General features: G+C 32.7%; 6 protein-coding genes and 1 pseudogene across 11 annotated transcripts; 4 read left to right on the top strand and 3 right to left on the bottom strand.

Moving 5' to 3' along the window:
* The first annotated feature begins 7,121 nt into the window (after positions 1–7,121).
* Positions 7,122–11,558, top strand: LOC102629319 (sulfate transporter 2.1-like). Its single transcript, XM_006464196.4, has 11 exons — positions 7,122–7,632; positions 7,724–7,772; positions 7,856–8,063; positions 8,155–8,395; positions 8,492–8,722; positions 8,867–8,993; positions 9,206–9,492; positions 10,124–10,317; positions 10,625–10,734; positions 10,865–10,941; positions 11,160–11,558. The coding sequence occupies exons 1-11, from the start codon at positions 7,309–7,311 to the stop codon at positions 11,283–11,285; spliced, it is 1,974 nt and encodes a 657-aa protein (XP_006464259.1). The 5' UTR covers positions 7,122–7,308; the 3' UTR covers positions 11,286–11,558.
* A 13,299-nt stretch (positions 11,559–24,857) lies between these two features.
* On the bottom strand, positions 24,858–27,034 carry LOC102629602 (protein NEN4). Of its 2 annotated transcripts, none has more exons than XM_006464197.4 (4): positions 26,540–27,034; positions 26,257–26,367; positions 25,813–25,989; positions 24,858–25,350 (listed from the first exon to the last, which is right to left on the bottom strand). In XM_006464197.4, exons 1-4 carry the CDS (start codon positions 26,990–26,992, stop codon positions 25,258–25,260), a joined length of 834 nt encoding a protein of 277 aa, XP_006464260.1. In that variant the 5' UTR covers positions 26,993–27,034; the 3' UTR covers positions 24,858–25,257. The 2 variants fall into 2 exon arrangements, with proteins under 2 accessions (XP_006464260.1, XP_015385353.1); XM_015529867.3 differs by having other exon boundaries at positions 25,850–25,989.
* An 836-nt stretch (positions 27,035–27,870) lies between these two features.
* Positions 27,871–32,850, bottom strand: LOC102629885 (bifunctional aspartate aminotransferase and glutamate/aspartate-prephenate aminotransferase). Its single transcript, XM_006464198.4, has 10 exons — positions 32,584–32,850; positions 32,153–32,363; positions 31,689–31,782; positions 31,499–31,602; positions 30,410–30,658; positions 30,212–30,325; positions 30,020–30,103; positions 28,764–28,934; positions 28,532–28,645; positions 27,871–28,321 (listed from the first exon to the last, which is right to left on the bottom strand). Exons 1-10 carry the CDS (start codon positions 32,715–32,717, stop codon positions 28,181–28,183), a joined length of 1,416 nt encoding a protein of 471 aa, XP_006464261.1. The 5' UTR covers positions 32,718–32,850; the 3' UTR covers positions 27,871–28,180.
* Positions 32,851–35,021: 2,171 nt separating this feature from the next.
* Positions 35,022–38,870, bottom strand: LOC102630369 (uncharacterized). Of its 4 annotated transcripts, XR_008050616.1 has the most exons (3): positions 37,650–38,870; positions 35,903–36,312; positions 35,022–35,145 (listed from the first exon to the last, which is right to left on the bottom strand). XR_008050616.1 is itself a non-coding variant. In XM_052431368.1 (2 exons), the coding sequence occupies exon 1, from the start codon at positions 38,761–38,763 to the stop codon at positions 37,651–37,653; it is 1,113 nt and encodes a 370-aa protein (XP_052287328.1). In that variant the 5' UTR covers positions 38,764–38,870; the 3' UTR covers positions 35,039–35,145; position 37,650. The 4 variants fall into 4 exon arrangements, 3 of the variants coding, with proteins under 3 accessions (XP_052287328.1, XP_052287327.1, XP_006464263.1); XM_052431368.1 differs by lacking the exon at positions 35,903–36,312 and having other exon boundaries at positions 35,039–35,145; XM_052431367.1 differs by lacking the exon at positions 35,022–35,145 and having other exon boundaries at positions 35,831–36,306.
* Positions 38,871–40,839: 1,969 nt separating this feature from the next.
* Positions 40,840–42,547, top strand: LOC127898900 (L-ascorbate oxidase-like; annotated as a pseudogene).
* Positions 42,548–47,156: 4,609 nt separating this feature from the next.
* On the top strand, positions 47,157–53,934 carry LOC102630974 (uncharacterized). 2 transcript variants are annotated; one of them, XM_006464202.4, is made up of 10 exons: positions 47,159–47,350; positions 47,751–47,970; positions 49,148–49,273; positions 49,351–49,521; positions 50,364–50,493; positions 51,113–51,154; positions 52,101–52,277; positions 52,374–52,416; positions 53,080–53,157; positions 53,611–53,934. In XM_006464202.4, exons 1-10 carry the CDS (start codon positions 47,286–47,288, stop codon positions 53,675–53,677), a joined length of 1,119 nt encoding a protein of 372 aa, XP_006464265.1. In that variant the 5' UTR covers positions 47,159–47,285; the 3' UTR covers positions 53,678–53,934. The 2 variants fall into 2 exon arrangements, with proteins under 2 accessions (XP_024955128.1, XP_006464265.1); XM_025099360.2 differs by lacking the exon at positions 53,080–53,157 and having other exon boundaries at positions 47,157–47,350.
* Positions 53,935–58,229: 4,295 nt separating this feature from the next.
* LOC102631275 (L-ascorbate oxidase) lies at positions 58,230–61,104 on the top strand. Its single transcript, XM_006464203.4, has 5 exons — positions 58,230–58,670; positions 58,765–58,857; positions 59,228–59,440; positions 59,652–59,843; positions 59,988–61,104. The coding sequence occupies exons 1-5, from the start codon at positions 58,356–58,358 to the stop codon at positions 60,933–60,935; spliced, it is 1,761 nt and encodes a 586-aa protein (XP_006464266.1). The 5' UTR covers positions 58,230–58,355; the 3' UTR covers positions 60,936–61,104.
* The last annotated feature ends 10,515 nt before the right edge of the window (positions 61,105–71,619 follow it).

Raw genomic sequence — 71,619 nt, 5'->3', positions numbered from 1 at the left:
CCTTCTTCAAAGAAAAAAGAATCGACAAGACGATTTTGTAAGGGTAATACACTTGGTCTATGCAAGCATATGACAGAAACTGTAAGGTAGAGAGAACTGACAATAGTGTATCTGAGTGCTTATTGGGTATAAATACTAATGATATTGGTGTCAATGTACAAGTGTACACAACAAGTAGTAAAGTGATGAGTATTCTAGATCGTCTCCACAACGATTGATGTTATCAGATTTGCTACAATAATCTTAACAGTGCAGATTTTTTGCTAAAATAAAATAAAACAATTAATGAAACTAATATACTAATTAAAATAAAAACGTAATAAATAAAATGCAACAAAGTAAATTATCACGTCAATCTCAAGGATAAAATCAATGAGAATATAAATTAGTTGAGTGAATAAACTCTCCTAATGGTCTTGACTATTTTCTAATGGTTGGCTTGGTCAGTATCTGCTACAGCACTAGGCAGAATCTTTATGCATCCTTAGTCGTCACATGTTGGATATCTTATATCTATATGTAACCTAACAGTGATCAATTGTTATGCCAACATAAGATATAGCATTACACGCATAGATTCTATTTACCATACAAGGTGAATCCCTATGTCTAGTTCATCACTAATTTTAGATTAAGCATGACCCTTTTGGGATAAGTTAAACTCAATCCAGTAAACTCCATCTAAAACCAAGTATTGCTCTGATATATTCTACTAAGATAGGTCCTTTTGCGGCTCTCTCCTAACTTGTATCATTAAATGGGTGATCAACCAAAATAATGAATAAAAATAAATACTATCAAAACAAACTGCTACAGCAGACATGCAGCAACAAATATATTCAGTCAATAAACCATCAAAATTGTTTATCACTCAACCACAAATAAATTTAGTTCATGGTTTGCAAAAGAAAAATAAAGAACAAAGTTTTAGCCATGAAACACATCCCCATGAACAAATAGAAAACATGAAAACAAGAGAAGGATAAGAAGGATTGAGCTCTCAATTGATCTCTGCAATTTTTTCTCTTGTGTAGCCTTCAATCTCTCTCTTGAATTTTGTTTCTTTGTGTTTTTCTCCTTGGGTGACGGCCCTCCCTTTTTCCTTATGATACGTGCTTCTTTTATAGTTGAAAATTAGGGTAAACGGAAGCCTAAGTCGCGCATAAGTCAGATTAGGAAACTGCAGATCACAATTCTGCAGTTATCCCGCACAAAATTTTCTTTGTGTTTTTCTCCTTGGGTGACGGCCCACCCTTTTTCCTTATGATGCGTGCTTCTTTTATAGTTGAAAATTAAGGTAAACGGAAACCTAAGTCGCGCATAAGTCAGATTAGGAAACTGCATATCACAATTCTGCAGCTATCCCACGCAAAATTTTCTCTGTGGTTGTTCCAGGATTGCAACAGCAATGGCTGCTACAGCAATAGCTACAGCAACTGCACTGTTCCAGATTTGTTTCAACTCTTTTGTAGCCATGTTCTTTCCTTATTTTTGCAAGCCTATTGCATAGCATTCCTTTCATGAATTATAAGCTTTTGGAAACCTACAATTATGCACACAATTTGAGCACAAATTACTTTAAATCGAGCAAAACTTATTAAGATGAACTAAAATGATTATTTATGCAAAATGTAACAAAAAATGCAATAGAAACACATAATTAACTCTCTAAGTAGTATTGATTTAAGTCTAAAAGTGCCATGATAACTCTCATTTTATAGAGTTATCAGTGCTTCAACAGTTGGATTTTGCCTTCAATAGTTGTTCATTCAAAGATTTTTAATGGCCATGAAAATGATGAACGATCTCAAAGTAGCAAAAATGACTCCAAATATTTCATGCAAAACAAACCTAAGGCAAAAAATTACAGACAAGCTGGCCATGTGTAAAGGGAAATTTATTTTTTTTAAAATGAAGTGCTTTCACTTGGTCCAAAAAATGAGGGTTTGATGAAATAAAGAAAGCGTATAGAAGAATGGCCCGTGAGTTGCATCATGATGTGTGTCCTTCTTCAAACAAAGAAGAATCGACAAGACAATTTGTCAAGATTCAAAAGGCTTACAGGACATGATCAGGTCCAATCTCGCTTAACATGTATGATTATCAAATGGGTTTGGTTGATTCATTAGGGTTAAGGCAAGAAATTTTCCAAATGAAGTTGTGGAGAAGCAGCTCTATGTGTTGAAGCAACGGTGTCGTATCCGAATGGAAGGAAAATATTTTTTATGTGAAGATAGAGTAAATATAGAGGTATAAATTCTTATACAAATTAATGTGGCACAATTCAATTGATTGGATTATAAATACTTCTTGTCCTATATGATTCGTTTTTACCATTTTATATTGTCATTCAACTAGTGAATTCATGCCTCATCAATTTGTATAAAATATATTTGTAAAAGAGTTTGTAGTTCTATAATCAGTCGCGAAGATAGAGAGTTAGTTGTTTTCTTAATTAATTGATGATTTTATTTCATTTATTATTGTTTATATTATCATTTAGTAGTGCCATTGAGAAAACTTGTTCTTAGACGACATTCTTTTAAAATTGAAACTTTGCTTTTGATGATTAAACGTCTATGTATATCTAAGACTTGATAGGCAATGAAATATAATAACGGAGATGGTGATATGAATTTAATTAAAAAAAAATTGTCTTGCAAAAGAGAATCGTGGTGCATTACTGATACTATGATCATACTACAATTTTATCTCCTAATAAGCAATTATTTCTCCTTCATTTTAATTTTTTACTTCCTAATTGGCATTCTAGCTAGACATGAATAATAAAATTAGCCCTTAAGAAGTACTATGCATGATTGATTAACTTATGAAAATTTATTATTGATAACTAAGATGGGAAAGTTTATGGTTTGTATATTATGTAATAATTAAAATAAAGTAAAAGAAATAAAACTCCACCTTTTTTCCACTTCAATAAATATAATATTGAAAGTCTACTATTTCAAAAAATAATATAAGAGTTGTGATAAATTTAATTAAGACAGACTTCCGCGTGAAATAAAAGAAAAATTCTCTTTGACGGCCTTCAAAAACATAAATTAACCTCATTACCCCAAATACTTGGCTCACTGAAACCCATGGTCAAGCACACAAGAGCAATTCTTTCCCTTTAATATCCTTCTAAAACACCATTTTTGTAATCATAGCTAGAGAAAATTAGATAAAAGGACTATTATGAATTTAATTAAACTTACTATCTTTACTAATCATGAACCCTAACTATCTTTAAATCCTAATATATGATATATTTACATTTAAAAAAAATCAAAATAATTTTGAATCAATGAAAAAAAAGCTACCTACTAATAAGATTTTTTTTTATTTAAAAAAGTATGTTTGTAATTTAATTAATTTATTCTAGATGATAGTGAAATTAATTAAAACTCTATTATAATTTTTCAATCCTTTTTTATAATTTTCATCAAAGAAAGAACTGTAAATATAAAAATTGAGTTTCATAAGAGTTTTAAAGGGGTGTTGGAAGCTCAACTCCAAGCAAAAACTTACGCCCAAATCCAAAACAATTTACATGCCCTTCGAGATAAACTCTAACCCAAGATATATTGCATTTATTATGTAAACGATTGTTTATAAAAATCTTTCTAAATACGCATGAACGGGTGAATAAATAAAAACAAATAAGAATTTAAAAGAGTATGTGAAAAGGTGGAAAAGATGAAAAAAGAGAGTTTGAAGGTGACAAATAAATACTTAATTAACGTTTGATCCTAAAACTTGTATGCTAGCGACTTAACTTATTCTTAAAGTAATTCAAAGTTTCTAACAATTTCTTTTATAACTTACTCTCAAAGTAATCAACATTGCCTTGTAGTCACCGTCACTCCCCATGAAAAATCACCAAAGTTAAAAATATTAAACTATTTAGATACTTAACTATTACTAGATCTAATAGAGAGCTCTACTTTATAATTCTCTTTCATATCAAACTTTCGGGCAAAGAAGAGATCAAATGTGTTTCAATTTAGGATTCAAAATCAAGAAGGGAAAGTATGTTCGTGTGAATAAGGAGAGCAATATTAATGGAGAGGAGGAAAGCAAAGGCCTGTTGTACAAAGAGATTGAGCGATGGAAGAAGCAACAACAGGAGATGTTAAATCAAGAAAGGGCATCATCACTCTCAAATCAATCCACCTTTAACAATTGATGATCATGGTTTCACTAATCCCCTCCTTTAATCTTTTCATTAGTTTGTATTGAATCGATGTTTTGATTTGTTGATCATGATGTGAGAATTGTTCGATTAAATTGGATGTGCGCAAAGGGAGTCAATATTGATAAGTAGTTCAGTTTCTTATCTTGTATTAACATTAGGCTTATTCTAAAAGAGAGAGGGAGGGAAAAAAAAAAGAATATTGAAAAATCAAGAATCAAGGAACAAACTAATATTGTCCATGGTGTGTTTGTATGTATAGATGTGTGTGTATGTTTTTGCTTGATATATATATATATATATATATATAGGGGGAAATAAAAAAATCTCTTGCCGTTCACGTATGCTTATATTAGCTTTGATGTATTTGAAGCTAATAATTAATTAATTAACAATTAATAATTATTTTATCTTCTTGTGGGTATTTTTAATTAATAATATATTTTATTTTATTTTATTTCTACAGATAAACCTAGCCCTCCACCTTATGGTGGTTTCTAACAAAAAATAAATTAATTATTATTGTATCCATGGTTGATTGGTTTTCTTCTTACTCTTATCTGCAGTTTTGGGGTGATCAAATAATTAATAATTAAGGTTTTTTTTAATTAATGAAAAAAAAAACCCTTTGGCTTGCGATTGCTGATTGCTATTATTTTAGCATTTGTTATCGTGTGGAATTTGGGTTTTGATAATCAGTAATCAACTCAAAAAATTAACATATTTGGTGATGAAATGATTTATCTTATTTGCAAGTTTAATTAAAAACACCTTTCAAATAATTGATACAAGCTTTTCTGGGATACGATTAATTCTTGTATCAAATTAGATCCTAGCCGAAAGATATTCCGGTTAATCAGTAACTTTAGCAACCTTATAAAATTATGTCATGTGTGTAAAGTTTGCCCGCCATAATGGGTAAAATTACTCAATTTTATCATTCTTTTATAGAACGCAATTATTTATTTATTGACAAATTATAAACTCAGTACTTCTGAATAGCTGAAAGTTTACTGAAAATGGCGATGTCAAGTCAAGAGGAGAGACTAAACCGCTTACTTGCAAAAATGCCCGTTAATTTAACAAGTGCTCAAGCCTCAAGACAAAAGGACTTGAGTGATAACTTATGGAAATATAGGACTTACGTGATGAATTTGACAAACAAGAAGAGCTTGTGAAGTATATATCCCTAATGTAAAAACAGGTAAGCATATGTTACACGCCCTGTTTGTGTACGCCTAACTCACTTTTAAAAATAAGTTTTAACAATCTTTGTTTTAACATAAATTTGATATATCCTTATGACATAAAATAATCCAATTGCCCTAGGAAGTAGAAATCTTTCTTCTAACTAATAATCATGTATTAATACTTGAGACTTGTAATCTAACTCTTTTAAATTAAATCGAATAATTTTCAATACCTTACATATGACATAAATTTGAAAGTTTAATAATTTACATGAATATTGTCCATTAAGACATTATATGGATTTAATTAAAGATTAATAATTATATTAATAAAGTAGAGTGAACACATCATTTACCAAAAAAAAAAAAGAATTTTGTTCAAAATTTAAAAAATTGTTGAACATATATAAAATTTTGGTACTTTACCTTGTAAGGGTAAAATAATCAATTTAAATTTAGGCTAAAGTAATCTTAGTAGTCAAATATAATAAAAGAATCTAAATCACAAAAAAAAAACTAAATTAAGATAGATTTAATCAATTAATTCTTAAAAATTCTTTTTTATTTAAAATTTTTAAAAATAATGTAAACTTTTTATAACTATTTTTGAAAAGAGTGATGATACAGCCATAAACTCTTGTACAAACTTATCTTGTACAAACTGATGTGTCATTAATTCATTGGTTGAATGAAAATATAAAATAATATAAATAAATCATGTGGGCCAAGAGATATTTAATTCAACTAATGAATTAACACTACATCAGTTTATATAAAATAAATTTATATAAGAATTTATGACTATATCATTACTCTAAAAATACAGATAAAGCACCGGTAATCTACAAATCATATTTATTTGCTAGTCATTGCTGGGCCAGTCTTTTTATGTGTCAATCTTTAACAAACATTTGGGCCAAAAGTTATGGCCTCTAGAATCTCTGAAAAGGAACCTTTTCTTTTTCATTCCTAACAAATGGGGACCGGCCATTCAAGTAGAAACTTTTGTCCTGGAATGCCAGCAAAGCAGAGCACCACTAGCAAAATTATTAGATTAGTCATCTCAGTGCTTGCTCCACTTCACCGAAAAAAAGATTGCGACATAAAACCCTATCCAAAAATAAAAAGAAAAAAACTGTGATATAAACTGAAAGTTAATAACAAATTGTTTTAAAAACTCTACTGCCGTCAATAGACCATCATAAGTCAACGGCAGTAAATCATTCATTCTTTAGATTTTGAGGAATGCCTTTGGCAGAATTCTAGACTCCAAGTAACCACCATAATTCTACAGTATACATAATGCAGAACATAACATAGTGGGGTTACTTCTATCCTTCAAATTTTTGTTGCTTTTTATATTCATAGATTTGGATTAAAAATCCATAACAAATGGTACTATTAATCTGGAATAAAAGAAGAAGCTTGGTTTCAACTTTCAATTATCTTTGACATATCATACTTGTTCATAAAGCAAGTATAAAAAGTACAATGGAACCATTTTTTTTTTTTAAGTACGATTTTTAATTCTTTACCTCTTAGATTTAAACTCGGTGTCCAGCAAGAGAAAACATATAAAAAAGTGCAATGTCATAACAGTTTAATAATGCATACCTAATTCAGTGTGCTAGAAAGTTATTGAATTTGACCTTGTAGCAGTAGCCCTTTTTAATTTAATAGTTGTGCATATCTTTGTCGATCAAATATCTTGTTCAAAAATAATCCTCAACCATCGAACTCACCTTTTCTTTCTGTATATAAGATCCTAAAATTCTTACAAGCACTTCAGCATCAATCCATCAATCCATTAACCTCTGAATGTACCCTGATGGTGCTCGAAACTTCTTGAGAAACTGAGAGAGACAGAGCTAGCTCTCCAAAGTTCTCCCAAACACTTCAAAAAAAAAAAAATCAAAATCAACCATGGCTGCAGCTCTGGCTACGGAAAGCAGCTCCAATGTCCAAGAAATGCTTGACATAGAGCAAAACAAAACCAATGAAAGAGCTCAATGGGTGCTCAATGCTCCCAAGCCGCCAGGTTTTTGGCAAGAGCTTGTAAATTCTGTGAGGGAAACTTTTTTCCCTCATAGACGCAAGTTCAAGAATGAGCATGATGGATTCAATCTTGTGTTTACATTTCTCCATGGACTATTCCCAATTCTTCATTGGTGCCGAAACTATAAGGCATCCAAATTTAGGAATGATTTAATGGCCGGTTTAACTCTTGCCAGCCTCTGCATTCCACAGGTAGTAAAATTGATCAACTTTTTGAATCACTAAAATTCTACAGCTACAAAAAGTTTTCAGGCTCATTCTATTTCATGTCAATTTACTGTAGAGTATTGGATATGCAACTTTGGCAAAGCTTGATCCCCAGTATGGCCTCTGTAAGTGGGATTTTTATGCCAAAACTTTGCAGATGTATATATGTTAAGGTAATCATGTATTGGTATGAAATTTGTATATACAGATACAAGTGTTGTGCCACCTCTCATTTATGCCGTGATGGGGACTTCAAGAGAAATAGCAATTGGACCAGTAGCTGTTGTGTCACTGCTTTTATCTTCAATGATTCAAAAGGTGCAAGATCCTCTGGCTAATCCAATTGCTTACAGAAACTTTGTTCTCACGGCAACTTTTTTTGCGGGCATTTTTCAAGCCTCTTTTGGGCTGTTCAGGTGTGTCATTTTTGCCTGCTTTTTCAGTTAGTTCCTGTCATTTCAACACGATAAATCAAATTTTGTTACTATCCTTGTTTTCATTTAACAGGTTGGGGTTCCTTATTGATATTCTGTCACATGCTGCCGTTGTTGGCTTCATGGCTGGTGCTGCCATTGTCATTGGCCTTCAACAACTCAAGGGACTAATTGGAATTCCTCACTTCACAAACAAGACTGATGCTATCTCTGTCGTGAAAGCTGTCTGGAATTCACTCCATCATACATGGAGTCCTCAGAATTTTATCCTCGGATGTTCATTCCTTTGTTTCATTTTAACTACTAGATATCTGGTAATTAAGCCTAATTATTCATTTTGTTTTCCCTTTAGTGAAGTTGAGATAACTTCAGAATTGTTCTTTTTCCAATACGCGTGCTGATTATTTCAGGGGAGGAAGAAGAGGAAACTCTTCTGGCTACCAGCCATTGCCCCACTAGTATCAGTTATTTTATCAACTCTCTTTGTATTCCTGACAAGAGCTGATAAACATGGAGTGAAGATAGTGAAGCACATTGATAGAGGTTTGAATCCAAGCTCAGTGCATCAAATACAATTCCATGGCCAACATGTTGGAGAAGTGGCTAAAATTGGATTTGTTGCTGCAATTGTTGCTCTCGCAGTGAGTATTGATCAATCCGATACTTATATGCTACTATAGTATCGGAATTAATGTCTCGTGTTGAAACATCACGTCTTATTATATGTATATCACAATCAATTTCATTCTTACTTTAAATTTGTTAACATCCGATTTCAATATTAGGAAGCAATTGCAGTAGGCCGGTCTTTTGCATCAATTAAAGGATACCGCCTTGATGGAAACAAGGAAATGGTAGCCATGGGATTCATGAACATTGTAGGATCCTTTACTTCTTGCTATGTGGCAACCGGTAAGCTTATTTCCAATTTCAATTTCTTGGTACGTTTTTAGGCTCTTGTCTCTCGGCCCATTCATCTTTTTGAACACTTTTCTTTTTTTTTGAATTGACATTTCATCTGAGGAGTCTGTTGACACTTGTCTTTAAAATTATCGTTGAACTCTAACTTATTAGCTCGAACTTTTGAATCTATTGATTTCTCTAACACTACGTGATGAATGCAGGTTCATTCTCACGCAGTGCTGTGAATTTCAGAGCTGGCTGTGAAAGTACAGTGTCAAATATTGTGATGGCCATTACAGTGCTCATATCATTGGAATTTTTCACAAGGCTCTTGTATTATACTCCAATGGCAATCCTTGCTTCAATTATTATGTCAGCTCTTCCGGGACTCATTGACTTCAATGAATTTTACAATATTTGGAAAGTCGACAAGCTTGACTTCCTTGCCTGCATTGGAGCCTTCTTCGGGGTGTTGTTTGCTTCAGTGGAGATCGGTCTTCTAGTCGCTGTAATATTTCTCTCTTGTTGCTTGACTAACAAGAAATCAAAGCCAAACCTTTGGAATTAGTTATATATATTAACAAATTTATATCACTTTAATTTGGGTATCAAGTTATTGACGCTACATGCAAGAGGAGTATTTGTGAAAAGTAATAATAATCAAGAAAATTTCTTCTTAACATAGATAGAAACATTTTAACTACTTAACATATACAATTGTCTCCAGCCTCCCTAATGTGCACCATTAATTAATAGTGTGGAATTGTTTGACTCATATATGTTATTAGGTCAACTAAGGATATCGATGGGATTCCTATACGTTGCGAAATTGAGTCCTATATGCTTTTTATTGCAATATTATACGGCATATACAACTTTATACCCCACCAAAAATTTTACAGCAGCTTGCTGTCTAATGCGGCGCAACTAATAAATGCCCTTTATTTTTGTTCTTATAAGGTGTCGTTTTTTTTTCTCAGTTCTTTTATTAATTAATGATAGCTTAAATATTTGTTGATTAATCTAGGTCCTTATTGATCAAAATCTTCTGATGCTTCTAAATTTGTTTCTGAAAGTACTCGATTTTACAATATATATGAACTGAGTGAAATTTATATGATCTAGTTTATGCGTAACAGGTCACAATATCATTTGCAAAGATCATACTGATTTCAATTCAACCTGGCACTGAAAAGCTTGGAAAACTTCCTGGAACCGATTTGTTTTGCGATGTCGGTCAATACCCTATGGCTGTTAAGACTCCTGGAATCCTCATAATCCGTGTCAAATCTGCCTTGCTTTGTTTTGCGAATGCCAATTCTGTTAGAGAAAGGTATAGAACACACACACACACACACGCAGAGGAAAGATTTAATTCTTGCTAATCTGGAATGGCTTTTCATAAAATATTTTCTAATTTTTTATTCCATATTAAAATATTACGTAAATGTAAACCAAACCTTTTCCCAATTCTGATATGAGCGGGATTCGAACTTTTGACTCCCTCTCGTGTACAAGATTAAAAAAGCTTATTTTATCATTTTATGCTCTCCAGAACCCAAATTTAGGAATTCTTGCATAATTTTAGGAAAGAGTTTTATGTGATTTTGGTTAATTTAACTTATTGTTCATTGTTTAAGGATTATGAGATGGATAACCGAAGAAGAAGAAGAAGAAGAAGAAGAAGAAAAAGAAAGCAGCCAGCGAAAGGCTCGAAAGAATACCCAACTTGTACTCCTTGACTTGTCCAGTAGGTTTAATTTTTGTATCAACATTACAGTAAGCTTAATTAACTTCAAGAGGGTTGAAACTTTTTAATTTTCCATAGAACTAATATTGTTGTTGTTGTTGTTTTTTTTTTTTTTTTTTTAATGTTATAGACATGATGAACATAGATACATCAGGACTTGCTTCTCTAGAGGAACTACGTAAAACTCTCGACTCTAATGGCATTGAGGTAAGCTGATGTCCGCGTGCATCTTAGGAAATGATGAACGACAACTGTATACAGAGAGTTGATACTTTATCAAACGAATTACCTGTCCACAGTTTATTTATTTATTTATTTTCTTGACAATTGCAAATAATAATTTTATTTTGTATATATGTTCACTTGCTAATGAATTATCAATTTAAGTTTGAAAAGTTTTTACACTCTTCTCTATTATCTCTCAGCTAGCAATTGCCAATCCCAGATGGCAAGTGATTCACAAGCTAAAGATGGCCAACTTTGTGGACAAAATTAGAGGAAGGATCTTTCTGACTGTTGGGGAAGCCATGGCTTCGTGTCTTGGTGCTTAAATGGCTACCATTTGAGCGTTGTTGTTTCTGCGTTTGTTTGCTTTTCATTTACTTGTCTCTCGTGAATTTCTCATGTCCCTTAAACTTGTGTTCGTATTATGGGACATAAAAATAAAATATGGCCTTTGGCTGATGATGTAAAATAACTTAGTAGCATACATTTTGGCTTTTGTACTGATGTTAAGTTCTGTGAGAGGCTTTTTAATTACAATATGTATTGGTCAAATTGTGGAGGGCTTATATATTATTACTTCTGTGTTCCCTTCTATTTTATTGTAATCACGGATTTGACAACCTCTTTTCAACATGGATATTGTCATTACGGTAAATTCTTCTATATTTGGTTAGGAATTAGGATACAAATCCCATTAAATAAATAAATATATATATATTCTACACTTTGTAATAATTTACGTAATTTTGAACTTTACCATTATGGACTGGATTCAATTAAATCGACGACACCCATGGATTAAAATGAAGTACTGATTCAATATTTGACAAACAAAGCAATAAAATACAATAGATTAGCGTTTAAAATAATAATAATACTTTATTGGCTCATTAAACTTGACCATTCGGATGGATGGAGTCTAAAGGAGTTTGTGTAAACATTAGAACAATAGTAATGTTTTAATAATGATCCAATGGCTAGTGATAATTTCAATTATTAATTTTGCCTATAATTAATCCACTTTAACCAAGGATGTGGTTGATTTTGTTACACAAATTAAGTGTGTCCAGATTCATTGTATCTCAAAGCGGTAGTCGTAATTGGTTGTTAGTGGAAAGAATACATGACATCACTTTCCAGTTTCCACTTCCAATCAAATCCTAAAGAAGTGCTGAGAGAGTAACCAAACAATTCATATACGGGCCATGCCAGCAATTATTATAAATCATCATATTAGTTATGGTATAATTATCTTGTAGCAATAGGTCTCCCACTTAAGAATCTTGACCACCATAGATGGATCATTGAATCATTTTATAGTTCTTAATTAATTATTCAGAAACAATCTCTGCCTCATTGCTATCCATAAGTGATATAACAATAAGAAGTATATGAGTAAAACGCATTGGTTTTAATGGATCGCTTCTTCCCTTTTTTTGTTTTTTCAGTACTAGAGTCACTCTCTGTCCGACGGAGCAACCAAATATTTTCAAAGGCAATTTCAATAGCATCGATAATAGCTTAAAATTGTTGTTTTCGGCGGGGGGGAACTCAAATGAGATGACTTGCTATTTAATAAATACAGTGTTATTGTAAAAATAGTAATTGGGAGCTACTGGGTTTATTTTTCTTTTATTCCTGTTACTGTGTACCAAAATTAAGGTGCATTGTTTATGAAGCTTTAGTGCTGCTGTGGTCAGTGGAGAGAAATCCGTGGCCACATTTTTTCACTTGAAAATCAACAAGTGTTTCTTGTATGCTGAGAGAGTTACCATCGTTGCATTGCAGTATCATTATTTAAAACCAAAAAGAAAAAAAAAATGACTTAATTTCTGTTGTAGATAGGATCGCAACATATATAATTCCTGCTTGCTTTTGCCTTTGGTTAAATTATTTTGTGGCTGTCAGTGCATCTTTGTTTCATAATTATTTCAAATGTTTCCATTTCTGGAATTAACCAATCTTCTTTCATTCTAAATTTAGTTAGAGCATTATCTGCATTATGTAAACTTTCATGTCCCGGTTTTGGTTTTCTTCACATAACGACTAACGAGGATGATCCAAAATTGTAGTGTAGCTACGCCATGACATAACAAAAATAAAAAAGTACAAAAAGATTACTTGAAAAATTAATCTAAACGTTTGTTGTTATAATTTAGTAACCAATGCAGTTATATCATATTAATTTGTATAAATTTTGTGGCCAAAAGTTAATTAAAATACACAGATTTGATATCCTGTTTATCGTTCGTTGTCTCAATCTTTTTTTTTTTCCTTTTTATATCTGAAACCAATAAGGCTTAATAATGATCAAGTTAATGCTTGCAAACAATCATGACAGTTAACTATATTAGAAATGAATTGATATCTTCTCATGATCTGAGCACTCCTTAATTTTTATCGATCTTGTGCCACCTTTGTTTTAGTATTAATGTATAATTAAGATTTAACTACTTTTTTTTAATTTGTTAATCACCAATTATATTAATAACACTTATTGAGATAAAAATCATATTAAGAGAGAATATTGATCCATTAGAAATACTTAGATTTGTGAGAGATCAAGCATCCTTCCATTGAGTGTTCATTATTCTGAAGCCTGAATTAGACCATCTCCTATTCATCGCATTATGTAATATTTATTTCCCATAAAGTTGTTGCTAAATACCAAATTAAGAGTGTCTAGGTTCATTGTTTCTTAGCTTCATTGCTTTTAGTGTTCAGTGGAGAGAAGCCATGCCAGCACCTTTCACTTACCAATCAGATTCTTTATATATGCTGAAAAAGTTATGATCATTAGTCATTACAGCGTTATAAACTATAATTATCCTTTGCAGGGTTATTTTGTGCTCTGTCAACGAACCTTTTTCTTAGGAGTACTATTTTAAGTGTTAGGGAATCAAGCATTCTCCTTTAATTAATGCTAATAAAATTCAGTTAGCACTTTACTGCTTTTTCCAATTTCTTGAGTTTTGTATTGTTACAAAAAATTTCGTGTGCTTCGTAGGTTTTGCTTTTCGCTTTCATCACAAAAGGATAAGAGTGACAATGGAAAATATAGTCTTTTGGCATGTCAAGAACAAATGTTTCATGTTTGTGTTGTTTAATCGTTATTATTTTTCTGAATTTGAATTTAGTTCTGGTCGGACTGTTCTGATCTTCTAAAGATCTATTATCAAATAACTTTATCAATTTTTGTAAAATATTAACAAAGAATAATCATATTAGCACTAAATTTTAATATTTTTTTTAGTATATTAAACCATCTAATATTCGAAAATCATATTGAGTCTTTACTAATCTAGATTCGAGCCGAGTATGACCACTAGGACGGCAAAGTTCTCATAACAAGTATTTAATGCCGCTACATTCCCAAGTCTTAGACCGAGAACCTTAGTTAAGTAAAACAATTACATGCCAACTGATCTACGCCCTTGTTGGTGAATTTATTTTTATTTTTTAAAATTTCAACTGATATTGATTTTAAAGATATTCTACCATTTATGTATTTATACCAATTAAGATTTAGTTACATGTATTTATATATCATTATAATCCAATAACTACCCATCACATCTTAGTAAAATAAAAATTATTGTATTACTAATTAATCCAAATCCTATTTTTCTTATTTTCAAATTGGCCTCAGGAGAGATACCTAAATTAAAGAACTAACAAGAGAGTTGTATGACAAATAAATGAATCTGCAAATTGTATTCTTTTTTCACGGATGCATTGGAGCTCCATTGAAGCAATTGCAAGGAATCTTCTCACTCAATGATCATCATCAACTCCTTCATATTCAATGAAATTTTTTCCAGAAATATTACTTTCTTCCTTAAGGCTTATTGGCTTTAGTAAATTCTCACATCCTCCAAGAATCGAAACAGGTCAATGAACTACTAGAAAATAATCCTTTTGAAGAGAACTGTCACCTAAAATCTAAGAACATTTATATTGTGTCACCAAGAATCAATAACAAAATATGTAAAAGCGTACCTAAATCCATAATACTGAATTACTCTCTAGAGTTGTGTGGTTAGTTTTCTAGATCAACATGTTTTCGTAGAATATCCTTTAAGTTCTCTACCACTCTCTTTGATGATGGGATAATAGAAAAAGTTAAAACTATAAATGCGACCTGGGGACCATAATCACTTATATATATAACTTCTCTGTTATCATTAGGTATTTTTATTTCAACTCATCATAAAAATAAACATTACTCTTAAGTCTCTACATATTAAAGGCCCACACATTATCATATATATTAAAGCCTAAATTACCGAAAACTTTTATAGATCACTTTTAATTAAACTTAACCTTATATGACAACCCGTAACATATAATTATTCATATATAAGCTCAATATTGGATTAAAGATGTGTTAGTAATTTATATATTATTTTTATGTTTTCTTAACTCAATTTTATGTTAAAACATATTTTATTATATTAATTTTTTTTTCAATCTTCATATTTTGTTATTGTAGGAATATTGGGAATATTCAAGTGAAAGGAAGCTTAAAAAGGAAATAAATTGGCGCTTAGGGAAATAATTGCGGATTGTGAAAGAAAAGAGGAAAGAAATAATGCTTAAAGGATAATTATTAGATTTATTACCAAATAATGTTATATATTCATTGGCTATTTGTACAAGTCACGTGAATGATTACATAAAGCATTAGCATTTGATTCACATGCATGGGCTTAGAAAGTGGGCTAGGTTTGTTTCGTTTTAAATCCTTTTGATTTAAGCATTCGGGGGCTGAGCAATAATATAAAAATGAGGAGAAGGAAAACCGAGAAATGGTAGCTGCACAAATTGAGAAGTCAAGAGAAAGAAAACCGCGAGCAAGAAAGAAAAGAAAGGAACCAGCAACCGCACCAATTAGAAGAAAAATCGAGAGCAACTGGACCAATTTGGAGGAGAAGGAAGACGCGTTAATTCTTGAGTTTTTCTTTCTCTTTTATATTATTTTTCTTGAATGTTCCCAATTAAATTCATGGATTCTCTTTATATTTCTATAAACTAATTTATTTTACTAGGGTTACGATATAACCTAACTATGAAGATTTAATTTCATAAATCTGTGTTATTTTTAGTTTATTATTTCATGGTTGAGTGTTCATTATTGTGTTTAATGCTTTTAAATATCTTGCCAATATTTGAATGATTTGAGGATACATAATGAGACTGAGAAGAGATTTATGTATTTTTACTTTGAGTAATGGATGCCATGAATTGAACGAAAGACAGAGATGTGCCAACGTGATTCATGCTGTATTTATAAGAATTTCCATAGAGTTTAATGAATCTTTGCATATTTAAATTCACATAGAGATATAGTGGGTTAATATTTGAATGTATTTTTAATATTATTCGAGAGAGAATATTGAATAGATTAGGGAAATTCATTGTCAACATGGGTAATAAATTTTAACAGTATAGATGGAGGATTAAATTGGATTGGTTATGGTGAAATTGGATGTCCTAGTGTCTTAATCTCTTGGTGATTTCGATTACTGCCTGTATATTTTTTTTAGTTTTAGTTATTTTATTTTATTTTATTTTTAATATAAATTCACTTATTCGGTTATTCAAATAAATTAGGGTTAGAATAATTTCGTTAGCTAATAGGATATACAATCTCTGTGGGACGATTCTCTACTCTTCATTATATTACTTGTGCCCACTAGTACACCTGCTAATTTACGCAACATACATATAACTAATTTAGTCCATCAATCATAGCAATATAGGATCAAAGCAGGCTTTGTTACAACTGTTGTAACTCGATCCATCAATGGTCACTATGCCAATACAACTAAATGACATGAATCATGATATGGATATGTAGCATGAAATTTTCATGCAATGTGATCTTAACATGCATATTTCTATCTGGTTCACCTTAAACTTTAGTGAGATCAAATCATATCAAAATTAAAGTGTTAATAAACAAAATTTTATTTATGCAAAAAATAACCTTATACTGAAATAACTGAAAAATGTTTATATCATAAAAGCATCTATAATTACAAACTCCTACTAAAACTGAGTATCCTTTAATGACAAGACACCCATACGAGCAACATGCTCATGAAATATTTTGGGTGGAAATTCTTTAGTAAGCGGATCCACAATCATGAAGTTTGTGCCGATGTGCTCTACAGATAATTGTCTACTCTGAACTCTTTTTTTAACAATTAGGAACTTGATGTTTGTATACTTCAACTTCATCGAGTCCTATTGTTATTGGAATACAGCACTGCTGACTTGTTATCACAAATTAACTTAATGGACTATCAATCTCATCTACTATTTGCAGCCCCGTGACAAAATTTTGTAGCCATATTTCGTGATTCGACGGCTCACAACATGTTATGAACTTTACAGACATCGTAGAAAAGATTGTAAAAGACTGTTTACCATTTATGTGTTTACTTTGCCTTAGAATCAAAATTAGAATGAGTTAAATTGTAACAAATTATTATAAAATCCTTAATTAATTTTTATCATAATTATTATTTTGTATTTTAATTATTGTTGTTATTATTATTATTCAAAATTTAATTATTAATAATAATTATCATTAATTATTATTATTAACAATTTAACAAAAAATTATTATTATTAATTATTGTTATAGATTAATTAATTATAATACTTTTATTCTTGTTATTAATAATGATAATAATAATAATAATCTATTTAAAAATTATAATAATATTTATAGTTTTTTATCCAATAATAATAAAAAATAAAAAATAATTAAATAAACAAATATAGCTTCCTAAATAGTTCATTTTCATAATTATAGTTAATTTTCATGTATATAAACAAATGAGATTTTTTTCTTTTCGGTGTGCTATATTTTGAAACTTTGAATATATTTTCTAGCTTTTTAAACAATTAGTTTATTTAAATTTTATTCAATTTTGAATTTGGTCGGTAGTCAAATTATTTATATATTAATTTTTTATTTTATGTGAATTGGACAGAATTAAAAAGTTTTAGCCCACAAACCAATCAGCAAAATGGTAGATTGGATATGGATTAGGTCAAATATGCATCTCATTCACAGACGTATGAACTAGATTCAGATTGAATTTCGTCAATCCGTAAAATGGTGGCTTGGATATGGATTGGGTCAAATTTGTATTTGATCCACAGACGTATGAATTTGATTTAGATTGAATTTTGTCAATTCGTGGACTGGATTGGATTGAAAATTTATAATTTGTAAAATTTTGGATCAGATATAGATTGATGTCCAATCCGCAAAATCCGTTCCGCAGACACTACTACTATTATTCAATAAATATATAAATTAGTCATTTTATAAAATAAGTCATTAATTTCAAGCACATATACACACACGAAATACATAAGTCTTGTAGTCATAAAATATGCATATACACACGCGCACACATATATATATATACTCAAATATATATACGAATTACACGCACACACGTGTATATATTTACACACACACAGGGAAATATATATATATATATATATAGGAAGAGAAAGAGAGAAAAAAAAGTGTGTGTGTGTGTGTGTGTGAGAGTGTGTGTGTGTGTGTATACATAAATAGGGGGGAAGAAACTGTGTGCATACACACACGCGCACACATATATATACACTCAAATATATATATGTATTATATACACACACATATATATTTACACACACATAGAAATATATATATATATATAGAGAGAGAGAGAGAGAGAGAGAGAGAATGCATAGATACACACACACACACACACACACACTCATATACATATATATAAAAACACACATAAACATATATATGTACGCTTCGTGTGTGTGTGAGAGTGAGAGAGAGAGAAAGAAAGAGAAGAGGTGTATATATACCTTGTTAGTAATCGCTTGCATTTTGTTTTGCATATATTATTTGGGAACTAGAAATGTACTATTATTCTATAAATTACCATTTTGGACGAAAAAGAATATGAAGAAGAAAGTGTAGGTGGCTTTATAAGTTGGAAAATTACTGATATTTGGTTTGAATTAACTTTTTTACTATTGAAATTGTTGTAAATTGTTCAAAAAATGGTCATGGAGAGGCTCACTTATAATAATCGATATTTAAATGATAAATATATGCAATTAATCAATAAATTTTAGTAAATTTTATTTTTTAATTGATTATGTTTTTAATTTTGAAATTTAAATTTTAGTCTTCCGAAGAGAGAACAATATCTCCCCTTTAGACTGGTAATGAGAAGGGAAGCACTTTTATATAAATATAGTTTCAAGAAGAGGTGGAGGGAGATAAATAAGAATGGGAGTGTACCCATCAAGATAGAGAAGACCTTGTTGAAGGAGGGAACTTTGGTTAAACAAATTCTAATTCTTGGATTAGACCCATGCTGTAACACCCCAAATCTAACATGTGCGGAGCACGTGAAGAAGGAGGTTACTCACGAATCATAATCTTTGCTCATAAGTTTCAAATTGAAATACCTCCAATTCTTATTCAAATAAATCCATAAATTCAAACGTCTAATACTAAATAATCTCTCCCGAGGACATAAAAAAATAATAATAAAAGTCTCAAACTCCAAATTACACGTTCATAATAGAAATAACTAAATAGAAACACGAGTCTATTCCTCCTCTTATTCAATGGCAAACGGAAACTGAAAAAATTACTAACTCCAAAGCTAAGCGCACCTCTCAAAAGAAACTTAATCTGCAAAAAGTAATGACGAGGGGTGAGCCGTCAACTCGGTAAGTAAAATCATTCCTAACACACTAGGCCTATCGATACCAAAAAATATTGCAAGCCTTCTTTTAATTAAAACATATATCATAATCCATAATTTTCATAAAACGATATATCACGATAACATAAGATAAATTCTTAATAATTCAGAATATTCAAAAGCATATTTACTTGCAAAGCAAATCATGTAATACGTATACAGAAAACACAAGGTTAGCTCATGTCACATGGTGTCACCTATAGTCCCGGTGACCCGGCCAGAAACAGAATCAGAATATCGTGTGCACACTCAAACAGAAACCCAATACTGGTCCAGACAGATATATCGTATATTACGATCAGAATCAGAATAACTATGGACTATGAGCCAAAACATTAGGAATCTCATGCAATCTTCAATAATTGAAATCAAATATGGGTACAAAACATTTGTATCAGATTTATAAAAGTTCATAACAATAATTTAGGCTTGCATAACATTTTAAAGATAAAATCATAAAAGTAGGCATGTAACAAAATAACTTACATATTCAAAAGCATTTATAAAATACTTTGTTAAAAAGAATTTAGCTTTAAAACATTTACATAAAACTAATTTTATTATCAAAATCAAGTAGTATAAAACATTTATACTTATAATAATAATATCAAAATACTTATACATATCCAGTATACTAGGAATAAAGTTACTTACCTCGACAAATGAACTTGAATTAACCCACCTCTAAGCTTCTAAGAGCCTCAATCACCTTCAACTCCTTAAACAAATACAAGATATGACAATTAATGACTTATTCTAAGAATCTGATTTTCTAATTCATACCCGTACAGGTCTGATTCTCAGAATTTTAACTCTTAATCTAAAACTCAGAATGATATAATATCCTCTGGAACTATTCTGGACATCCATGAGTACCCCATGTAAAATTTACAAGAGGATCCGATATCAAAAACATTTTAAAAATTATTTACTACTCAGCAAACTCGAAACTGTTTTCACATAATCTAAACCAAACAGAACGGGTTCCGTGATTTTTATAAAATAAAATACTAACCAGAAAATTATAAAATTAAAACTGGGAATCCTAGACACATATATTAACCTACATATAAACGTTCAGAATTTTCCGAGTTCATTTGATGGTACAAATAGTCTTGTGAATCCGATCGCAATGCTGGAATCGGAGTTTTCCAGTGCAGTGGTTTCTATTTCGAAAATACATATAAAATTCAAAACGAAGTCGAATTCAATGAAATAAAATTTAATCAAGAAGCCCTACATGTCTAGTTCCCAGAAATATAAATTTTATAAGAAAATTCGTTCAGAAAATATAGCTTTAAATTCGAGATACTCATGCTGTCCAGAATTATCCTGTGCTTAATACGTCAAGGATTGATTAACTAAACTCATAATAAATCAAAACCCTAAACAAGACCTAAATATATTCTAAACCATGCATTATGATCTACAACCATTAGAATCGTGCCAATATAAACCCTAGCTAGATAGAGTGATTAGAAATCTGTTGAGAACATGGAGAATAACTTACCCATCGCTTGATTCTCTCCTAAACAAATGTTTGAATCCTAGGATTTGGGTAAGAGCGTAAAGAGCAGCAGGGAAGAAAAATAAACGTTGTGAATTTAGGGTTATGGGAGAGAAAAAGTATGAATTTATAGGGAGTCTTAAGAAACCCTATTTAATTAGGAAAAATAACCATTTTCCCAAAATTATCTCATAAATAACCTCTTAATAAGGGTTATGGGCCACCCATAATTCTCAATGAAAGCTCAATTTCCATAACTTAATATATATGAGAATTTGTAGCGTTACACGTGCAACACATAGGCAGAAGCGATTCAAAGATATTTCAAGACTAAGGCGAATTTATAGTCATTCAAAAATAGTTATTAATTATTAATCATATTCTATATCAATACAAAATTAATTAAATTTGGAAAAGAATAATAATGATATTATTGAAAAATAAATTATTTAAAATGATGGCACGATGATGGCTAATTGTTATATCATTTATTTAGGTTAAATTTTTATTATTCTTATTAAAATTTGTTATAATTCTAACTTAATTGTTTTATTAAGTAAACGTGTTAGTGCTCGTTAAGTAGTATACATGTTAGTGCTCGTTAAGTAGTATACGTGTTAGTGCTCATTAAGTATACATTTCATTGTTCAATTTCAGTATATGTAAATTTTAATTATAGGATTTTTGGAGCCTTCTATAAATAAAATCTTTAAAGTTTTATATTATTTGTTTAGGTAGTGTCAATTTTCTATAAATTGAGATCTTCGTAAAATGCAGGGTTCAAGCGATCACCTAATTTAACTAGTGGTACAATCGACTTTGCACTTGTATTTATTAATCTATTTTTGTAGGAGCAACGAAGGCATTTCACGGATTTATTTTTGCCTTGGAACAAAAATGCCCGAGTGAGCAACGACTTTCAAAAGGGAAGTGAAATAAGTAAATTAAACAAGAAAGCATTTCATAGGTATATATCAGTAATCTCTATCAATTTACAATGTTTAGTAAATTTTATTATTTAATTAATTAATTATGTTTTTTAATTTTAAAATTTAAATTTAGTCTTACAAAAAGAAAATAATATCTCCCCCTCAGACTGGTAACAAGAAATGAAGCACTTTTAAATAAGCATAACTTGGAGAAGAGGTGGAGGGAGATAGTTGAAGACGGAAGTGTGCCCGCCAAGGCAGAGGAGAAATTGTTGGAGAATGGAACTTTGGTAAGACAAGTTCCAATCCTTGAACTGGACCCCGAGGAGCATATAAGTGCAGTGTCCATGGATATATCCATGCGAGCTCTGCTCAGCACCGTGGATTATGATGCCAAGGTAGTAGACATCCTACAACACGTGAAGGGGGTTAAAGTTTTTGACCGAGAAGACATTAAAGAAGAAATGTCAGACATTGTTAAAGTTGTATGTCCGCACATTATTATGTTAGGGTGCTCTATTGATCCAAGAGTTGAGTCATTTGCCACCACCATGACGTTTCTGAAGAAGCTTTCCACGTACAAGTTTATGAGGAACAAACTTGCATGGATTGACAATGAATTCGGCAACACTCAATATGTGAAATCATGGGAACTCGACCAAAAGAATGAGGGGAAGTAGATTATCATCCCTCAATTTACAGTCGAGAAAATTGTTGAAGGGGGAAAGAAAGAAGATCACCCATACATCCTAATATGAGTGCTGGAAGTATTCACATTCAGAGTGCAAGATTTTTCATGACCAATGGAATTTGCTGTGCTTTAGGTATGTTTTCCCATTCTATTTTTTCATTGAAATAAAATAATTAAATAATTAAAATTAATTTCAATAATTTTTGTTATTATTATTACAGAATATCGTGATCCCGTAGTAAGCTCATTGTTCAACAGCCTTTGTTGAGAGAGGATATTAATACACCTTGTGAAATATATTTTATGTCTTTTTTCTATGACAATATAGTTTGTTGTAGGAACTTCGTGCTTGAATTAGATAATAGTGAAGTTTAGAGTCAATTTACTAATAAAAAATATATCAAAAAGTGGACTTAATAACACCCACGGTATGATACATACATCCATTGTATATACCTGGAAAGCAGCAACACGTGCATCAGCTATCTATATGACAACTATAAGTACTGTAGGAGTGGACCCTTGGGTGTCTGTGTTCAATGGCGGGTTCGCTAGAAATGGTCTTTGCAACAGATGAAACTGTGTCTTGGACTGAGATGAGTATGCCTTAATTTGAGCGGTGTGAGATCAATCTTTTCTCCCAAGAATTTTACATTTTCCTGTAACGCCAGTGAATCAGTGGGTCATGTCGTATTTTAACTCATCATATAAATTGTAATATTAATAAAAAAATTTAAAATTTTATAATTAAAATTAATTGTTTATTTTTATACTTAGTAAATTTTCATTTGTACTAATGTAATTAACTCATGACTAAATAATTAAATTATAAATGAAATGTCGTCTAACTTTTACTCCAAATTAAGTAAAATATGAACAAACTGTCACTTGTATTCGGAAATTATAAACGACATGAAATCTATGGGATGAAGTTATTAGAAACGCCATGCCATACAAAATTACTCCAGAATAAAAATTGTATAAAATAAACGATGTGTCCTGCAATATTTATAAATTCTTACGACATGACGTCTACTTGATAATGTTATACACGTCAGGTCATATGTAAATGGCCAGAGATTAATTTATCTTCCCTTTTTTTTTCCCTCTCCCCGGTTAAATCACTCATACCTTGAGTGGTGAGCAACTAATCACTTTATTTTTAGGTCTATTTTATTAATATCACTTCACCGTTGACAAAATCTTTTTGTTCATTTTGTTTGATATATCTTCAATTTCATTTGTTGGCCTGCAAAAATTTTCACCTCTATTTCAAAACTATTTAAAAGAAATGAAATTTTCTTTGCTGGAGTAAAATATTATGGGGACAAAAAAAGGGATTTGGATTTGGTACTAAGTTAAGCAATATTGTGCTAACCATTGGTGTTATGTGTGCAGTTACAACAATATATGGTTAAAATTTAATTACATATTGTAATTTTTATTAAACGACTATGAATCACACTATTAGGAAAAAAAAAACTCAGTTTAACACTGATTTTTTTGTTTGAATAAAATTCAGCACTGAATTTAAATCTTAGAAAATAACAGAAAAATAAGTATTTAAAATGACTGATTGTTAATACGTAACACAACAGAACTAGAGTCGGTCTCTATCCGAAGGAAAACTCGAGTGAACAACGAAGGAAATAGCATAAACTCCACGAAAATCACCCAAACGACTGGCTATCTAATTATAAAAATAAAATAACAAAGTAAAGAACTTTGACACAACAGATGAGATACATCTTTATAAATATATTGTTATCGTATAAATAATAGAATGAGGAGCTACTATCTATTTCACACATTATTTTTATTTTCTTCCTGCTGTCTACCAAATTAAGAGTGTTTAGGTTTGCTATTTTGTGCTCAGTGGAGAGAAACCAGTGGCCACATTTTTCCACTTGTATAGATATGATCAAATGCTATTTTTATTGTGCGAGAGTTGCCACAATCACATTGCAGCATAAAAAATTAGAATAATTATGACTTAATCTCTGTTAATTATATTATTTTTCTTGTATACAAATTGGCCTCAAACGAGTTACCCCAATTAAAGAATGAACGAGACAATTGTGTGACAAATAAATGAACCTACAAATTGTAATTCCGGATTCATTAATTTGAACATCTATGAAAGTGGCTGCTTTCTCCATTGAAGCATTTGCGAGGAGTCTCCTCATTGCTAATTAAATGATCATCATCATCATCTCCTTCACATTCTATGAACAAGTTTCCGACAATGTTGATTAACTTCTTCTTCCTTAAGGATTATTGGATTTCGTGGGTTGTTTCATCTTCCGATTATCGAAACAGATCAGTGAACAGGATAATTTGCCGGCGTATCGATCACAAATATTTTCTTGCTCATCGAAGCAGTGAATGAGAATGCTTGAGTAAGGTATTAAGAGGCTGGCTTCCTTGAGATTTACACAACAGATTCTTCACACTTTCTGTCATCTGTGATTTCCAAGAAATTCATTTTCATTGTTACTTGTTAGCCTGACAACTATATTATAAATTATAATGCATTTGATGTGAAAATTATCTAGTGCCGATATTCGTCTATAATTTTTAAAATGCATAGACAAGCAATTCTTTACGCTAAAAATTTGCTCTTTCTTTTCTACGAAGACGTGTTTAAAACATCATGTAAGCCTATAACTTAGATTAAAAAGCAACTCATGTTTATATATATATGTGTGTGCGTGTGTGTGTGTGGAATTTTTAAAATTCTCATGTGCAAAATTTCAAAATCTACAACATATATATTTGAGCAATGTATGTTAATACTGTTGTAATTTAGTGTCTTAACGTTTAAAATTTATATTCTAAATTAAAGTGCGGACGTCTGCACTGGAGAATAATTATGCATATATGTTGTAAGTAACGTAGGAAGAGCAAAATTATTGAATGATGAACCTTTCCCAAGCTTGTTCTTGTGTAGGGAACCGCTGACCTTTGATATCCAAGAGAGATTGGAGGAGATTTTCTACTAGTTTCCTCTCTGCACGGCAGTTTTCCATTGCTTCTGCTTCGTGTTGTAACCGTGAGGGAGCTTTGCAAATTGCTATTAAATGTATTTGGGAGGCTTGATTCCTGCTAATTAGTAGATCATAATGTGTTACAAAAATGATTCATTATCTAAGAAACTGGCTAGGTAGAAAAAAAGAAAAATCACATGAGATCTAATAAGCTTTGTTACGTGGGTCATGTTAGTTAGTTCAACTGATAAAACCTCCAAATGATACTAATATTATAGAAACATAATAATACCCAAAATAAAATGTGAATACGTAATTAAATCGAGCTCTGCCTGCATTGTACGAAAGGAAGAGAAAGCTAAGCTGAAGGTTCAGAAAGTACCAGGAAGAGCACAGTTGCACAATGCTTCAGGACCTCCAAATTCATCCGAACATCATCCAGGCTTCTGTGCTTTTGCTGTCCTAGCCCAAAATATGAAGCTAATGTCGCCATCTAGACACATACTTATAAACAAGGCCTACATCAGAACTCAACAACGAAACTTCGGCTCTAATACCAGGTTAGTCAACTTTTGGATTTGAAATTTGGAGTACATGTTATAATTGAAAGTTAAAATTTCCAAGCAAAAGGCTTGATGTTAAAATGCTTTCAACTGGATACATACCTTCATGTTACCAGCTCTTCTGCCAAATTTTTCAGTCAAGACTCCTAAAGAATCAATCATTCCAACAGGCACAGGCGCCGGCTTACCAATTTCAGCAAATGCCTCTTTGATACGAGCACAGTCAAATCTCCGTATATTATGCCCTGCCCACACTCTGCCATTCAAGATGCTGAAGATTTTTTCAGCAACTTCCTCAAATTCAGGCGCACTCTCAACAGCTTCCCTTGTTATCCCATCACATCTACTAGACTTCAATGCAACAGCTGACAAATCTTTTGGCTTTATGAGGGTGCTGAAGCTCTCAAGCTCCACGAGTTTCCGCGGACAGACTACGATTGCTCCGAACTCCAGCACCCAGAACCGCTGCCCGGCTCTTCTGGGCACTGTTGTCTCCAAGTCAAAAAACACAATCTCTGCTGTGCCTGCTGCTTGACTTGGAATAAAACCGTCCATTTCTCCTGTTTTTGTCTTTTGCTTTCAGGTCTTTTTAGGTACTTTTTGCGCCTTTTGCCTGTTACTACCAGCATGCTATAATTTATAAATGGTGCAGCTGCATGAAGTTTTATTTTTTATTTTTTTCCCCTCAATATGGGGTTGATTATCTTGTGGTTCAAGTCAGTTGTTTAGGCATTGTCTAGTGCAAAGCAAAGAAAACCAAATCCAGGGAGGCAGGAATAATGCATGAAACCAAGGCAAGAAATTGTTTTCCTCCATTTTAGTCTCTTTGTTTGATTATTTTTGGGCAGGGTTCTTAAACCTTTCGGCTAAACCTTTTGCCGAAGTTACAGCTTTCATTGCCTGTCAGGCTATTGATATTTAATTTGATGAATTTGTAGGAATCTTGGAAGCAAGCTCTTCTTTTCCCTTTTTTGGGTTCCTGAACTGGGATTGAATTGATTCCCTGATACCTTTACATAACTTAATTTTGATATTTCCTTGGGAAGAAAGCCTGTTTTAATAGTATTCAATAACGGCTTATGGTTTTGGAAGAATATTTTGTTGCTTGAAAGATAATCTACTAGAATGCAAGAGCGATTGGAGACTTGTTATAGTGAAACTTCTATTATTACCATCCGATCTGAAAGCATTTGAGAATCCTGATAAATTTCACATAATTTCAATAGAGATACTTCGTCAAATTTTGAAAATAGATTTCGGATCCCAAATCAAACACACCCAAAACCATTTTTCTTTTAGACCTGAATTCTGCCCTGATAAAATTTTTTATCTAAATAAATACATTTGAATAATTGGTTGTTAATATAATAGAATACAACAGAAGAAAAAACCTTGTCCGTGCAAGAACAGTAATTCACAAGTGGCACAATCTATAAAACAGCAAAGCATAAATTTTATTTGCATAAATAAACATGTGAAGTCAGTTTTATTCGGTTTTCTTGGAAAACCAAGCTGAATAATTTTATTCAATTTTTGTTCATTTTCTGAAGATCTAAACCAAACCAGGAACTAATCAATTCAGAAATTGCTCACCCTACGAAAAGTTACATGAAACACCACTATCAGAGAAGAATGCACCTAGATGACCAACCTGTCCTTTTTTCACAAACAAATCAGTACAATAATACAGATCTTGAATTTGAGGAAAGATATAACTGCAACATTTGCATCAGTTCATCTGTATCAAACCAGTACACCAGGTCTGAGCGTGAGAAGACCTTTCTTAATTCTCTCCACAGCAGCCTGTAGGGTGGTGAGGGACGCTGCATAGGAGATGCGGATGCAAGTGTCATCACCGAATGCATCTCCAGGAACTAATGCAACCTATAATAATCAAAGGCAAAACTTCATGTAATGTTTAATAAACCTCAAGAAAAGTAATTAATTTTTGCATTGCCTGGATCAGCAATTCTAAGACATTTTCTTGAAATATTTGAAAATATTGGAGTAGCTACTCCCTAGTTACTACCAAACTCTTGAATTGAAATTAGCTAGGGTACATAGAGAGGAAATCATGAAGCAGCCACACAATACCTGAGCCTTGTCCAACAAGTATCGACAAAGAGACTCTGAATTCTCAATTTTCCCAAAGCCTTCAGCCTCTGATCCATAGTAAGAGCTGAAATCAATGAAGAGATAGAAAGCTCCCTGCATACAAGAAGTGAAAACAGAAAGATTAGCATAGACTATGAAGAATAAAAGACAATGAAGGCATGAGCAAGAGCAAACACACACCAATAAGTAAAAATCTAACTGTGGCCATTACCTGAGGTTCTGACATTTTGACGCCCTCCAATTCTCCGAAGCTTTTAACCAAGAAATCCCGCCGCTCTCTGAAAGCTTTCACCATTTTCGAAACTACCTCCCCGCCAGCATAGCCCAAACCTAATGCAGCAACACCAGCTTTTTGAGATATACTACTGGCACCTGAAGTGAACTGAAATAACATAAAACAGCAATAAGCTGTATTTATATTTCAAAGAACAAGGTGAAAAAATTCTATGAAAAGATAATGGCACATCGATAAATAAACTTTCAGCAAAATAAGCATAAGAGTACATATAAATACAATAGATATCATATGTTTAACAATTAATTCCTTATCGCTTATTAAAGTTCTCTACGAAACTATTCACGAGAGTGTAAGAATTGGAAATGCAGTCATATCTGCTTTGACTTTAAATAATCTAAAATTTTCAAATTCTAACATGTACCCACTCCTAATAGTACCAGCTTTTTTTCTCAAGTTCAAGTTATATTGTCTCTCTTTCTTAGAGGAAAACAAAAAGGCAGAAATTATGTCAATCTAATAACTCATGAGAGATTTAACAATCACATAACATCCCATGATGAAGACTTTAGTCCAGCCTGCATCCTCCCTACTTTCCTGTCCCTTCTCTCTGAGATTGTTGCTGTATTAAGTTATGATCTACTATCTCACTTCTAAGTTCGCTTATGTTAGTTTACATGTCATACCTTGTCTAAACTGAGACGTGTTGCCCGAAAAACTTGTAATGACGTTTAAAAAAAAAACATTGAAAAGATTAGAATTATTAATTCATATGCCACTTTCAAATCATCTACAAATGCCTCAGCATTTAGATCATTATAGTCCAACAAATTTTCATGATTATGCAAAACGATTTCATGCTCCACAAGTACTTCCCTTTTCATGAATATTGATAGAAGAAAAAAAATTGAAACTTTTGAGCTTGCGTAATTTTAGTATCAAAAGTTTTTGAAGGCTCATCGAAAAAAATCTAATATAGACAAAATTACTCAAAATCTTGAAGTCCGATAAGGACAAATATTTCCCTCTTTGAGTAAATATCATCAATCTGGTACAATTCAATTATATATTCATTAAACCATTCTTCTTGATGCTGTGTAAAGGATTTACATTCAAGGTGTGGTCCATGTGGATGATAGGAAAACGCAAAAACCAGAAAACATGTCATGCATGGCAGGTGAGTTTTAACATTTGAGGATGTGGTCCATGTGGATGATAGGAATGCAACATACCTGACTCTGGATCTTATTACATGCTGCAACAAAATGCTTAGGGCCGGCAATATATCCAAGTCGCCAACCAGTCATAGCAAAGGCCTAGGAAGTCATGCTCACAAGTCAATCAACAAGGGCAACTATTTTATTGAAATTAACTAGAAGCCACTGATCTTTCGATGTTTTAGCACAAATGTCAAATTTGAATACCTTAGAGAACCCATTAACTGTCAAAGTCCTCTCCCACATGCCCGGCAAAGATGCAAAGCTTGTGTGAGTTGCAGGTGCGTAAATTATGTGCTCATATATTTCATCAGACAGAACCTGAACAAACCAGCCAAATAAGGTTCAGGATTTCAGATGTTGGTAAATTGTAAGACCAGAAATTTCAGGTTCAATCAGATTTACCAGAAGCCTGGGATGCTTTGCTACAATCCTTGCAATCTCATCAAGCAAGTTCTTGGGGTAAACAGATCCTGTTGGGTTAGATGGAGAACAAAGAATCAACAGTCTTGACTTCTCAGTGAGTTTGGACTCAAGAACCTTTGGATCCAAGAGAAAATTTTCAGAAATGCGTGTTGGAAGAATCACAGGTGTTGCATCAGCGATCCTGGCCATTTCCGGGTAACTAACCCAAAATGGTGCAGGAATTATAACCTGAAGAAGGAAAGTGGAATGCTCATTGGCAAATGTGACCCCATCTCTACAAGTAAAATTCATTTCATTTGAATGACCAGCAGCTCCAAACCATGCAAGGGAGCTAATCTGATCCTTTAAATATTCAGAACAGACAGGAAATGCAGAGGAGGTATCCTACATACTCAGATTTCTATTTCTTTCTTGTGACACAAGATTTGCGTATTTGGACATTAGTCAATAATAATCATGAAAGATATTGTGATTGTGAATCTCATGGACTACTCTATGCAAAACCATATCATTCCATGATTTTACTTTTGTCGTGACCAATTACTATGTTTGATCAAGAACCTACCATTTCATTAAGTGCTTCTAAACCAAATGAGTATTTTCCTATACAAAAACTAAAATGCATGGGAGTAAGGTTCAAATACAATACAAGTCCTTTTCCCTGATATTTGAATGGAAAGATAAAATCATGCAACATTTGTTTCCCTAGATGTTGCTCCACCAGAGGCTACAAGTCAAAAGCATCACGGCACTTGACTCAATGAAAACTTTGAACACATAAATTTGCTTGGAATCACTTCAAATTCTCAACCAGAATCTTGTTCCTAAACAAAAGTTTTCAAGTTGGAGTTCTAATATCATTAACCACAGCAAGCACAGTAGTAGTATGATAGAAGCCAATTTTCTACTCATGCTTCAATTGGAAGACTGTTACATTTACCAAAAGAGTTTGCAATTTGAAAAAGAAAAACAATAATCAATAATTCTTAAACTGCTAGCTTAGTCTAATCAGAGAAAGCATACCAACAACTAATGAATCATACATATATCATGTTCACAACATTTCACCTCATCTCCTGGAGAACAGACAGCAAGAACCGCTTGAAGAATGCTCTGCTTTGCTCCATTGCTGACCAAAATCTGATCAGGTGTATATGACAAACCATTCTCCTCTGCAATTAAAAACTAGGAAAACATAATTTAAAACCCAACCATAGAAGTATAGGCTATGTACAGAGCAGTTTAATATTCAACCCACCTTTAAGTTTATGACAAATTGCTGAACGAAGCTCCAAAGTACCCGCATTTGGAGTGTACCTTGTGAAACCCTCACGAATTGCATTTATCCCTGCCTACAACCCAACAAGTGAAAATATATTAAGAATAAATTTTGAGGACCTCAGCTACCCTTTTTTTTTTTTTTTTCCAACTACAAACACACCCATGAAACCCTAAGAAGCATTGAAAATCACTCCTAAATTTTATAAATCCATTAAAAACCTCCCTAAAAAATTTGCCAAAACCTCTTCAGGCACATAGCTTCTGTGGAATGGAATCACCACCAGTCAAATACATGTTGTTAGGTGGGTGTTACTTGTATGCATTTACCAAACACTTTAACTACTATGTTATCAACATTCATTTGGAAAATCAAAACGAATCCTTAAAATACAATAAATTAAGGAAATTTGCTCGGATGGAATATAAAGAAAGAAAATGTACCTCTGCAATAAGGACTGGGGTATCAAAATCAGGCTCGCCAGCAGCCAACCGAATAACAGACACACCAGCCTGAGCCAGTGCCGTCGCCTGGTCAGTAATGGCCACGGTCTTGGAGGGCTTCACAGCATTAACTCTCGGACTCAAAGATACATCAACTTGTACTTCTTCCACCCCACTACATGCCATCACTCTCAGCACTCTTCCATCACTCCTTAGAAAAAAATTTAAAAAAAAAAAACAATTTCAAAATTCATTTTTCCTTCTGAAATATTACATAAAATACAAACTAAACCCCTCCCCCATACCAATGTGAGCAGAATTTCAATCTAGTAACACACACAACAAAAAATAGAAACCCAGATGCATTTTCACACATTTGTTGCTTGAAAATAGTAGATTGAGGGAGAAAATGAAGAGGAACTTATACTTACTTGTTGAGATTGAAATTGTGAAGATACCGGGAAGGGAAAGAAACGGATCCGGGTATTTGGGCGGGGATTTTGCTGTGTCCCAAATTGACCGGATTGGAGATGAAGCTAGTTGATGAATGAAGAGAATTAGCCATGAAACTGGAATCGATTGTGAGAATTATTACGTAAATGTGTTGTCTTTTCTGATTCTTTATGAAAGTTAACGAAACAAAGTTGGAATCTTTCCGATCGTTTTGAAAAGGAATCTGTAAGGCGCGGTTGCTGAACAAAATTAAAGGACGGGTTGGTGGCTTGTCAGTGTGTGTATATCATCATACGTATGAGTGACATTGGGGTCCACTTCAAGTGGTTCAGTAGACGGCAGTGATTTAACTTTTAGAGGTCTGCCCGTTGAAATGGACGGTGGAGATTAACAAACTTATATTACTTTAATATGTTAATTAATCAAACGTTGAAAAATATACCACTTAAAGCACCTCCAAAAAATTATTTAAATAAAATTCTAATTCTTATTTAAATAGTCATATGAATATTAAACACTCTAAAAAATACGTTAATTTAGATTTTTTAAATAAAATTTATTTCTCACTCTTTAATATTGCCGAGTGAGTTTCACCTTCTTCTATTAATATTTTTTTATTATTTATTAAAAAGATAATACTACAATAATTATTATTTATATTTGCTTTCAAAAATATAACAGCAATTCAATTTAATAGTAGAAAGATTTGATTAAATTAATGTTAATTTATTCTTATTTGATGAGTCTTTTGAAGGAGATTGTATTTTTTTCATTCACTTATTTGTTACATCAGTAAGTAAATTGATATTTGAAGAATAAAATATAAAAGTCTTTTGGAGATGCTCTTATAATCTTATTAGATCCCATTATTGAAATTCTTAAATGAACTATAAAATAACAATAAAAATTATTTAAATTAATATCTTGAGTTAAAAGCATCTGGTTTCAGATTTCAGGTTGCTTGTGATACAAGTTTGACTCCGTTAATTGTTAAATTTGATTTTAGAGTAATTATCCATTGTCCACTTATTTTTTCATATTTTTTTAAAAATACATAATTTTTAATTTTTTTTTACTGACCTCCACCTAAAATTATATTTTTTTTGCACGTCTACGGCCATCTTCAAACAATTGAGATTTTGTTGACGTCATAAGGGTATAATGATAATTTCATTTACGCTACAAAAACATAATTTGGACGATGAAACTAGTCACTAATCACTAATGGATAATATATAATGATTTTATAAAAAAATAAATAAATAAGTATTTTTTATTAGAAAAAAAAAATTCAAACCTGGCCTATAGGTTTTACTGAGACTTGAGAATGAGGCTTCAAGCAACCAGACCAGCCAGCCACGGCCACCTACCTCCAGTCCAAAATGTTCAGCAGTCAACATACCAAGCAATACCATGCAAAGAGTTTAAAAATTGACCGCCCACCTTATTTTTCAAGCGTACAAACCCGAGAAATTAAGACAAAATTTTATATAAGAATTGTTTTTTGGTTCGTTCCTTAAAAAAAATAAAACTAACAATTTTCTCGAACATTTGTCTTCATAAATAATAGGGCTGATTTTGAATTATTCTCTTATAAATTGATTATTTTCAAAACATCTCTCTTATTTTTAAAAACTTCAATTTACCCCTATATTAGTTAAAAAGACCGAAAGAATTGTCAACCCACTTCTATTTTTTTTCCTTACATTTTGAATAGAAATAAAATAATTTGAATTTTTTTAAAAATAAGGAGAACGATTTGAAAATAATTAATTCACTCGAGGGATAACATGAAATTTATCTTAAATAATATAATTTGATTAAAATGAATACGTTCAAAGAATTACAGGATAAGCTTACGGATCGAAATGTATTTAAAATCAAAGCATTTTCATCAAATTAAGTTTTGGTGGAAGAGAGATTAGTCAAACAACGCCTTCTCCTTCAACAACTTCAAGGTTGGTTACTTGATTTTGATGAACATCTCACAAAGTTCAAAGAGGTGCAACTTGAATCTTACCTACCTTACCAATCATTAAAAAAAAGGACTACTCTTCCACAAAAGAAGGAAAATAAAAACAATTTCATTAATGATCCTCATCAACCCACATGGATCTTAAAAGAGTGCGTACACTAAATCTATTTTAAAATTTTCATATTTTAAGTGTTATGTTCTTGTACCAACTTTCTTACTGTGTATGTATCGTGAATTTTAAGAGAAATATTACCCATAACTCAAGATATACAATTAAAAACTTCGGTGCGATGAATTGACTCTAGTTTTTATCCATCTTATAATTAAGATCTAATTTATTGAATTGATTACACTATAGGACTTTAAATGAAAGAGACATATCGCATCGTGTACATTTATTGAGTAAAATTTCATCATATAGAAATAAATTTTGAAATCATCCCATCGTTTTATTGGCGCGCATCTCATATACAGGGCTTTCTCTAATTACAAATAAGTTTAAACTCGGACAATTTGCGAAAGGGTACATTTGAGATTGCATTTCCACATGTGCTACCGCCCTTAGCTTTGGAAGAAGTATACGAAGAAAACTCCAATATCAAAATCAGTAAAACAAATACTTTGGAGAAACGGAATACTGGCTAAGACAAATAATAGAGTAATGGATGAAGATGATGTAGGCTTGACAAGTAGGCAACACAAACATTCCAAAGGCATAAAGTTAACGCAAGTGAAAGAATATGTTGCTACTTTATCATCAAAGGAGCTTCGAATAAGTCAAGAGTATTCGCAGTGCATTAAGGTGTTTGATAAGAGCGATAAGAGCTACAGTTGAAAATGTGATGTGACTGATGCTCATCAATCTCTAACAAGTCAAACAGAATGACACTACAAGACTAGGTGTCATAAGCATTGAGGCATTGACACCTTTTTTGGGGCTGGCAAATGGGCATCTGCTGATATAAGAATTGGAATAATGTGGTCAACTAGTGAAACAAGGCATGGACAAACCCAAATAAAATTCAAGATCACAAATAGTAAACAATAAGATAATGTCTCTCTAGTATGAACATCATTTTCATGCACTGGGAGACTGGAAAAAGTCAAATGCAATATATCATTCTTGTTCGTAACATGAAAACAACGCCAAGCAAAATGAAAATCGACGCATATGGTGGTCACTTGTAACCCAAGAATATATTCTACTATGGTGTAGGCCAATAATGGAATTAATGTTCATAAGAGATAACTAACAAATAAAGATAGAATTGCTTGGGAAAGGGATTGGTAAAAACAATTTCAGTAACAAATGAGAATCTAACCTTCTCAGAACTTCTCAGTGGCTATAAATAGATGGTACTAAATGCACCAACGGCAGCATCCCATCTAAGCATCAACTGAGGGGAAGAGAGGTCTTGTATGGAGATGAAGAGCTAGTTTTCTAGCCAAGGATGACTTGCCTATATCAACCATTTTTGGGGTTTTGGAAGTGAATGCATGTATGCACACACACACACAAGTGGGTTTCTACTTAACTAGCTAAGATCCCTCTTGTGGTATATGCTTGGGCAAGCATCCTTGCTAAACTGACCAGCTCTTATCTTTCATGCTAGACCAACATCTCTTCCATGGATGAGGGCTTCATGAGATGTGATTGGAACATCCAAGCGTTGCAATTGTGGTATAGAAAAGTATACCATACTCAGAAGCAGTTTGGGCCGTTAGACTGAAGCTGATCAGGTACATGTCAGCCAATCAAAAATATGATTGCATCACGTATCATACACAGAAGGCAATTGTATTCAACAACATGTTGTATGCCATATTGCAATATATATTTTCATCTATTAGAAATGCATAGCCTACTAATCTACTTTAAAACCATCAAATATTCACCCATCCCAAACCAAGGGATAACCAAAAAAAAAGGTGGTGCATCAGAAAATCTGCAACATTAAACTTATTCCAAATGTGGCATAAAATTTTTCATTCTCTAAACTGCATCAATATTTCTGGGGAAGATTAAACTGCAGCTGGTAAGCCGTGAGCATAAAAATTTCACAGGAAGGTAGAAAGTAGCAGAAGCAAAATCAGTGTCTAGATTTTCTGGAGGCTAAAGCAAAATGAAATAAGTGTCTAGATTTGCTAGAGGCTAAAGCAAAATGAAATGGATGCAACCCAAAGTCAGGAAAAATTTAAGCAATCAACCATTTTGTAGAAGTGACTTATCAATAAACAAATGGATATTTAGGTTGTATTAGTGAGATACATATAGAAAATAGCAGCACCTCATCTACAGCAAACATATATGTATATATATATCCAGATCAACTAACAAAGATACGAAAATAGCATTGAAGTAGCATGCCTTGACGATATGACAGATCAACATGTAATTGATTGCTCCTAATTTGATGGATCACCATCACAAAAAGAAAACAGTCTATTTAAAAAAACATGAAATTTCATGTATCAATAAAGGTAAACAATGTCCATCGCTGAACCTAAAAGAGGCAGTACGAGCACACAAACATATGATTCAGTTTTAGTGTATCTACTACGACAGATGATTTCCTGTCCTAATAAGCAGCAAACAATCATACTGACTTGTTCAATGTCAATAAATATCAAAAGCTAATAGCAGTGGGATCATTACTCCTCACAACACAAAAAAGTAATTAAATGAAAGAATCAGAAAAATAGTACAGGAACTTCTAATTTAGTCTCAAACAGATGTAGGTAATTATGGACGAGGTTGTTCCATATCTAGCTCAGCATGAAAAATTCCCAATCCATGTGGACTCAAGTATATGCATTGCAAGAAACATTGTGCAAACTCTTCCCATACATCAAAAAATCATATTATTACAACAGACCATGACAACTACCATGAAATGAGCAATGTAACTTACCCAAAAACAATCACAATGACCAGAACATAGTATGTCAATTTAACAGTATAAGGAAGGGCTTGAATATCTTGGATTAAGCTGAACAAATAATGTGTACCACAAGCTAACAGTTCAACCTTAGTAAAACCATGAATTTTAGATACAAACATCAAACTACCTCAAATCCTCGTACACGAAGAATCAAAATCATCAGGAGCAACTCTCCCAATCCAACTACTCAGTGTCCTCTTAATATCTGAATGGTTGACATATGCCAGCTCATACATACTACACAAATTCACCACCAAAGTCTCATTCAACGCCACTGTCGGCACTCTCTCAAGCGCATTTTCCAGCACCTTAATCGAATCCGACAAATCCCTCAAGTACATCAAACACAACGCCTTATTATTAATCGCCACAATATCATTATAATCCCTCTCTATACACTCCTCATACTCTCTCACCGCAGATACATAATCTTTCCCCACCAAATAAATCAATGCCTTATTTCTACTGACAAGGTTCCTAAACTCAACTTCACTCAGCAACCCATCCTCAAATTTCCCCTCGTTTAACATTTCCTCCACTCGATTAAACGACTTCTTTGCCCCCTCTAAATCCCCAACTTGCATCTGTATAAACCCTAATTTCGAAACCAAAATCGGGTCCAAACCATTACCTCGACCAATCGATTCATTCATCAAATCAAAACAAACATTATACTCTTTACTACTCAAATGATACCCAATCAAACAATTCAAAACAAAAATCTCTCTTTTCTTCCACGATTTCACCGATTCTTCCAATTTCTCAGCTAGTTTTCGTGCCAACTTTTCTCTCACGAAATCAAGCAATTCATAAAACCGGTCCAGACCCACTTGCCGGTTCGATAACTTAATCGGAAGAACCGCGTAGAGCCAGCGGAGAGAGAAGGGAACCATGGATCCGGTCCGGTTCGGGTAAATATGAGGATATGTTTCGTATTGGTAACCGGAGCTGTTAAAGTCTTCGAGAGAGTCGAGCTCTTGTTGGGCTTCATCGAAGCGGCGTAGTTTCATTAATGCGAGGGTGTTGTAGGCGAGATAAGTGAGGTGGTGGTGGGGTTGCGTGAGGAGAGACTGGGAGCGGGCGCGTGAGACATTGTCGATGATTGTGCGCCAGGAGCCGCGCGTGGCGAGGTCTTGGAGAGATGCGAGGTCCGGTACGAGGTCGTTCAAGGATCCGAATTCGTTGGTTAACGGATCCGTGAATCGGCTTGGGTTTTGACAGACGGGTGGCGACTCCGTCATGGTGTTGAGTTTCGTTGCTGTGCCAGCGATTTGGAAATCAAGGTGATGAAGATGACAAGAGTGGTAAAACGCAGCGTTGTGGTAAAAGTTTTGGGCTTGGTTCTGAAGGAAAAGTGGGTTTATTGAGTATTTTAATGGGTTCAAATTGCTCAATCCTTAAAATAATTCTAATGACACCCCTATAATTCCAAAAGTGCCCATCATATATATTCCTCTCCTTTTTCTTTTCTTTTATCTATTTTCCCCCTCATATTTATCATCATTCTTGTACAATTGATAAAAATTTTGTTGGGTCGATGGAATTGAATGTGGTGTGAGTTCCGATAAGTTTGATGATAAAGGCAAAATCTGCATCTTATTATACTGACAATAAAAACAATTTAGCTAAGGAAAAAATCATTAGTTTATATCAACTTGTATATGTGTGCAAAATGCCGTTAATATTCGTACTAATTCTGCATTATATTATGGAATTAAAAATAATTATTTATTTTATACTAGGCAGGCACATAATAGCGTGCATCGTGTCTAAGTCAGTGTTTACTTTCTGGAGTGGGAGTGTGGAGTGTGGATTCCTCCCACTCCAGTGTTTACTTAGCTTAAAAAAAGAGGGAGTGGGAGTGGGAATCTGTGGGTCCCACCCAATTTTGGAGTGGGGAGGGGGATTCCCACTCCCATGGGGGGAGGTGGGAGTAGGAATCCACTCCCCCCTCTTCCCATTTTATCCTTATAAAAATAAATAAATAAATAATATTTAATAAAATAAATAATATCATATTTATTAAAAATAATAATTATATCATATTTATTTTATTAAATTTAATAAAATAAAAATAAATAAAAATTATATTTAAATTAATAATATTAAACATTAATTTTAATAAATATTAATTAATTATTTAATTAATAATAATAAATATTTTATTCTAAAAAATATTAATTTTGTACTATATTATCAATAATAATATTTCATTTGTGTTGCTATTATTAATAATAATTTTTATTCACATAATTTAAATTAAAATTAATAAAAAAAATTATGATTTACATAATTAAGAATATTAGTAATTATTATTAATTTATAAATATAATAAAATATTTACTTTATTTTCTAAATATATTTTTTATTAATTTTTTAATTACAAATTATAATTCTGTACATAAGGATAAAATTGTAATTTAAAACAATTTACTCTCAATCCAAGACAAAGTAAACAAATAATTAGAATTCTGATTGACAATCCATACTTTCATTTAGTCTAAGTAAACACCCTACTCTCACTCCCACTCCACACTCCTAATCCAAAGATTCTCACTCCTCAGGATTCCCACTCCAATTCAAAAAGTAAACGCAGCATAAGTCTAGTGTGTGTTACATTATCTTTAACTTGGAGATTGGAATATCTTCAAGTTTAAAATTTTATACCAGCTCCTTCATTAGATTTGACTCGTGCTCAAGACACATCAATATTTCTATATAAACACCAATTCATGCATTTAAAATCTTATGATCCAAACTTGCATTCACAAAAACCAAAACTTAAGACTCCAGTCTTCATTCATCCAGATGGCTGATTTTCAGCTTCTGCAATATTGCTCAAAATCTCTGGCTATGTTGCTTGCTTTTAAGCCTCGTGGCCGTCTTTTTGGCTGAGGCAAAAGTTCACAATTTAATATGGGCAATTTCATACAATTACAAATATCCCGACTGCTATAAGAAACTTGCTATTGCCATAATGGACAAACTCCAAGGCCTGTACTTTCTGCAGCCATAGGTGATACAATTAGCATCAATGTCGTCAACAATCTGATTATGGAAATTGTTGCAATTCATTGGTATGGAATCCGACAGGTACCGGAATCAAATTGAATTCTCTTTTCTTTGCTTTATTTTCAGAGACTAAGAACCCGTGCACAGTTGAAAATTAATCTTCCCACCTCTTTGCTAATATTGTGATCTTATCTAATAAATTGAGCTTACCGTCCAACTCATATGCTATCAGGGTTGCGGTTTCGTGTGCCAATGTTAGCTAGACCAATTCAGGGTTATTATTTCATTCATTCATTTAACAACAATTTGTGATTAATGCATGGCAACTTGGAACACAATGGAGTGATGGAACCGATGGCGTCTCTCAGTGTGGAACAGCACCTGGTGACACCTTCACTTAAATTTGTTGTTGATAAGGTAAATGTTCACAATTATTGAAAATTAATAAATAGACTCACTTAGTAATTGTTTCAAACTGTGATGATTAAATGAGCACTTACTCGTTCAGTTTTTATAACTTAAGATTTTGGGTTAAGAGATGAATGACCAATTCTTTCACTCATAGGTCGCAACATATATGTACCATTCTCATTACGGAATGCAGAGAGCATCCGGCCTATATGGATTAATCAATGTACATTTTTCTGACTGAAAAAATGATCCATTCACCTATGATCTTGATCTCAACATTATCTTAAGCGATTGGTACCGTTATACCTCTTATGAACAAGCCACTGACTTGACTTCAATGTCTTTTGTTTAGATTGGAGAACCTTAGGTAAAATCTCAAATCATAAAAAAATCTTGAACCGTAAAAATTACACTAACTTGATTTGTTTTTCTTTTTCTGTATTGATGCTTCAGTCACTCCAAATAAATGGAAGAGGAAAATATAATTGTTCTAACTTGGATGCTAGTGTTTGTGATGCAACAAATTTGAATGCCACCCTAATTCACTCACTGTAATCCCTGGAAAAACTTACAGATCAAGAACTGCTAGCTTGACTTCTTTGTCATCTCTTAGCTTCCAAATAAAGGTAATTAGTTTTCTTTTTGCATAATCACAAGTTAAAGAATTATTATGTTAATCAATGTCCTTTCTTGCGTATAGAGTATTGAAAAGGAATGAATCAAACTCTAGATATACTAATACATCATTGGAAGTATATCATATCATTGGAAGACTCTCACTTTCTCCCCTAATTGTTTTGCCTTTACTCGCCATCCCTAGCAGTCATTTTCATAATATCTCTTTACATAATTCACATCAACAGTTTCGCATAAAAACTATCGACCCCAGCCGCTAATACTATTATTATTGTTAAAAAGTTTTAATGTCATTGAGATAATAAGGTATTATAAAACCTGTATTTGGGTATGTGATAAGAGTTAAAATCTTTAATGGGGATGTAATAATTTTCCCCTATCTCTTATAGAACTTATTGATTTATAATTTATTCTTCAAAAGTATTTTTTTATCTAAAGGACCATGATTCTTTTTTAATCTAAACTTCTCTTGAGCATTTTAATTATAGCTGTTAGATTCTAAAAATGATGCAAAATGTTTTTGATATTTAAACTTCACTCACATGAGTGAAAAGAAAATTTAATTTTGTTTGAGCAATAATCCGCTAACTTCGAAATTTGTTTTACAGGGCCATAACATGACTATTGTGGAAGCTGACGAGAACTACGTGCAGCCATTTAAAACTCAAAATCTCTACATTTACTCGGGAGAAACATATTCAGTATTAATAACAGCCAATCAAGACTCTTTAAGAAAGAGTTCTGCTATTTGAACTCTTTGACGACAAAGGGACGACAGAAACGTAGGTCCTTTTGTCTGTTGTTTTAACTCCATTCATCATCCTTAGTCGGTTACTTTTTTCATTTAAAAAATAAAATAATAAAAAAATATATTAAAATAATAAAAAAGAAACCACAAAAGTAACGAAAAGAGATGACAATAGCAGCACTTTTTTAGTTCCGATTTTTCTTGTTGTCTTCTCTCTCTCCATCTCTCACCTCTCATTTAACATGAGCCATCTGCATTTAACAAGGAAAAATTAGTTCCCTCTCTGCATCTCGCTTATCACAAGGAAGAAGTTAGATCTAGATCTGTAAACAGAGGCAACTTGATAAAATTAGTACTGATTAATTAGTAAGTTAGTAACTCTCATTACATTCAAATAAAATTTTTGTTGTGTTCTATATATTTAAATGGTTAGGATATTTAATTTAAATTGTAAAATTTTTGTTGTGTTCTATGGGGATGAATGCACGTAGATCGAGGCTGAGCTAGTGGCCAATGAGAATCGTACGTTGCTAACCAAGCTTGTGAAAGGGTGGGAAAAGCACCAGCCGGCCAGGAATGATGACCAATTGCTGGGGGTCGATTTCCTCTTCCTTCCAAATGAACGGAAAGGGAAGAACGAAGAAGGGGAGTAAACTAAGGAAAGGAAAATCTAGCTGGGGAGGGAGGACATAAAAAACAAAAAGAGATGATATGCTTTCCATTTAACAATTCTTTATTTTATTATTTATTATGGCCCCACGCGAAATTAAAAGAAGACAAAGAAAACACGTGAAACGGTAGTGAGCGCCGCGTTTATGTCGTCCCTTTGTCTTATTTTAGTTCCTTTAATCATTTTCCTTCAAGAAATTACTGAATCATAAGAAATGTTGTTGCCCGAAAACCAGAGACCCCAATTGGTTTAGCCATTTTACATTACCTTTTGAATCTTCAACACCAAATCCTCCAATAAATCCCCCACTAGGCCCCATTTGGAACGACACATAATCAAGAAAGAACAAATTGCTTCCATCAAATCTCGTTAGGGCTTCATCTGGACCCCTCCAAGCACTTCTGACAAAGTGCTTTTGTTGCTCAACACACAAAACACATTCCAGGGTCAAATTGTATGTTCTTTAAATAATGTGTCATATTCCCTGCCAGGTAGAGGTGGCAAAAATACCCGCCCGGACCGTACCCGGGTGTTGCGGGCCGGGTAATACCTGGCCCGGGTATGAAGCCGGGTCGGTCTTGGGCATCACTTGATAAACCCGGAATTCGAATTTTATTAAAAAAAATTATAAAATATATATTATTTTAAATATTTTATATTTATTTGACTTATTTATTATACATATATAAAGTTTTAAACACTTAAAGTTTATATTTTCATGTCAAATTTTATTGAAATAAATTTAAAACTTATAAAATTATCAAAAAATAAAAAATATATACACATAAAATATTAAAAAATATAAAATCCGGGTACCCGGATTAAAACCCGATCCGGACCCGGACCCGGACCGGTTGCATCCGGGCAGGGTCCGGTCATGGCAATACCCGGACCCGGCCCGGGGTTTTGCCATCTCTACTGCCAGGCACCCCTTATCTCATTGCCCTGAAAAAAGAATTGGACTGATGCTTTTGATGCGCGCGCCGGAGACTTATAATCAAAGCTATGATATTTTTCAGTGTTGCTAGTAACAGTAATGCTACTGTTAGCGCATCATTTTATAGACTCAAATTAAATTCAACAGTGGATGTTATTTTGCAAAGGGTTAATTTTGTCCTGCCCCCAACTGTTTCAACATTTTTCGCCACGCACCCATATGTTTCGAAAATACTCACTCCACACCTAATTTCATTAATTTGACCGTTTAGTCTAACGGTCAAAGGGCAAATTTAGAAATTCATATCCTAAATATTATTTGATGATGATAAATTAAATTTATTTGATAATTTAATTGATGAAATTATTATTAATTACCTTTAAATAAAATTTTTTAATGTAAACATTAATTATTAAATTAACATTTTATCTCATTTTATTTTTCTCTAATTCAAGATAAGGGGTATTTCGGACATTTACTTAAATTTCAAATAGCTCCGTTAAACATAACGGTCAAATTAACGGAATTGGGTGTGGAGTGAGTATTTTCGAAACATATGGGTGCGTGGTGAAAAATGTTGAAACAGTTGGGGGCAGGACAAAATTAACCCTTTTGCAAAATGCTAATACTTGGAGTTACGGTGACAGTGAGACACATTCGTGACACCTTAATGGGCATGATTTTTGGGTACTTGCATTTGGAGATGGCCAATTTAATATGTCAAGTGATGTGAACAAGTATAATTTGAATTATCCGATAATGAAAAATATAGTGCCACTCCGTTCTTACGGCTGGACTACACTGAGGTTTCGAGTTGATAATCCTGGAATTTGGCTCTTTCATTGCCATATTGAAGCTCATTTCTTGATGGGTACGATGATACTTTTTGAATCGAGACCAGAGAGGGTGGCGGAGCCGCCGCAGCAGAATATGGGATGTGGTCTGAACCAAGAGTTTGATGAAGCCATAAGTGTGTTAAGATGTTATGTGTAATTATTAAATAATGGTTATATATATTACAAACACATTAGCACAATCACAATAATAGCTTAGCATTAGATCGATATACATACAGTCTATTATAATAACCATTAGTTGAATCACTGTATTTATAGATCAAGATATACGAAGTATGAAAGTCGTGCACTAAAAGATAATTTTACAAATACTATCCTCAACAATAAGTGACATGCACATACCGAATATAAGCTCAAATGAGATACCTTAGCTCTTTCTCCACGGCCTCCATTATTAAAATGTGATTAATTCTTTAAATCAATATTGTGATAGATTTTCTCCAGGATCGATATTCTGAGATGTGAATGTTCTAGACTTGGTAATTAGAATTAAAAGACAACATTATCACATGTAAAAGCAAAATACATCAGTAAGGACTCTTTTACTGCACACTGCAAAAATTAACGACGAGTAGTTTAAGTAAAAGACAAAAGCCGACGTGACATCCATGTATTACATCCCACGATGACAAGTCATCTTGTTGAAACAATGGACGACAATCAGTACAGAGTATGAGTTGGCGCATGGTATAAGATAAAAGAAAAGTCCAACCGACAAGCTTTTTCGAGACTGAAATAGAGGAAAATTGTAGCAAAACTAAAATAGCTGACTCCAAGTTTAAATTGCAGTAAAATAGAAATAACTAACTCAAAATAAAGGAAATTTAAAGATTCTATATATTATTATATATTTGAGCATATATTTGTAAACTTCTCTAGTAATCAATTACTTGTTCAATAAGAGTAAGCACAAATCAAAGCCACCAAGGCTAAATAGCTCTTCTCTCCTCCAGATTTATATATAAATATAATATCCAAGTGGTAAAATTCTATTGGTGAACATCGATTAGGATATTCAACAACTTGTCCTCAGAGTTTTGTTTTGGATTGTTAACTCTTTAAATAGATATTTCTCGTAATTCTTGACCACAAAAAGATAAATAAGTTTAAATTATACAATAAATGAAACAATTAGTTAACTCAAGTCACTTATACTTGATTAACTAGAATAAGCAACTGCAGAAATGAACAATGACTCGTTTACGTAAAAGACATTAGGATGACGTTACGTCCATATATTAGGCTACCAGAAGACACGTCAACTTGTTGAAAACAATGGATGAGGATAAATTGTTTTTAGGAAATTTTAGGTATGACATGTCATTACAAGAGAATATAATTGGACGACATGTCCCTCTATTTCAGGCTTTTGAGACTAAAATAGAGGAAAAGGGTAGCAAAACTAAAATAATTGACTCCAACTTCAAATTATAGTAAAACTGAAATAACTAACTCGAAATAAAGGAAATTTAAAGACTCTATATATTATTCTATATTTGTGCATATAATTGTAAACCTATAAACTAAAGTAATTAATTACTTGTTCAACAAGAATAAGTACAATCAAAGCCACCAAGGTCAAGCAATGCTTCTCTCCTCGAGTTTTATATTATATAAAATGATGAAATTATATTGATGCACATCAGTGGAGATATTTAGTATATTGAGGCAAATTCTTCTCATCTAGATTAGATTGATTCATAATTGAAAGAGATTACTATAAGTTCTTTCAAAATTGATAATTTGTCCCATTATTAGAGGTGTTCCAAAAATGACTGCAATCGAGTGAATAGCTACGAACTAATCAATCAGATTGAATTAGAAAAGGAAAAAATTTGTACACCCATAAATTTGAAATTGCAGCTGTCTAAGAACACTAAAAAATTATCAATCAAGGAACATTAGTTGTACTATCTTATCTGTTTGACTGTTAATTTTTAATTAAACCCAAAAAAATGTATTTTTCAGAGTGATATCTTATGAAATATACAGTTAAGAAATATGCGGCCATATTTATCATAAACTAAATAGTTAAAATATTATGGCAAAATAAAATAACTTTTATAAACAATTTGATCCTTTTACTCTATTAAGATAAAAATTAATTTATCCCTTTGTTCATTACCTTAATAATTAAAATGATGTCAAATTAACCTCAATTTTTTTTTAAATTTTACAAAGGCTTTACTACAACCAATAAAATGAGTATAATATGAGGGGCCAGCGGCCCACCGCATGTATTGTTTGGGCCTATTGTATAATTTTCTACCGAAACATTTATGGGCTTGTTACAATATTCGACCCAAATAATTCGGTTCGGATAAATGATACGGGCCAGCATCACGTCACGAAGCCGAGTCGGCAAAGACTCGAGATCGCTCTCCCGACCGTCTCTTGTATCACAAGCTTCTACATATTTTCGATTAAGTGGTTGATTTTTTTATTTTTTTTTTGAGTTATTATTAGATTTTTTTTTATATTTTGGTCTCAAAATGGAGCAAAAATCTTCTCGCAAGCGCCACTTTTTAGACGACGAAGATTCGGACGAACAACCCATGTAAAACCCTAATCTCTGCTCTTATTTTCAGCCCTTTAATTTTTCTAATTAAAAAGAATTTGCCAGTTATTAAGATAATATTTTTTTTTCATCTGGGCTTATTCAGTTTTACCAATAATAACTGGAGTTTTAGCTGATATTTGTTGTATTTTTAGAAAAATGGCATTGTGAGTTGTCTTTATTTTTCATTTTTTCTTTTAACATCCATTTGCTTTTCTTGTATGTTACATAGCCGGCTGCTTTTCTTTATTTGTGAAGCGGGTTTCTGCTTATATGCTCTTGGTCTTACATGTAGAAAATAGTGCAATTACTCTTGTTTGTTAAATTGAAATGAAATTTTGATAATATTTAAGTTTTTGCTTGTTGGGTGTAATGATGTTATATGGGTTTAATTTTGCAGGCAGAAAAGAATTAGATTTCCCAAGGGTAAGAAGGTGAAGCCCGGGAAAGAGGCTGTGGATGGAGTCAAGGATGATGGTGATGGTCCAACTGGTTTGAAGAATCCCCAACTTGCTGCTAAGGAGCGTGCAACTCGCCGGAACCTAATGACTTTCGAGCTTTGCAGTGAAGAAAGTAGAGGGAATGGTAATGATATCTCTGCAGCTGAAGTGACTTATGAGGTTCGTTTTTTCATTACATATTCTTTCATTTTAAAATTTAGTAATGGCAATTCAGGAACTATTCAATATAGGACCTGTCCAAACAATAATAGAGTGGGGGGCTTCGATGTCCTGACAATAGATGAAATTTATTCTAGACATATCATCTTTTCAAGCTCATTGATACAGTCTAGATTCTAACAATAATTTCTCACAATGAGATTGACTTAGTAAGGTTTCTGAGCTCTTCAATATGAACTCTTTGAGCCCAGGAATTGATCTTTTCTTTATCTATCTTCGGTGCTCTCTTTATGTTGGATAGAATTTTCCATTTCTTATGAAGCAAGTATAATTAAAATCTAGTAGAAAGTTGTTTGAAGTACCAGTGCTTTTGATCCCTCAAACCTTCTTAATGCTGCTTTACTCATTATACTACTGTAATAGGTACATATTAATGATACACCCTATAGCACGTAGTTACAAAAACTTAAGATCAATGGTATTTTAAGATACATATTTAACAGTTATCCTCCTGAATACTAGCAGTACACCTGCATTCAATATATATATATACATACACCCCTTTCATAGTAGGCAATATATACTGGTAGAGGTTTAGTACTGAACAATTTCCTTGTGTGTATCGTTTCAGGTACGCATATGTACTTATTCTTTTCTCATGTCTTTACTTTCTTGCTCCACTTTTCATCATGTTTTAAATGCTATAACTGAAGGATACCATATGTTTCCCCATCTTAGTAAGCCTAAAAATTGAAGCTTGTTTACTTTCTCATCAAACAGCATTTTTAAGGAGTTTATACTTCACCTCTTTGTGTTTGTTATTCTTAATTGGCTGTTTTTGTTGTCCATTTTGTTTGGTATTCATCTGGTCAATTCTACTGACTAAACAGCCCAAAATCCAAATCCACTTGACATGCAGTATTGTAAATTGATTGATTTATTATTTTTTCCTTTTAACGTCTGTTCTTCTCTTTGAAAAATGTGTTTGCTGGTTCTTAAGTCTATAAATATCATGGTCACCAGGGCGCCATGTAATTCTTGTTCATTGAGCGTGTCATAGTTTGGAAAGCTTCTTTGCTGAGAGTAGAAATTTTTTTGAAGTCAAGATGATTTCCAGATTCATCAATTGTTGGATCAAGGGAAAGGATAGACTATGATGGGAGATTTTTTTTAACAGGGTGACGAGAACTTTGTTGATGATGGGATTCAGATCGATCCCTTTAATCTGGATAAGGAGAGGGAAGAAGGTTATTTTGATGCAGAGGGAAATTTTGTTGAGTATGTCAACGAAAATGAAATCAAGGTAAAGATATGTGTTTTGGATGTCATTGTAATATGTATAATTCAACTTGTTCATATCCTTAACATGAATTTTCGCAGGATGCATGGCTTGATAGTCTTGAAGTTGATCAAAGATATGTTGGTACTGCAGTAATAGACAATAAAGTTATTGAGGCGCAGGAAGATAAAGATAATGATCATGAACTTTCTTCTGAAGAACTTGGAGTGATAAAGAGGCGTATTGCCAACATTCTTGAGCCAGGAGAAACAGTAAATTCACATGGTTTCTGAGTTTATGTTTGTTTTATTTGGGTTTCATGGTTCTTTTGAAAGCTTCGCTAGAAATATTGATTATGGACACTGTGTAGCTGCTTTCAACCATGTAGCTTTGACAGTGATATTTAAAATCTTTTGCATCTTTTTATAATTCAGGGTTGTATATGTATTGATGCAATTTTTGTGCTTTGTGAGTTGTGATGTTATAAATTACTTTTTTTGGTCCAATTGTTGGTCTAGGTACCATGGTTTTGTATTTTGAAGAAATCATTTTTGTGTGTGAAATTAGAGTATTGTTGGTATATGTTTTCTTTTTTTATAAATGACAGTGTAATGATATTAAGGTCCTTGCAATGTAGATAGAAAATGTGCACTGCCGCCAAAAATTCTTGTTTAGATTGCATTTGTTGTCTACATGCTATTTATATGCTACATACATTTGAAGATAGTCTGCAAAGAAGTTGTAACCTTGTTTTGATGTCAATGTTAATCCTTTTCCTTTCATCAGTCGGGCCACGCTACTTATATATTTTCTCCTCGAAGCTGGTTCAGTTGTTTTCATTATTGACTGAAAAACCAGTTTTATTTTTTGTGCTAGCATTAGTAATTTTAATCACATATTTACTGAAGTATTGTAATTAGATAAGCCGTTATCACTTTTTTTTTTTTTTTAAATTAAGACAATATGCTGTTATCCTTTGTCTTGTTAAAGCAAGATATTTGACATATCCATGGTTATCATATATCGATGATTTCTTCATAAACACATACATCTGTCCATTCAGATAGGTTATATTTGTTTAGGTTTTTGAACTTTGTTTTTGCTTCTTTGATAGGTTACACAAGCTCTGAGAAGGCTGAAGGGAACTTCAAACAAGAAGGAAAAGATGTCGGCTGAGACAAAGCGCGTATTTGATCAGTTAACTGAGGATGCCATGAGGCTGATGGAGGAGAATGGAGAATATAGTAAGTGTGTATATTGTGAGGCTTTTTTATTTAAATCTTTGAAATATACTTGTTTAATTTTTTGCCTAAATCTGTGTATGTGCTATGCATATCCATCTTAATGCTTGTAATGCTGTAAACGTCTTTTTCTCTTATACCAGTCATTTGGCAGCAAAAGAGTAGCCGCCTACCCCTTGCTCGTTCTTTTTAAGAGTTTGTAATTCTTAGTAGAATTGCTTTTAAAAAACTCAGAACAAATGTGGGCAATGTTAGTAAATTTTGTTTCTATAAGTTCTTAGTTTAGTTTTGTTGAAAACTAAGAAATATGGCTGGATTTATCACAACAGTTTGTATATGAAGTATAATACTTATTTTCCGGATGGTCAAATGATGAAACTTGTATGACTTGTTAGAGAAGAGATGTAATGGAAAAAAAAAATAAGATCACTCGCATGGAATTGCACTGAGCATAGAGTTTCTTTATGATTTTAGTATAGGTTTTATATGTAACTGTCAGGCACAAGGTTTTCTGGTTCTCCAGAGAAAGAAACGCATTTTCTTTTTCATAATAATAATAATAATAACTTGAAATTATTTTTTTGTGCTTTCGGTTATGTTGCTTTGTATTTTTCTTCTGCAGATGTGTACCACGAGAACCGGGAGACTTTTGAGCGTGAGGCAGGTTGGTTCCACAATTAAAACTATCTTTACCTGTGTCTTTATCCTAATATTCATTTTCCAACAGTCTTATGTTCTATTAGAATATCAACGGATGTTTATGCAGTGGTGAGCGTAATTTTAGATGTTATAGCTAACCTGTTTGTGCCATTGGGTGGCCGTCTTCTTGTAGGATTCATGAAATCCTAACATGGTCTTATTTCTTGTTGATAAGGTCTTCTTTGTTAAATGTGTTTATGAATTGTCGACACGTGCTAAAGTGTGATATTTTGATAGGTGGTGGCATCATACTTAACAAATCTTATAAAATTAGGCATACTCGGATGATTACATATTTGTGTTGGTACATTTATAGCATATTACATGTTGATGTACTGAGTCATAATTCTGTGTGTTTTTGCTTGTTGCATAATTCTTAGGAAGAAAACCAATAACCCAAGCTTGTAAAAATGTGAATGTTTTTTAAATGAAATTTTTGAAGCGTCCTCAAAACATGGTATAACTTTTAGTCCATGAAGATGCATTCTCTTATATCCTCCATCTTCGTATGGACACTGGTGCAAACAAGCCTTGTTCTTGTGCTAAACACAAAATTCTTAATATGTGTAAGTACAAAAGTGCCATACAGATCTTAGTCAAGTACAAACATAACAGCCGGAATTTGTACTTGATGCCTGCTGCATGCTATTGTTTCTATCACATGTTTTTCAGAAATAAGTTGAACAACATTTCTTTTCAACGTTGGTTCTACATTCTATTTTTATTTGCACTAACTCGGTTTAACTGCTGTTCTGCGGATTCCCACCACCCCCCCCCCCCCCCCCCCCCCCCCCCCCAAAAAAAAAAGATAGATATTAACCGTTTTATTCGTTCACATTTGTATGCAAGTTTGGGTAGAGGGGGAGAGAAATAAGAGGCTTATTGATTATGCATTTTTTCCTCTTTTACAGAAGGATATGAGAGGTTAGCTCAGTCAAAGGAAAAGGCTGATGCGTATGATATGTTTGCTGATGATGATGAAGCTGCTACTGTGAAGCCATCATCTGATGAGCGTAATACAGTTTTGGGTCCTAATTTAAATGCAGCCAGTCAATCATCATCAGATGCTCTGAGCACAGCTTGTGAGAGTGAGTTCTCTCTGCTGTTGATAATATTACAAGTTTTTCAGATAGTCATTTCCAACTGTCTTTTCCTTATGCCTTCTGATGTTGCTTTGTCTACAGCTGAATCTTTGCAAAATGACTATGTATATGACGAGTCTTCTGGGTAAACAAATACACACTCTCTCACTCTCTCTCTTTTCAACTTAAATAAAATCGAAATGCAATATGCACTTTTTTATAGTTTTGGTGATTACCGCTTGTTTGCTTCTTTCATTTGATAGTTCAATTTTATACTTTTTGTTTGATGTGATGACTCTAGGTTTTCTCTTGCTTAAGTTGTTGCTTAAATACAAAATGCCATCTCTTGTGGGACTTTCTTAGTTTGTGTTTCAATATGGTTAAAATGTGCAATATGCCTACACCTTGAATAACCTTTTGTCTACATTATGACTGTTTCTATGCTTCTTTGTTTGCTTCTTCAATTAAGAGAATATTTGGATTAGACACTTCTATTTTTCATCGGTAATGGGCCAAATACAATTTGTTTTTGCTTCAGTCTCATGGTTCCTACACTTCTAGTGTTACATGGGGTTTGTTTGACTGGGGCGTTGAGGGAAACAGCATGATCTTGCTCTGAGTTACTTGAGTAATTTTCTTTTAACCTGGTCAAAGCTGTTACCATTTTGACATATGTTGATTGACCATTCTGGAGGCTTGGCTTCACAATAGTGCTATCATTATGGACATAATTAGATCAAAATTTTATGATATTCAGTCCTCACATATCCAGTAGTACTAAAGGTTATATCTTGAATTGTGCCTTCAGTTACTATTACAGCAGCAGTTTGGGCTATTACTATGACCCATCTACTGGACTTTACTGCTCGGCTGTTTCAGGGCAATGGTATGACTGCATATTTCTTTTAACGTATTTTTGGCTTTTTCTTTTTTCTTGCTGGGAACTTCTAAATTCACACTGCTTGATCTGGAAAGTGCAAAATTGATTTGGTAGCAAATGCTTGTCCTCAGATAGAAAAGTAGACAAATAATCGTATGGCCTTTTCTATTCTAAATTACTAAGAAGTAACTTTTCACTTAATACGATTAGTTTCTTGGACATGGTGAAACATAAACGATTTTTTTCTTGTGAGAGGTGGTTTTTCATTATTAAAATCTTTCGTAGCATTTTTAAGACCTTGTAGAGATACAAATGTTTCTATTTTTCTCGGTAGCTTGTGGGATCCTGTTTTAGGCATTAAATTTAAAATGCAGCAATACCTCTTGATGCTAGGATAAGATATGCACTGTTCCTTATAATATGTAGAACTATTTTAACAAGAAAGTGTTCTTTATGCAGGTATTCGTTCAACGAGGAAACTGGTACATATGAACAAGTGAATGCGGATGCATCGCGGGAAAACTAAAGAGTGAACATCGCAGCTCAACTTTAGTTGTTTGTACAGGCAACCGAATGACTTGTAGTAATATTGAACATGCTAGCCGTTCTGCTGATTGAAAGTTAACCACGATTTGGGATTCAAATTATTCCGGTTTATTTCGACTTTCTATACATAGCTCCCTTAACCTTAGAAGCATGCATTTTTCTCACTCGGGAAGGAGATAGCAGATAAAATTTTGTCCAAAAGTTTGAAATTCTATTCTTCCAGATAATCTTTTTATATGCTCCCCATGTGCAAAGTTCCAATTTTGTAGAAAATTCATCTCTAACCCTGTCAATCAAATATCATCACAATTTTGTAGAAAATTCATCTCTAACCCTGTCAATCAATTTTGTAGAAAATTCATCTTTTGTAGAAAATTCCAAGGTCAAAGTCTCCTGGTGATCTTCGTCACTGAAAAAATAGACTTTTGACCCAGAAGCAAATAAAATAAAGTTAAAAACCGTTGCAAGGAAATTTCAACTGAGCGGGTTGAACCATTCATCCATCCCTCTTCCCCAGAACGGCCTTTGGAACATTTAGATATATATTCGCTTTTTAATTTTCTCTAGCGTTGACCTGTAAGGAGTAGATTTTATTGTTACTATTATTTTTGAGGGAAGTATGTACTCTAATAGGTAAATTTATGTGTAGCACTATTCATTAAATGGTCAATTGGTATATAATTAAATTATAAGTATAGTTATTTTTTATTTTTTCATTATTTAATCTAACCGTAATTTAATCACTTTTTCACTTCAAATGTGTAGCACTACTCATTAAATGGATTCAAATTCCAAATCTCTTGCTATTTCAATTAAATGACATCCACAATTATAGGTAGAACCATTGATTCTCCAAAAATTACAAATATGGCATAATATCAGCTAGGGGTTGGGCAATATTTAGGCTTTATCCACTTCTTTGATAATACTTCTAATTCATGGCAATCTAATAACCATGGGTTTGCTTTACACTTGATGGTGCATTTAGCATATTGTATTATATTATATTGTATTAACTTTATTACATTATGGTATATCGCACTTTAGGGCGGGGTTTTATTATTGATTTTTGAAATTAAGTATTAAATAATTATTTATATATATTAATTTTTATAATAGAAAGATGATATGATAATATACTTTATTAAATAATAAAATGCTACATTGTTATTTTATAATAAAATTTATTTCTATAAATTAATTATTATAATATAGTATAATCATATTAAAATATAGTATATCTTGATAATGTATTGTAAAAATATAATACTATATAATTATATAATATAATATAACATATATTATATTATAAACTTATATCATATTAAATTATAAATTTTATTTTTATTTTTTAATGTAAAAAATAATTGCTTAATTTAAATTTATTTTCAAATTTAGTATTTTAGTAAATAATAACTTATTAAATAAAACTAAAATACTTTTTACCCATTTGAAGTAAAATAATTAAAATGATTTTATGTAATGAAAGTAAAATAATATATTATCATTTATTGATAAATATTTAGGTTTATTACCATCTTATATTATTATTTGAATAAATTTTTTTATTTAATTATAAATTAACATTTAACAAAATTAAATTTATTATGATTTATAAATAGTAAAAGTTAAATGATTATATTTGAAATATGAACAATATTTTAATGTAATACAACCTAAACCCTACCTCCAGTGAATTTGTTTTATACCTATCATTATATTAATCACCTTTTTAATAAGTTAGTATAAAAGTAGTGTTTTCATGTAATGTAATACAGTGCAACAGAAGCTGCCAAATGCAATCTTATTGAATGTGCATATTCATGTACCAATATTATTTGCACTTTGTTTAAAATATTTGCCAATAAATGCCAAAATGAAAACGCACGTTGTGTTTTGAAATAATATTTATAGTTAGATATTCGGCTTGGATCAAATTTATTGTAACATTATAAATATTTACACCATCCTTCAGCCGGGGAAAATGAACAATATCTCCATATTACTTGATAAAATTAATCGAAATTCTCCTGATATTTTAAAAAATATTTAGACTTCCTGTCATATTTTTTAAGATCTTACCATTTTACCCTTCCTTACTACCAATCGCACCAAACTCAAAACAAATTTTAACTCTCATATAGTTCATATTTTTCCCCTTCCTTCACGAGGCGAAAGATATGTGAGTTGCCATCGAGTGAAACTTGTATGCTTAAACGCAAATCAAAAGATAACAAGTTTCCTATGAGAACAGATTTAATAAAAAGGAAAATGAATAAAAAAGAAAGATAATGAAACAAATTTGAAAAGACTAAAGAAAAATGAAGAAAGCGAAAAGGAAGAGAAAAAATAGAAGAACGCGTTAACTACTTTGTTTTGTTGTATTTTTTTTCTTTATGGCAAGTAGATGCGAAAGAAACCTCGTGATTTGCCAATCAAAAGAGGATTAGGACTCAACATGCAATGAGCCAATGATACTTCTTATTAAGAAAGCCCGAATAGAAAATAAAGAAATGGGAAATAATATCCAGGTCCCTAGTTTCTATCAAAATCATAAACAACACGTTATTGTCGAAAGCACATTTTTATTTTATTTTTTTGTTTTTAATCGAAGGCTAAATATAATCTTTTACTATACAAATTAATTAGTTTTAATTTTTACACGTGCCTATGCACTTTTTCCATTAACGTTTTAGTGTAATCGTCGAAATATGGTATTAATAATTTATAACAGACTCAAGTGATCAAAAGAATTATACGATCACTTTGTCATTCTTCATTGAAATAACCCCTTTAAAGATTGGTGCAAGGAAAATTGAATTATTCCTTCTTATTTTTACCATCATAAATCAGATTAACTAAACTGCCCCTAATACCTAAGCAGTTATTAGCTGGCTAGGTTCTTGTTGTTATATATATATATATACATATTTTAACTAAAATAATGATTTGACTAAGCAGTTATTAGCTGGCTAGGTTCTTGTTGATACTCCACATTGTTACGGTCTTAAGAAATTATTTCTTTCAAAGTTTTTTCATTGATTTTTGGTAATGATCGAACTCTTAACAAAATATGCAAGGATTTGTCAAGGAAAATTTCCAAAACTTGATCTGTGATTTTATCAAACTTATGAATCCAGGTGTTATTAACCCAATAATCATGTTTAAAAGGTTCATGAATCCTTTACGCGAAAGAAAAAGTCGACGCGGTTTCTTGACTTTAAAAACTTTATGCTGAAAGAATAAAAAAAGTCATCGCTCACATTGTCAATGGTCAACAGTTTGCTTTATCTCAAATTTATGTGGGGTTGATTTACGGTTTGTTTGGTTTGAAAATATCGGGAAAGGACAAAAAAAAAAAAAAGAAAGATGAAAGGAATAATAGAAAAAGATGAATTTTATATCTAATTAAATAATGAAAATGAAATTTATCTTTTTTTCTTCACTGTCTTTTCTATTCTTCCCTTCTCTTACCATTTCTTCCAACCCATCAGTGTATCCGATTTGACAAATCATTAATTACTTTAAAATTTACATTTTAAAATCCATTACCGAGACTCATGTAATTTGTCAATTGATGGGTTTTATGTAGTGGGACGTGCTGCCTTCATATGCTGAAAGTCTGAAACTGTATATTTGTCCGTCCGGCACAAATCTTTCTTACAGCAAGACCAAGTTGAATACAAGTATCTTTGGTTCATTAATTGCAATCAAGTTGTATTGACAGCAAGACAAACATGGCACAAGTCATTTGCAAACGCAAGCATAATTTGACTGCTCGGGTCCGCTTATAATCTTTGAAACTTTTTCTTTATATTTTCCTTCTGGAAGTTAACATAATTAACTCAATTAGTTGCACATATAATAATAATGAAAGATGGAGTCTTCTTTTGTTCGAATGGCCCCACGTGTTCAAATACCAATTTGGCCTATATATTTTTGTTCACTACCTATATATTTATAGAGGTCAAATCCATATTTTTGAAAATGTAAATATTGGCACATGCAAGTTGTTGAAGGAGGATGACTAACTTGAATGTCGATTCGTAAGATAAAAATTATTTGAAAATCATCCCTTTTTTAAGTACATAGAGCCGAGATTTCTTTTACCATGCATGCATCAAGTTCAATTCTTATACAAGTTTGTATTCTACAAAACGTAGACGTTACAATCTAACAAGCATATCAATAGAAAATGTTTACAAGTGGGCTAAACTTTTGTCCATGTGTTCCGACAAAAAAAATTACTTAATTCGATCTCAATCTAACAAACATCTCGTAATCAATATGTTAGCAAAAAAATAATAATAATAAGACTAATAAGCTTCCAAAATCTAAAAGGTCAACGTCATTAACATCGATCCTTTCTTGCAAGTGCATGCTCCGAAATTTCCTAGAGTTTCACACCAGTAAATTACTATTCAAATCAAAATACGAAAGTATTCTTTGCGCGGCTCGCCAGCTCCAACTTTGACCTTGTAGTTGCAGCACACTAATGAATTTTGTCTATATATACATTTACAAATCAACACAACTCATTGCTGCTCTCTCTTTTTTCTCTCTTTGCCCTGCCATATTAAAATATTAAATCAAAATTTTAAGCATTTGCATCAAACAAAAGCAACCCAGTTGAGTTTTTTCGAGTCACAAAAGCAGCCATGGCATATTTTTTTGACATGGCGGTTTCTTCAAGATTTAGAGGAATGAAGATTTTAAACTTGTTGGCTTTATGTGTATTGATCTTCTCTTTAGCAAATATCGTTCCAATGGCTGAGGCCAGGATTAGAAGATACAAATGGGAAGTGAAGTATGAGTACAAGTCCCCTGATTGCTTCAGAAAAGTTGTGATCACAATCAACGGAAGGACTCCAGGACCAACAATTCAGGCTCGGCAAAATGATACCGTCATTGTTGAGCTTAAGAACAGCTTGCTTACTGAGAATGTTGCCATTCATTGGCATGGAATTCGACAGGTAGGATTTTTAGAAATGTTTCCATTTCGATGTTTTTGGAATATGGATTCAGTTCATTTTAAATCATTGATGCTAATTTTTTGTACACGTGTAGATTGGAACTCCCTGGGCTGATGGAACAGAAGGAGTGACTCAGTGTCCAATTCTTCCTGGAGAAACATTTACTTACAAGTTTGTTGTTGACAGGGTGAGTTTTAATTTCGGATCTTGAATCCCTCCGTTCAGCTTCATTAATTTCCTATGGTCAAAGACAAGCAAATTAGAACTAAAGTACTCTTTTAAACCTTTGTACCTGATAACGAAACTTTAACATGGTAATAAAAGCCCGACGTCTCTTGGTCTATATCATATGCAAGTTTATGCTTTTGGGTCAAGTGGCTTAACTGACTTGACACTCACTGTATTTGCCCTTCAAGACACCTTTATACTGTTTTTTTCTTCCCCCTCTTTCTAGTTGAAGCATTAATTTGTTATTTTCCAGGTTGTTTTGTCATAACAAGTATATGCAACAACTAAGAGCCAATTAATTAATTTCTTTAATTTTGAATTTACTGTAGCCTGGAACATATTTATATCATGCTCATTACGGAATGCAAAGAGAAGCTGGCTTGTACGGTTCAATTCGAGTATCACTTCCTGAAGGGGAATCCGAGCCATATGCCTATGACTATGATAGAAGCATCATCTTGAATGATTGGTTCCACAGAAGCGCTTTTGAACAAGCTGCTGGCTTGTCCTCTATTCCCTTTCAATGGGTTGGAGAGCCTCAGGTAATGAGCAACATATATCTAAAGTTAAAATTGCGAATTAGGATTCTCTTTTAATGCAATTTTTTTTTTTTTACCTGACTAAATAGAGATTGGTAGTTAGTTGTTAATAAAATAGAAGAACAATAATACACGTGTCACAATAGATTTTTAAAGCTCAGGAAAGCTAATATCAGGATCTCGCTAAACAATTTTTTCATGCTTGATGTTTCAGTCACTTTTGATACAAGGAAAAGGAAGATTCAATTGTTCTTCTTTGAACTCTCCAAGCTTGAATGTTGGCATTATTTGTAATGAAACAAATCCAGAATGTTCGCCCTATGTTATCACAGTAATCCCTGGAAAAACTTACAGACTCAGGATTTCCAGCTTGACTGCTCTCTCTGCCCTCAGCTTTCAAATAGAGGTATGTGTTTTTTATTTTCATTTTTCAAAACTAGTTTTAGAAAAAACACGGTTCTAAAAACATTATAATCAAACTTCGCATCCATATATAACTTCATATACACTATGAAAACTTTTTTTGACATAATTTTTTTTTCTTCTCCAGGGTCACAATATGACAGTTGTGGAAGCAGATGGGCATAATGTGGAGCCATTTGTGGTGCAAAATCTCTTCATATATTCAGGAGAAACGTACTCTGTCCTAATAAAAGCTGACCAAAACCCAACTAGAAACTATTGGGCCACAACAAATATTGTCAGCAGGAACGCCACATTCACAACACCTCCTGGCTTAGCCATTTTGAATTACTACCCAAATCATCCCAAAAGATCTCCTCCCACGACACCCCCCTCAGGGCCCCTCTGGAACGATGTTGGCTCCCGCTTAAACCAGAGTTTAGCCATTAAAGCCCGGAAGGGATTCATCGTTCCCCCGCCGCAAAGTGCTGACAGAATGATAGTAATGCTCAATACACAAAATAATGTGAGTGGCAATGTGAGATGGTCTGTGAACAAAGTCACATATACCTTGCCTCACATTCCTTACCTTATTGCACTCAAAGAGAATATAACAAGTGCTTTTGATCAAACCCCACCTCCCGATGGGTATGATTTCAAAAACTACGACATTTTTAGTGTTGCAGAAAACAAAAGTTACACCATACGTAATGGAGTTTACAGGCTGAATTTCAATTCAACGGTGGATATTATTCTGCAGAATGCAAATTCCTTGAGTAACAAGACGAGTGAGACACATCCCTGGCATCTTCATGGCCATGATTTTTGGGTATTGGGCTATGGAGAAGGCAAATTTGATATCTACAATGACCCAAAGAAGTATAATTTGGTGAATCCAATAATGAAAAATACAGTGCCTGTTCATCGTTATGGATGGACCGCATTGCGGTTTCGGGCCGATAACCCGGGAGCTTGGGCTTTTCATTGCCATATTGAGTCTCATTTCTACATGGGCATGGGAGTTGTGTTTGCTGAAGGAATTGAGAGGCTTGGGGAGTTGCCTTCTTCAATTAAGGGCTGTGTGCACAGGAAGTAGTAAAACTTGTGGAAAATTTGGACACTTTTTTCACTTTCCTTTTCTTTTTCTATTTTTTTTGGGTTAATAATTTTGACCCCAAGAAAATTTATTTGCTTGTAATTAGTTATCGACGAAATTCATTTTCATTTGAAAGATCAATAAAAGATTCTTGCATAGTTGTGTTGTATGCTTGCAATGCATGGTGAGTTAAAAAAATGAAAAGAAAAAAGAAAAGCAGCTTAAATTCATATAACAGATTAACTATTTGATTTTATTTGGCACCTATACATTGATTTATAGTATCAAATCTGCAATTTGATCAAATAGGATGTGTAAGAAGACATGAAAATTTATTTGAAAATAATTGTACATTTATTTGAAACTTATCACCTTTTTTATTTAAGGTAGGATCAGAGATTCATTGTTTATAAAAATTTGTCGACAAAGCAAGTTGCTCATAGAATCAACAATAAGTTGTTGATGCAATATGTACAAAAGTCGGACATCTACAGAAACTAATAAAGAAATAAATAAATAAATAAATATATTGTCAAGGCTGCTCATTATTCAAGTAGCTTGGTGAAGCCACGTCAGCAGAAGGTTGTTAGTGAAGAATAACAGCTCAGCGTGATTAGTCAAGTATTAGTGATCCAGCTTAAAGAAAGTTAGTTAGTTAGTAAGTTACTAGCAATTCTCACGTGTAAGGAATAATATAAATACTTGTACTGATTTGTAAAAGCTCTTAAGAACTGAATTTTATCAAATACAAGTATTGAGAATTTTCTCTGTAATTTTCTATTCAACCAAACAGCACATCTCTGTTTTCTTTCATGGTATCAGAGCCACAAATGGCCAGCTCAAGCAATACAATCTCAAATCAAACAATCATAAACTCAAATCAACATACACAAACATCATTTACTTTTGCTGCAACTGTGAAACTTGATCGATCAAATTTCTTGCTTTGGCCCAAACAAGTGGTAACTTCAATCAGAGGAAATCGCCTTGAAAGATTCATTCTAGAGCCGCAAATTATTCCAGAACAGTATCTAGTTGATTCAACGATCGAAGGATCTGGTGAGAGCATTGAAAATCCAGCCTACAGCAACTGGAGAGCACAAGATCAAATACTCCTTGGTTGGCTGCTCTCAACTATAAGTGAAGGTATTCTTAGTTCTGTTCTTAGCTATGACACTTCATTTGATGTGTGGAGATCTATTGAAAAACAGTTTGGAGTTCAATCTGAGGCTAAGATTATGCAAGTCAGATATGAAATGAATATCTTAAGAAAAGATTCAATGAATGTTGAGGAATATTGTGCTAAAATGAAATTACTCGCCAACAAACTTGCTTGTGCTGGTGATGTAATCACTGAAAAGGATCTGTTAATAAGAGTTTTGAATGGCTTAGGTTCAGGTTATCTAGATCTAGCTTCCATAATCACAACTAATAAGATGAGCTATGATGATGCTTATGCATTGTTACTGACTCATGAAGCTAGACTTGAACAAAATCAAAGTGCCAAAACTGTGTTTAATGCAAACTATAGCACAATGAATGTGAATCATCCCTATATGAGAGGAAATTTTAGAAGAGGTGTTGTTGGAAATGGAAATTATGGTCGACCTATGACTAGAGGATTTAATGTTGGAAGAGGCATGTTTCACAATCCACATCCCAGAGGTTTTTCACCTGGTGTTGGTAATGTTGGGGGTTATGGCAGGGGCTAGATGATGCAACCTTTTAGGCCACCTATGAAGCCAAACTTTCATCCTTCAGCTAACATGCATGCAGATGGATTACCAACCATATGTCAGATATGCCACAAAACAGGACATGCAGCAGATGAATGCTGGCATAGATATGATGACAATCCTCAACCATCACCTAGGCATTTTGGAAGGGGCAGATCTTTTGGATCTAAGGCTACATACATAGCTAACTTTGATCCATCTCTAACCTATGCTGCTCCTTCAACTGAAGAACAGTATGATGCACCCTACTCAAGCTACAATCATTTATCCTTCTCATCTTATCCATCAACAGACACAGTAATTCCTGAAGCCTATCTTACCAACTATGAAGGGCCTGCTGATGAAGGATGGTACCTTGACAGTGGTGCCACACATCACTTGACTAACAGTATGGCCAACATGAATGTCAGAGAGGAATTCAGAGGATCTGATCAACTTATCATCGGCAATGGCCAAGGTTTGCCTATAACTCATGTTGGTAATGCATGTTTTACTTATAAAGGATCAAATGCTGTATATAAACCAACACATATCTTACTGAATGACATGTTATTAGTACCTGATATCACAAAGAACCTGCTCAGCATATCAAAATTAACTGCTGATAACAATATCTCTATTGAATTTGTTGATAATGTTTGCTATGTGAAGGATTCTCTGAAGAGGCAAGTGCTTCTGACAGGAATTGCTGAGAAAGGATTGTATAAGCAGCTTCTAAGACCATCTGAGTCTCTTCCTTGTTCTTACATGGGTCAACCTTCATCCACTCAACCTTTGTCAATGTTATCTGCATGTTCTTTTGATTCAAGTGTTCTTAAAAACACTCAGAATAATGATTCCAGTTGTGTCACAGTTTGTAATGATGCATTGAATAATAAAATTCTTCTTCTTCACAAACGTTTTGGCCATCCTAATTCTCAAATTCTAATGCATTTGCTAAAAGGAATTACTTCAGTTAATCTCTCAAGAAATAACATAAAACAAACACTTGAGCATATCTGTGAAGCATGTCAAATGGGCAAATCCCATAGGCTGCATTTTCCCAGCACAGAAACCAAAACAATAAAACCCCTTAAGCTTATACATACAGACCTATGGGGACCCTCACCTACACCTTCTAGAGATAGCTATGTCTATTACATAAGTTTTGTTGATGATTTTAGCCGATACACTTGGATTTATCCTCTTAAGTTGAAATCTGAGGCATTAGATGTATTCAAACTATTCAAATTGCAGGTTGAAAACCAATTTGACAGCACCATTAAAAACTTGCAATCTGATTGAGGGGGAGAATACAGATCATTTACTCAATTCTTAAACCAATGTGGAATCATTTTCAGACATTCTTGTCCTTATACACATCACCAAAATTGGGTGGTAGAAAGAAAACATAGACACATTGTTGAGCTAGGACTAACCCTGTTAGCACAAGCCAAGCTACCATTTAAATTTTGGTGGGATGCTTTTCTTACAGCTATTTACCATATAAACAGATTACCCTCAACAGCTCTGAAACTTCTTACCCCATATGAGACAATTTTCAAACTTAAACCTGATTACAGCATGCTCAAGTGTTTCGGTTGCACATGTTATCCTTATCTAAGGGATTACAACAAACACAAATTTGATTATCACTCAAGCAAATGCATTTTCCTTGGCTACAGTCCAGTTCACAAAGGTTACAAATGCTTGCATTCATCAGGCAAGATGTACATAGCCAGAAATGTTGTTTTTGATGAGTCAACATTTCCTTATTCTACAGACTCAGTTTTTCATTCTAATGAATCATCATCTTATTCGAGTCAATCCCTTACACCCCAACAAGTGTTTCATCTGACCACATTATCTACAACACCAGTATCAGATGGAAATAGCTCATGCAATCCTCTATCTGCAATTTCTACCAGCAGCAGTTCACAACATTCAGATAATCCATTTCATACTAACAATCAACATTCCTATTCACAAACACATATCACATTTATTGAACCATCTACAGAGCCTCAAAATTCACCACCACAACCTGCACCTGACATATCCTTATTAGCTCAACCTACACCTGATATATCTTTTCCAGTCCAACTTAATACACATCCAATGACTACCAGAAGCAAAAATGGTATCTTCAAACCAAAGCTTTATACAGCAACCCTTGTTCACAAAGAACCTGATTCTGTATATGAGGCTATGCAAAACCCAAAATGGGTTACAGCCATGAAAGAAGAATATGCAGCTTTGATGCAGAGTGGTACATGGTCCTTAGTGCCAAAAACAAATGATCAGAGAGTTGTTGGAAACAAATGGGTGTATAGGGTTAAATACAACACTGATGGAAGTGTAGCTAAATACAAAGCTAGGTTAGTTGCAAAGGGATTTCAACAAATTATAGGAGTGAATTGTTTTGAAACTTTCAGTCCTGTCATAAAACCAGCAACTGTAAGAGTAGTCTTGAGTTTAGCTGTGATGAATCAATGGAAGATAAGGCAAGTTGATGTGAATAATGCCTTTCTCAATGGAGACTTAACAGAGGAAGTGTTCATGGATCAACCAGAGGGATTTATCAGCTTTGAGAAACCAGACTTTGTATGCAATTTTCACAAGTCTCTTTATGGACTTAAACAAGCTCCAAGAGCTTGGTATGATAAGTTGATAGGCTGTTTGTTGCAGTTGGGATTCACAAATTCCAGCTCAGATACCTCCTTATTCTTGAAAATAAATAAGTCATCTATGATTCTAGTTCTTATATATGTTGATGACATTTTAATAACAGGACCAAATAGCTTTGAGCTAGAAAAATTCATTACAGAATTCAGTACAAAGTTTGCTTTGAAGGATCTTGGAGTTCTCTCTTATTTCTTAGGCATTGAAGTACTGTATGATAAAGATTGTATTTTCTTATCTCAAAGGAAATACATAAGGGATTTGCTGTCAAGAGTTGAGATGATAAATTGCAAAGATATTGATACTCTTATGAGTACAGGAATGAAGCTACAGAAGGAAGCTCAAGGTAATCTTGGTTGTTATGTTGAAGATATAACACATTACAGAAGCATTGTTGGTGGGATGCAATATTTGGTATTAACAAGACCAGAAATTGCCTTTAGTGTTCACAAGCTGAGTCAATACGTTTCTGCACCAACATTGCAGCACCTTATGGCTTGCAAAAGAGTGCTCAGATATCTAAAGGCTACACAGAACTATGGACTCAAATTTATTAAGGATGGTGATCTGAAACTAACAGGATTCACAGATGCAGACTGGGCAGGGGATCTGGATGACAGAAAATCGATTGGAGCCTATTGCATCTGTCTTGGTCATAATCTAATATCTTGGTCGTCTAAGAAGCAGCATGTTATTGCTAGGTCCAGTGCAGAGAGTGAGTATAGGTCCCTAGCCTCAGCAAGTGCAGAGATAAGCTGGCTACAATCACTGTTTTCTGAGTTGAAATTACAATGCATAGAGAAACCTGTTATTTGGTGTGACAATCTCAGTGCAACAGAGTTAGCTCACAATCCAGTTTTCCACTCAAGAACAAAGCATATTGAGATTGATATTCATTATGTTAGAAACAAAACTCGCTCTCTCATTTCTTTTATTTTTCCTTCGATTGCGTAATCGGTTGTTGAACAAGAACAAGAACCCTCGTTCTGATGATGGATTCATTCGCTATTTAATCAATAAATTATGGAAAGATAATAAAGTTTGGATCACCAGATTTTCATAATTTTATCAAACAAGGACAGATAGCTGCATCAAGTAGGTCCTGACCAAAATAATTTATACATAGCTGATCTTTTGACAGTCACACACACTCATATAATTAATTATTAGTACATGTGATAACTTAATATTAAAAGGGTATTCCAGTCGTTTTAAATATATAATTCACTGGTTATCAAATAGACAAACGCCGTCGTTACTGAGAGAAAACTTGAAAATTTAGGGACTAGGATGTTATTAGCTTAAATTAATCATTCAAGTCTCAACCACCTCATTATTCTTAAAATAATAATAATAATAATAATAATCAACCACACCAGTGGTAGCTTGAGCTTGGCCTATAATAATTGATTTTGATAAAATTGTTTGTCGTCAAATATCATGTTTGTCATTTAAGTAATTTAAGATTTTGGTTGATATTAAGGCTGGACAATTGTATTATAAAAAATACAATATTAGAATATTTAATAGCATTAATTGTTGTAGTTTAAAAGTTTAATTAGTTTGATCAATTATTTATATGATGAAAAATTTATAATAATTTTATTATTTTTGTTAAAATATTATTTAAATTTTATATTTATTATACATAATTAATTTTTATTTTTTAATTATAATTTTTTATCTACAGCACTTTAGATTAAAAAATACAATACTTCGATAACAAACAAAATCTAAGTAAGACAGACTTTTCCAACTTTCCTTATACCACAATATTTTTTATATTTAACTTTTTTTTTAATTTTTTTATAATTCAGTATTTTCCAACTTACATAGGAAGAAGTGCACCACACAGTTCAATGCATATGACCATCTCCATGTCTACTTCGAAAGAAGATGGCATCTTCAGATGATGATGTTGGAGTAGAACAGAGAGATAAATATCTTTCCCTCTTAGTCCTTCTTACAAGCAAATGGAGAGAAGAATCTTACAAAATGGAGATTTTCTGAACCTCCTAATTACCATGGTGCCAATAAACTCTTTGAAGGAGGCGGAACCAAGGGTGGGGTCTTTCTTAACCTCTTCTCTATTTGGTCATAATCTGATATCTTGGTCGTCTAAGAAGCAGCCTGTTATTGCTAGGTCCAGTGCAGAGAGTGAGTATAGGTCCCTAGCCTCAGCAAGTGCAGAGATAAGCTGGCTGCAATCACTGTTTTCTGAGTTGAAATTACAATGCATAGAGAAACCTGTTATTTGGTGTGAAAATCTCAGTGCAACAGAGTTAGCTCACAATCCAATTTTCCACTCAAGAACAAAGCATATTGAGATTGATATTCATTATGTTAGAAACAAAGTTCTTGCTGGAGAACTAAACATTCAATATATACCAAGTGAGGAGCAGGTAGCTGACATCATGACCAAGCCACTCTCATTCATCCATTTTAACTATCTTAGGGCCAAACTCAACGTCATGTCCTGTCCCTTGAGTTTGAGGGGGGCTGTCAAGGCTGCTCATTATTCAAGCAGCTTGGTGAAGCCACGTCAGCAGAAGGTTGTTAGTGAAGAATAACAGCTCAGCGTGATTAGTCAAGTATTAGTGATCCAGCTCAAAGAAAGTTAGTTAGTTAGTTAGTAAGTTACTAGCAATTCTCACGTGTAAGGAATAATATAAATACTTGTACTAATTTGTAAAAGCTCTTAAGAACTGAATTTTATCAAATACAAGTATCGAGAATTTTCTCTGTAATTTTCTATTCAACCAAACAGCACATCTCTGTTTTCTTTCATATATATATATATATATATATATATATATATATATATATATATATATATATATATATATATATATATATATATATATATATATATATATATATTGTTTGAACCATGAGGTGGTCCTGAGTGTACAATTTAATGGGTTAAAACCGAATCAAAGCTTCAACAAAACTTATCACTCCATCTAACAATCTTTTTTTTTCCTTAGATAAACAACTTCTAATAAAATATTAACATAATATACAAGATAAAGCTTCCAAAATCTTAAAGATCAATATCATCATAAAGTCAATTTATTATTTAAACCTCACATCTCCTTCCAATCTCTTACTCCTAATCTTATAAGATCGAAGTTCCAACTTTTAGGGGAAATAATTAAATAACTTGATTGATCGAAAAAAATTATTAATAATTACTTACTAACGTAACTTTCAACTAATATTTAAACCTCAAATATCTATTTTAATTTTCTTGTCTCGATTTTTTTATATTGACATTCTAACTTTTGGATCAAGTAATTTAACATATTTTGCACACTTTACCTGTATGATCCACTTAACAAAAGCGGCTACGTAGGGCCGAGCCCAGGTCTAATGTTCTCTGTTTCAAATTTTCAATTTTTTGTCCCATCGCATGTGTCCTAGCTTTTGAGTCAAATTTCATGCGCTCCTATGCAACAACAAACAAACATTTAATAAATTTTGCTCATTACGCAAGCAAAGAGAAGATTGCCTGTATGGATCAATTCGAGCATCACTTCCTGAATGAGAATCTGAACCATTTGCCTACGTTACCTTCCTCGATCATGGGCTGTGTGAGCAGAAATTAGTGAACTTCTGGAAATTTGTTGCTTTGTAATTCAATTATTATTATTAGTATTATTATTAATTTTTCTCATTTAAAATATATGTATTACGTTGGATTTTAAATTGAATTAACAAACAAATTAAACTTGGAATGTTTTACTTCTCTTCATCTTAAATGCTGAAGTAGAGCGAATCAACGAAACAAGCCAAATAGTATGAATCAGAAAAGATGGAATCGAGTTTTATTCATTTCCAACGAACAGGGCCTTACAGCCATTATTAGTAATCCCTATTTCGTACTAGCAAGTTAGCAGTTGACTGCCCTCGTCACTAAATAACAACAACAAACATCCAAACTGAAAAAATAGAGCATCAGCAAGTGTGACTAGTCGTCATTGATCATCACAGCATATGACGACCTTCAATCTCCACAGTTGGTTTGCTAAACTTAGCCCCAGGCATCGCTAACCATCACAGACTATGATCATCTTCAATCCCTACTGCAAATATATACTACTTTTTATGTAAAAATTTATTATGCAAATTAGGTAATTTTATCTTATTTAGTTTGTCAAACTTCTCATCATTAGCGGCACCATACCACACACTCTTTGTATTTCCAATTCCATTACTTGTCGGAGTTATTGAAATTAATAATGCTCAAAACAAAAATAAACCCTAAAACATTGAAAAAAAATAAAAACATTGAAAAGAAAATTGCCATTTGGCTGAGGAGTATTATATGTTGTTGTGCGATCAATTTTTTTTCTCCTTTGTCGAATTCAGTCTTTGTAGTATATTTGCCTTGTCTTCTCTCTTTCTGCATTTAGCTTCTCTTCTACTGAGTTGCTTATTACAGGAATGCAACTGATATAAATATTAAAGCAACGCTGCTTTAGGTATATATGATATGCAGTACACACACACACACACTAATTCGTATCCCAGTTGAAAGAAAAAAAGAATACAGTGAGAGAGAGGGAGAGAAGGGCGACGAAATTCAGTTATGAGGAGCACGTGACAAGGGCCCTATTGTTGCTGTAGATTTTTTTCATTTTGTGTTGAAAATGCTCAGTCTTATTCTCTAGCTACCTCTACATCACAAGCAAAGTTCTCGTATATATATATTAAATCAAATAGTATGAGATATAATAAAATAACAATTTAATAATAAATATGCTGGGTACTTAAAGTTCACATGAACACAATTAAGTGAGCACCTAAGGTGAACTAATATTTTGATTTAAAAGAGACCATGTCAAATAATTAGTATTAGTTAAGTTAATAGATTTCTCTTAGTTTGAAAGCTAGATTTTTCCTTACACACAGATTTTTTCTTGCACATATGTGCTAGTATGCAACAAATGCATATGCGATTGTCTGGCTTCTCTCATCTCAGTCATCTGCTATTTACAATAGCCAACTGATTATACCTTCAATTAGAATAATGATATATATATAATTAGTCGGCGAGTTGCATTGGGTTCCTAGTATATATACATACGTTTATAGTCCAATCTTAAATTTTGAATTTTGAAAATAGAATAATAGTCCACATTATTAATTCTAAATTCTTATTAATAACGTGACTATTACATTCACATCATTTCAGTTTTACATATTCAATTTTTTTTAACGTTTTAAAATGTAATGCCTATATATAATAAGTCTCTTGTAGTCATTTGTTTGAGCCAAGGAAATCAATCTTCAATTTCCAAACCAAGCTTAGAAGTTTCTCCACTTTATATATTCATGTTATTATTTATGCACATGCATATATGCATTATTTATGTATGTATGTATGATTGCATGAATGTATGTAAACGCTTTCCAGAAAGGTCGGTGTGAATACATATACTATACATGGTGAATACAAGTGGGTTTAGGTTTAGCAATGTCAAAAAACAAAGTGAGACTGCAAAGAAATAGGCGTGCATGGTCCCCACAGCAAATGGAGGCTTATGGTCATAAAAATGTAATTTTAAATGTCTTTCAGCTTCATCTCAAAATAAAAAATTAAAAAAAAAATGTCTCTCAGCTGGGTTGCCACGTGTGCGAATGAATCATGCACGAGAGTTATAAAGAAGAAGTAGAGAGTTTTTTCAGTTGCGTACGCGCGTGCTGTGGAGCAACTTTGATTTAATGGGGGCACTCCACCTCTTGATTCCTTAATATTTGACTAGAACGGAAAAAGAAATAAAAAAATAAAGATGTGCGGAGAAGCCGTGCAAAATGGGGACTACAAGTGGGTTTAGGCTCTTTGATTATAGTTTACAGAGACCTGACTGCAAAGAAATAGCTGGGCTGTGTTCACCAAACAATAATGACCATAACCAAGAATTGAAACAGTTACAAGCAATTTAATAAAGCAATAAAAGACAAGCAAACGAAGAAATTCAATTACACAATCATCATAACCAGGAAAAAGCAAACCAGAAAAGAGTAAAGTGTTTTAACTCTCCTCTTGTGTTACCTTGTTAACTCTACCACGACCATAAATTGAAAGTGAAGATCAATTTTTGTATGTTAAATTACAAATCATAATCTTATGCACCTATTTTCTTTTATATATAAATTGTATACATAGGTTAGGCAAATGTATGATCAAAGCAGCATAAGATCTTGAAGACCATTCCACCAAAATAAGCCTTTTCTGTTTTTTTATTTTATAGAGAGGAGAATAGTTAAGAGTTTAATAGGAG

The sequence above is a fragment of the Citrus sinensis genome, chromosome 7, assembly GCF_022201045.2.
Source record: "Citrus sinensis cultivar Valencia sweet orange chromosome 7, DVS_A1.0, whole genome shotgun sequence".
Classification (NCBI taxonomy): domain Eukaryota; kingdom Viridiplantae; phylum Streptophyta; class Magnoliopsida; order Sapindales; family Rutaceae; genus Citrus; species Citrus sinensis.
Note: the sequence above shows the minus strand (reverse complement) of the source record. Positions and strands in the feature narration are given on the sequence as shown.

What these genes read in the sequence shown, in the direction of transcription:
- LOC102630369 (XM_052431368.1), bottom strand. Translation starts at nt 38,763, where the DNA reads ATGACGGAGTCGCCACCCGTCTGTCAAAACCCAAGCCGATTCACGGAT.
- LOC102631275 (XM_006464203.4), top strand. Translation starts at nt 58,356, where the DNA reads ATGGCATATTTTTTTGACATGGCGGTTTCTTCAAGATTTAGAGGAATG. An exon ending in ACAAGTTTGTTGTTGACAGG is followed by an intron (nt 58,858 to 59,227) that starts GTGAGTTTTAAT and finishes AATTTACTGTAG; the next exon opens with CCTGGAACATATTTATATCA. An exon ending in AATGGGTTGGAGAGCCTCAG is followed by an intron (nt 59,441 to 59,651) that starts GTAATGAGCAAC and finishes TTGATGTTTCAG; the next exon opens with TCACTTTTGATACAAGGAAA.
- LOC102629602 (XM_006464197.4), bottom strand. Translation starts at nt 26,992, where the DNA reads ATGGACGGTTTTATTCCAAGTCAAGCAGCAGGCACAGCAGAGATTGTG. An exon ending in GAAGAGCTGGTAACATGAAG is followed by an intron (nt 26,368 to 26,539) that starts GTATGTATCCAG and finishes GTATGTGTCTAG; the next exon opens with ATGGCGACATTAGCTTCATA. An exon ending in CAAGAACAAGCTTGGGAAAG is followed by an intron (nt 25,351 to 25,812) that starts GTTCATCATTCA and finishes TGGAAATCACAG; the next exon opens with ATGACAGAAAGTGTGAAGAA.
- LOC102630974 (XM_006464202.4), top strand. Translation starts at nt 47,286, where the DNA reads ATGGAGCAAAAATCTTCTCGCAAGCGCCACTTTTTAGACGACGAAGAT. An exon ending in CAGCTGAAGTGACTTATGAG is followed by an intron (nt 47,971 to 49,147) that starts GTTCGTTTTTTC and finishes TTTTTTTAACAG; the next exon opens with GGTGACGAGAACTTTGTTGA. An exon ending in GGAGGAGAATGGAGAATATA is followed by an intron (nt 50,494 to 51,112) that starts GTAAGTGTGTAT and finishes TTTCTTCTGCAG; the next exon opens with ATGTGTACCACGAGAACCGG.
- LOC102629885 (XM_006464198.4), bottom strand. Translation starts at nt 32,717, where the DNA reads ATGGCTAATTCTCTTCATTCATCAACTAGCTTCATCTCCAATCCGGTC. An exon ending in AATTTGTCATAAACTTAAAG is followed by an intron (nt 31,603 to 31,688) that starts GTGGGTTGAATA and finishes TTTTAATTGCAG; the next exon opens with AGGAGAATGGTTTGTCATAT. An exon ending in TCAAAATGTCAGAACCTCAG is followed by an intron (nt 28,646 to 28,763) that starts GTAATGGCCACA and finishes TCTTGTATGCAG; the next exon opens with GGAGCTTTCTATCTCTTCAT.
- LOC102629319 (XM_006464196.4), top strand. Translation starts at nt 7,309, where the DNA reads ATGGCTGCAGCTCTGGCTACGGAAAGCAGCTCCAATGTCCAAGAAATG. An exon ending in CCAGCCTCTGCATTCCACAG is followed by an intron (nt 7,633 to 7,723) that starts GTAGTAAAATTG and finishes AATTTACTGTAG; the next exon opens with AGTATTGGATATGCAACTTT. An exon ending in TCGACTCTAATGGCATTGAG is followed by an intron (nt 10,942 to 11,159) that starts GTAAGCTGATGT and finishes ATTATCTCTCAG; the next exon opens with CTAGCAATTGCCAATCCCAG.